The sequence below is a fragment of the Podarcis tiliguerta genome (assembly GCF_965153285.1).
Source record: "Podarcis tiliguerta genome assembly, chromosome: 17".
Lineage (NCBI taxonomy): Eukaryota > Metazoa > Chordata > Lepidosauria > Squamata > Lacertidae > Podarcis > Podarcis tiliguerta.
In genome coordinates, this window is record NC_139550.1 from 3,650,168 (window position 1) to 3,720,160 (window position 69,993).

General features: G+C 47.9%; 4 protein-coding genes across 11 annotated transcripts in view; 3 read left to right on the forward strand and 1 right to left on the reverse strand.

Annotated features, from left to right (window-relative positions):
* Nucleotides 1-2,174, forward strand: part of ING4 (inhibitor of growth family member 4) — an 11,327-nt gene extending 9,153 nt beyond the window's left edge. For all 5 annotated transcript variants that reach the window (XM_083420701.1, XM_083420702.1, XM_083420698.1 and 2 more), the window contains one exon: nt 1,447-2,174. In XM_083420701.1, the coding sequence (XP_083276827.1) occupies nt 1,447-1,486 (40 nt within the window). In that variant the 3' untranslated portion in view covers nt 1,487-2,174. The remainder of the gene's footprint in view (nt 1-1,446) is intronic.
* A 2,850-nt stretch (nt 2,175-5,024) lies between these two features.
* Nucleotides 5,025-24,941, forward strand: ACRBP (acrosin binding protein). Of its 2 annotated transcripts, XM_083420109.1 has the most exons (9): nt 5,025-5,122; nt 7,962-8,174; nt 10,454-10,548; nt 15,791-16,476; nt 19,801-19,933; nt 21,340-21,519; nt 21,623-21,787; nt 21,877-21,963; nt 24,439-24,941. In XM_083420109.1, exons 1-9 carry the CDS (start codon nt 5,083-5,085, stop codon nt 24,559-24,561), a joined length of 1,722 nt encoding a protein of 573 aa, XP_083276235.1. In that variant the 5' UTR covers nt 5,025-5,082; the 3' UTR covers nt 24,562-24,941. The 2 variants fall into 2 exon arrangements, with proteins under 2 accessions (XP_083276235.1, XP_083276236.1); XM_083420110.1 differs by lacking the exon at nt 7,962-8,174 and having other exon boundaries at nt 5,031-5,122.
* A 2,460-nt stretch (nt 24,942-27,401) lies between these two features.
* Nucleotides 27,402-35,944, reverse strand: LOC310667675 (protein Wnt-4-like). The gene is made up of 5 exons (XM_083420513.1): nt 35,545-35,944; nt 34,581-34,819; nt 30,753-30,884; nt 29,501-29,643; nt 27,402-28,117 (listed from the first exon to the last, which is right to left on the reverse strand). Exons 1-5 carry the CDS (start codon nt 35,607-35,609, stop codon nt 27,650-27,652), a joined length of 1,047 nt encoding a protein of 348 aa, XP_083276639.1. The 5' UTR covers nt 35,610-35,944; the 3' UTR covers nt 27,402-27,649.
* Nucleotides 35,945-39,228: 3,284 nt separating this feature from the next.
* On the forward strand, nt 39,229-55,785 carry LPAR5 (lysophosphatidic acid receptor 5). Of its 3 annotated transcripts, none has more exons than XM_083420456.1 (2): nt 39,229-39,390; nt 53,264-55,785. In XM_083420456.1, exon 2 carries the CDS (start codon nt 53,509-53,511, stop codon nt 54,619-54,621), a length of 1,113 nt encoding a protein of 370 aa, XP_083276582.1. In that variant the 5' UTR covers nt 39,229-39,390; nt 53,264-53,508; the 3' UTR covers nt 54,622-55,785. The 3 variants fall into 3 exon arrangements, with proteins under 3 accessions (XP_083276582.1, XP_083276583.1, XP_083276584.1); XM_083420457.1 differs by lacking the exon at nt 39,229-39,390 and adding an exon at nt 45,632-46,101; XM_083420458.1 differs by lacking the exon at nt 39,229-39,390 and adding an exon at nt 45,716-46,015.
* Nucleotides 55,786-69,993: the final 14,208 nt, after the last annotated feature.

Genomic DNA, 69,993 nt, shown 5'->3' on the forward strand with positions numbered 1-69,993 from the left:
TTTTATTTAAAATGCATCTCTGGGTCATTCGTGGGGCATAGGAATTTGTTCCACCCCCCCCCAAAAAAAATAATAATAGACCTGCCCCCACAAGGTCTGAGGGACAGTAGACCAACCGACGTGGGGGGAAATGTATATTGGACTTTTCTGGCAACACAAATGATTTAAAAGGTTAGATGCAGTGACTTGCAAAAGCTCAGAACCAGAGAGATGGTTGTTTTTGTTGAAAAGAGGCACCATCTCCAACCTTTAGTTGTATTTCTCTTTTGTGGAAAACCCATTTTCTTCCAAATGCTCCATGCAGTCCTGGCAGACTGTTGAAATCCAAATTCTTAAAAAACAAACAAAAAAAGCTTTACATATTTTTGAAACCTAGGCACAGCATTGAAGGAAATGTATGAATAGGACCATCCTATGACAAGATGAAAAATCTGAAATGAAAAATCCAGATGACGTCACCAATTAACATAAATTATGCTCTACTGGAAAGTTTTCTTTCACTGGTTTTCCTTAAAACAATGTCCCCCCCCCCCAACTTACTACAATTCCCATCATCCCTTACCACTGGTACTGCTAGCTGGGGATGATGGGAATTGTAGTCCAAAAACAGTTGGAGACCCAAGTTTGGGAAGCACTGCCTTAAAGGAACAGGAGCATCTGAATAAATGCATGGTGGATTGTACCCTCTAGGTCAGACCAGACTGTCTCCTACTTTAAGTGACACACAGAATCCAAATTGTTTGCCTACCCTGCCTCCAGGTAATGCAATTTTTGTATACAAATTTACTCAGTTTGCATAGCACCTATTACCGTATTTTTTGCTCTATAGGACGCACTTTTTTCCCCCTCCAAAAATTAAGGGTAAATGTGTGTGCGTCCTATGGAACGAATGCAGGCTCCTTGGCTTCAGCGATAGCAACGCAAAGCCTCTGAAGTGCAAAGGGAGTACTCCCTCCGCGCTCCGGAGGTTTCGTGTTGCTTTCGCTGAAGCCTGGAGAGCGAGAGGGGTCAGTGCGCACCGACCCCTCTCACTCTCCAGGCTTCAGGGATAGCTGCCTGAAGCCTGCGGAGCGCAGCGCAAGTTCCCGCTGCGCTCCGCAGGCTTCGGGTTCCTTTTGCTGAAGCCAGGAGAGCAAAACTCTCCTGGCTTCAGCAGAGAGGGAGAGCTGCGCAGCGCCCCTTCAGCCAAGTGGGAGGAGAAATGGAAGGGGCTCCGTTTCTCCTGCCGCTTCGCTGAAGGGGCGCTGAGCAGAGAGGGGGAGCTTTTTTTCCCTTGTTCTCCCCCTCTAAAACAAGGTGTGTCCTACAGAGCGAAAAATACGGTATATTACTTTCTTTTCTGCTTGCAGAATTGGGAATTTCTTAATACGCAATTCTAGATGCCTTTTCATTCTCAGACACCATTTGTCTTGTGATTACTGCTTTTGCCTTGTGTCCCTGCTACAGGTTCTGCCCTCGCTGCTCCCAGGAGAGGAAGAAGAAATAAAACCTGCGTGTTCTGAGGTCCAGATGTGGTTACCAGAACACCCACCCCTACTCCTGGGCTTCAGCACCCTTCTCCCAGTTCTTGGGGTTTCATAGTTAGGGGGTGGGTCTCATCCTGGGTGAGCAGAGCTACCTGTGAATGGTTTGTATCCATATGATGGTTCCTGCGTGTACTGAAACACTCACGGCTTCCCAGTTCCTCTGTGGCGGCAACCCTTGGGGGGGAAGATGGAGTAAGCCTTCTTTGTTCTTACAACCTTTTGCCCTGAATAGGTTCCAAAGCTTGCATTAGCTCGGAGGAACCCAGACTTGTTGGTGGAAGAAGGAGTGACACCTGAATAACAGAAGAAATAAAACATTTCCTCCAAAAATTTCTCATTTGTGTCCCAGAAGAGGGGCAGCCAAGTCAACCCCCTTGTTCAGTAAGCTTGGGTAAGAAGATGGGCCTCTCATGCCTCTCCTTTCCCCCCCACGACATTCCATTTCTCAAAGGGAGCGGAACCATTTAGAGCCAACTGGAATGGGTCTCGTTTTCTTCGCGAGGAGGAGCGCCCCCTGCCTACTGAATGAAGTGTTTTGTGGATTTTTAAACGGAGGCCATCCAGAATTCACTCCTCTCTCGGTGGTGCTTGTATTGGGGGAAACCCCGTGTTGTAAAATATGGCATTAAATAAAGTCAATTCAACAAACTTTGTAGTGATTCTCGGTTGTGAGTCGAGGGGTGGGATTCACGGAGCTGATGGTGGTCAGCAGGCAAGTCATTGACGGGAGAAGAGGCATCTTCAGCACTTAAGAGCTCTGACTTGCCTGTCTTACCTGCAGTGGTGGTTTCTGATACTTGGTTTTCAATATCGCGATATATCACTGGCTAAACGTCGCGATATGCTGATGTCTGAAATAAGGGCGGAGCACGGTTGCTGCTGTTATTATTTTATTTGTACCTCACCCATCTTAGTTGGTCCAGCCACTCTGGGTGGCTTCCAGCAAATATAAAAGCATAGTAAAATATCAAAAATTAAAAACTTTCGTGTACAATTTCGCTGCCTTCTGATGTCTTCTAAAAGTTGCATTTTAACAATGCAAAAAGCTAATACTGTAATTAACGATGGGGAATTCAACTGGTTATAGCAACAGGAGACAGACTTCACAAAAGTGCTTTAAAAAACCTGGGTTTTTTATTTTTTTAAGTACAGTCATATCTCATGTTCCGTCTGCTTCATGTTACGTTCTTTCAGGTTATGTCCCGCGGCGACCTGGAAGTACCGGAAAGGGTTACTTCCGGGTTTCACCACTCGCGCATGTGCAGAAGCACAAAATGACGTCATGCGCAGAAGCGGCAAATCGCAGCCAGAGGTACCACTGTATTTGCTAGATACCTAAACGATAAAGTAGGCACCAGACAAGCATCCCAGAAGAGGGATTTTTACAATGGGGTGTTGCAGCCGAAAAAGTGCTTTTCGTGATTACAGTGGTATCTCGCAAGACGAATGCCTCACAAGACGAAAAACTTGCAAGGCGAAAGAGTTTTTTGTTTTTTGAGTTGCTTCGCAAGACGAATTTCCCTATGGGCTTGCTTCGCAAGACGAAAACGTCTTGCGCCTTTTTCTTAAAACCGTCAATGCATTCCTATGGGAAACCGTCAATGCATTTCCTATGGGAAACCGTGCTTCGCAAGACGAAAAATTCACAAGACGAAAAAACTCGCAGAACGAATTAATTTCGTCTTGCGAGGCACCACTGTATTAGGATGAGCCTAATGCCTAAGTCTGCAGTGGCTCCACCTGATTTTGGCCTTGACTGGCTCCACAATGCAGCCCCCAACAGGCTACCCCCCAAAGTCTGGATCTCCCAACCAATGTAGGGCCTTATAGGTTAACACTGACTTCGAATTGGCCTTTTCCTCCACTTCCTGTCCTGGCCGCCTTTCTACCATCTTGCTCTCTTAGTTCCTACTTGCCTTCTGGTTTCTACTTTCATTTATGTTGATGGTTCAGTTAACTCCCACAAATTTATGAAAGCCCATGTTCTGCTTCATGTTTTCTTTGGGGGGGATTTATTTATTGCCATTTTGTGTTTTCTGGCTATTCTACTTAACGCTGCCATAACCAAATAAAAGTCAGTTCAGGTTTACTGTGGTTGGGACAAAATGTTCTACAGAAGCAAATGGAGACAAGAATGAACACAGGCATATTACAATATACCGTATTTTTCCATCTATAAGATGCCCCCTATTTTGGGGGACTCAGATTTTAGAAAATGGGGCAAGATGCATCTGTGTATAAGATGCCCCCTATTTTTTGACATAATTTTTAGGGGGGGGACCTAGTCTTATGCACACAAAAATACGGTAACTGTCTCAATGAGTACCCAAAAAGCCAGAGATAGTGCTATTTGTATAGATAATTGTGCCCGTTTCACTACCATCTTTAAATTATCATTTTAATCTGGGCTCGTGCTGCTTCATTTTGGTACCCGCCTACTTATTTCCATTTTAAATGTATACATGGGCGTTGGCGCAGTGCGAGGCACCCGCGATCATTTTGCATGTCACCGTGAGAGAGCTATGTTCATGTTGAGCCCTAGTGGAGGAAAGAGCATGCCCTGCAAACAACTCAATGTGGGAAATTGTGGACGGTGCTATCTTGGAAACAAGAATCCTGCAGTGGTAAAACCTGTCCCTGCTCAACCACCCACACCGTCCCACGATGTCCTTTTTCTCCAACTTTCCCAGTTTCTCTTGTTGGCGACACAGAAATGTCGGTATCCGAGGAGAAAAATGCACAAGTGGCGCTACATCAAATTACTGTATTTTTTGCTCCATAAGACTCACTTTTTCCCTCCTAAAAAGTAAGGGGAAATGTGTGTGCAGTGGCGTAGCGTGGGGGTGCAGGGGGGGCTGGCCGCACCGGGCGCAACATCTGGGGATTAGGGTTAGGGGGCGCAAATCCACGGGTTAGGGGGCGCAAATTACTTGCCTTGCCCCGGGTGCTGACAACCCATGCTACGCCACTGTGTGTGTACGTCTTATGGAGCGAATGCAGGCTGTGAAGCTATCCCAGAAGCCAGAACAGCAAGAGGGATTGCTGCTTTCACTGTGCAGTGATCCCTCTTGCTGTTCTGGCTTCTGAGATTCCGATTTTTTGTTTTGTTTTTGTTTTCCTCCTCCAAAAACTAGGTGCGTCTTGTGGTCTGGTGCGTCTTATAGAGTGAAAAATACGGTAATTAACGTCCACAAGCATCTCCTGTGTAAACCCCACTTGAATGAACCAGACTTGAATAACATGTCTATGTTCCTCATCTGCTCCCATTCATTTTTCTATCAAATTGTGGCCCATTATTCAGAAGTTTGCTTCCCACTCGACTGCTTTCAATTACAGATGGAACCTGGTGTGTTATCTTGCCTCATATTCGGGCTGCCACATGTAAAATCACTTTCCTGTTCTCCCCATCCCCTGCCCAACCCTCCTTAGTCCACCTAGATTCTTTCTCTTGTTGCTCTCCTGCAATGGCTTCAACTGTGAGGTCATTGTGTTCTCATTCCAACAGCTTCTGGTCTTGTTGGCCTTTGAAATGGGGTGAGCCTGATGCAGAACGGCGATGTTGAGGCTCAAGTTGCTACGATGGGCCTGTCTGGTGGGTGAGTGACCGACCTCTCTGTTTATCCAAGAAGAAGCCTGCCTGGATTTCTGGTTTGAGATCATCTTTGGCTCCATATGGCCTATAACTGCCATTGCTCTTGACTGGCTTGGTTGTATATTCTGGCTGGTGCTCTTTTCTGACAGCTCCTTTTAACGTGGAAGTCAGACATAAAAGTCAACATGGGCCTTAGTCCATCGATCTGATCCCACTGTGATTTTAACTTATTCTGCCTGGTCTGGATTTGAAGAAAACTGGACATTTGGGGTGGGTGGGTGAGTTAAGAAGTCTCTTATGAACTATTCCTTCACAATGAATTGTGAAATGGATGTTGCTGTCATCGTTTCTTAAGAGGTAAAAGTAAAGGGTCCCCTGGCCATTGGGTCCAGTCATGACCGACTCTGGGGTTGTGGCGCTCATCTCGCTTTATTGGCCGAGGGAGCCGGCGTACAGCTTCTGGGTCATGTGGCCAGCAGGACTAAGCCGCTTCTGGCGAACCAGAGCAGCGTACGGAAACGCCATTTACCTTCCCGCCGGAACGCTACCTATTTATCTACTTGCACTTGATGTGCTTTCGAACTGCTAGGTTGGCAGGAGCAGGGACCGAGCAACGGGAGCTCACCCCGTCGTGGGGATTCGAACCACTGACCTTCTGATCGGCAAGTCCTAGGCTCTGTGGTTTAACCCACAGTGCCACCCGCATCCCTCCATCTTAAGAGATATTCATTGGTAAATAAAAAGTTTAGGTTTGATAAGTCAGTCAGTAGAACCTCAGTTTTTGAGTGTCTCAGAAGCCAAACAATTCGGAATCTGAACACCGAAAACCCGGAAGTAATTGCTTCCATTTTCGAATGCGCCTCAGAAGTTGTACGGCTTCTGAAGCATGTTTTTCATTGTTTCCCATTAACTTTGCAGCCAGCCCATTGATCCTCGGTTTCCGAACATTTCGGAAGTCGAACAGTCTTCCGGAATGGATTATGTTCGAAAACCGAGGTTCCACTGTATTTAACAAGGTTTGGGTGCAGTCGTTCAGTAATATTCAGTAATTTTATTTACAAAAAATATTTATATGCAACTACATGTTTAAAAAACAGAAAAAAGCTTGCAACAACAGCATCTATAGGCAATAAAAGCAATGTAAAAAAAATTGGAGACCATCAACGATTACAGAAACACATTTTCTTTATTTGCCTGCACAAGCTTGGTGGCAGAGAAAAGTTCGGCAAATTTTGCATCTCTGTTTTGGACAATAGATGGCCCCCTTCTACTTTCTGGTGGCTCAGTAATGAACTACTGCGGCCTGTGCTATTGTGAGGGAATCTACGTAGAAGTGTCAGTATTCAATATTGGGTGAAGGAACACCATCTTTTATAACAAGGGCATGACAGTGTAATCTCATGTATTTTTACTCAGGTGTACGTTTCACTGTGTTCAACAGTGAAAATGTGCGTAAGATTTAGCCTGAAAGTTTTGGGTTTTGTTTTTATTGTGTGGAAGTATTTTAGAGACTGTTGTTTTTGCTGTGGTATTGGCAGTTAATGCTTTACAAAGGACCCATTGATCTGAGTGCAGTTGAGGGGGTCACAGAATAGACTGATCATGTGTTGCTTTTGTCTCCTTGTACTCCTTATCTTTTAAAAGGGACGCAGGTGGCGCTGTGGGTTAAACCACAGAGCCTAGAACTTGCCAATCAGAAGGTCGGCGGTTCGAATCCCCGCGACGGGGTGAGCTCCCGTTGCTCTGTCCCTGCTCCTGCCAACCTAGCAGTTCAAAAGCACGGCAAAGTGCGAGTAGATAAATAGGTACCGCTCCGGCGGGAAAGTCAACGTCATTTCCGTGTGCTGCTCTGGTTCGCCAGAAGCGGCTTAGTCCTGCTGGCCACATGACCCGGAAGCTGTCCCTTGGCCAATAAAGGGAGATGAGCGCCGCAACCCCAGAGTCATCCACGACTGGACCTAATGGTCAGGGGTCCCTTTACCTTTACCTTTACTCCTTATCTTTGTAGTAACTTAATTTCCTATTGGACTTTTTATAACATGCTGTTATAAGAAAAAACTTCTCCCTTTCCATTATGGGGTATTCCAGAGCCCGTAGAGAGTCCTTAAGTGGGTTCCCTATCAGTAGGAGAAAATAACAGAGGCCAACCAGAGAATATTGAGAAACAAAGCGGCTAGTAAGCCTGACCTTTATTAAAGGAACTGTTGCAACAGAGTCCCCACTCATCACACACAAGAGGGAGGAGAACCCTGAACAATGGTGCTCAAGCCCTTTTATAGACTTTTTAAATTGCCCACCCTATAGCTCAAGACGACCCCCCCAAAACATCATACATACATCACAGAAAGAGGTGGTCTACAGCAGAAATCCTGTCTTCCAGGATACCTGATAACAGTCACTGATTGCCTTACCTGGGCAGCCTGGCTATTCTTTTGTGGTGGTTAATACTTTAGTTCTTGAATCCAGGTCAAAGGCTCACCCTATTCATGCACAAATAAGCCCTTAAAGACAGGATTTGCAAGCAAAAAGACAATGGGAAGGATTTCCCCATTTGTCGCCCTTACTGCAGAGGAATATCTGAGGTCATTGGGAGAGTCAAAATGGCTCCAGTATTGCTCTCCCGTACTATTTCAGACACATGGTTTGTATATTTAGATATGTGTGCATTTATGAATATTTATTCTATATTTGAGACCTTAAAATTCTTATAACATCTCCTTGTACCTTGTAACTTAATTTCCTCTTGGACATTTTCTAACATGTGTTTTGTTTTGTAATATGTGGTGTAACAGCCACTGGCTATAAGCGATAAAAATCTGACAGACGGATAACTTCTCCTTCAGGTTTCCTAATCTTCCTGGCGCAGTTGATCCCGAGAACTTTGTCCTACCAACCAGGCAGCCCCCTCACGGCTGCTGAGTACCTGGACTTTTTTGCGTCCATGAGGCCCAAGTGGAAGGCAAGCGTGGTGTGTCAGATCCGACACAGAAAAGGTTGCCAGGATCCTAAAATCCTACAGCTGGATCAGTATGAGAACCATGGCGAGATCCCAGATGGTATGTGCAGATCACTGGTTCACGCTTCAGATTCCCACCAGAACCCTTTTGTGGTGAGAGACTCTGGTTGCACTTTCTTCAATATACGATTCCCGCCAACAACAGCCTTTTCTGCAGTCTGTAAATCTACAGATCTCTCTAAATATGGCCTGTAAATGTCTGTGCGGGTCCTATGGCAACCATCCTCAACTTTTTCAGACTTCAGGCCAACCTTTAAAACCAATTTTCAGCAGAGAACCAACTTTTGAATTGTTTTTTTTTAAACAAAACTTTATAATTTCTTCTTTCACAAGGCATATCTACACCGGCGAAATGCAGGGTTTTCAGTATTTCTTAACCCTGGGGAACCCTTGGAATTGTAGTTCTGTCAAGACGGGGCAGAGAGGTGGCTAATAAATACTTTTTAGTATCTGTAGCAAAAATACTTTTTAGTATCTGCAGATGTCAAGGAAATAAACAACTATCTGACTTTTAGAAGATATCTGAAGGCAGCCCTGTTTAGGGAAGTTTTTAGCGTTTGATGTTTTATTGTGTTTTTAATATTCCATTGGGAGCCACCCAGAGTGGCTCAGGAAACCCAACCTGATGGGCAAGGTATAAATAATAAAATTATTATTATTGTTATTATTATTATTATTACTACTACTATTATTATTACTACTATTATTATTACTACTATTATTATCTAGCAAACTACAATTCACAAAAGGAGCATAGCTATCGCAATCAGCAAATATAGAACAAGCAAAAGATATACCGTATTTTTCACTCTATAGGACGTACTTTTTCCCCTCCAAAAATTAAGGGGAAATGTGCGTGCGTCCTATGGAGCAAATGCAGGCGCCTTGGCTTCAGCGATAGCAACGGGGAGCCTCCGAAGCACAGAGGGAGCGCTCCCTCTGTGCACCGACCCCTCTCGCTCTCCAGGCTTCAGGGATAGCCACCTGAAGCCTCCGGAGCACAGCGGGAACTCACGCTGCGCTCCGAAGGCTTTGGGTTCCTTTTGCTGAAGCCGGGAGAGCAAGAGTCTGCTGGCTTCAGCAGAGAGGGAGAGCTGCGCAGCGCCCCTTCAGCGAAGCGGGAGGAGAAATGGAAGGGGCTCTGTTTCTCCTGCTGCTTCACTGAAGAGGCGCTGAGCAGAGAGGGGGAGATTTTTTCCCCCCTTGTTCTCCCCCCTCTAAAACAAGGTGCGTCCTATGGTCGGGTGCGTCCTATAGAGCAAAAAATACGGTATATTGCTAGACATGCCCCATCTCTCTTTCCTTCTCTCTCCATGCGCCTCTTATTTTTCTATTTCTCTTCAAAAATTAAAATACAATGGTGGCTTTGCCAGGGAAGCAAGCCTCCTTAGGTCGGGCCAAGACCCACTTGTGGATCCACACTCAGCCTACTAGATGAAGTCCTAAGAGAAGAAACAGAAGATGCTCTAGGCGTTTTCATCGGCTCACCTTTACTGCCATTCTGTTCAGGGAGGACACAATTCACCCGGAAACAGACCTGTGCAAGGCTTGCCCAGGAGTACCTTGGAGTGGATTGTGCCCTTTCCCTGCTTTGATTCCCCAAACCACAACTGTAACTATTAATCTGGATTTACATGGGAAGGGGAACGGGCTTTCATTAGTCTGCAACGATAAGGTAAAGGTAAAGGTACCCCTGCCCGTACGGGCCAGTCTTGACAGACTCTAGGGTTGTGCGCCCATCTCACTCAAGAGGCCAGGGGCCAGCGCTGTCCGGAGACACTTCCGGGTCACGTGGCCAGCGTGACAACGCTGCTCTGGCGAGCCAGAGCCGCACACGGAAACGCCGTTTACCTTCCCGCCAGTAAGCGGTCCCTATTTATCTACTTGCACCCGGGAGTGCTTTCGAACTGCTCGGTTGGCAGGCGCTGGGACTGAACAACGGGAGCGCACCCCGCCACGGGGATTCGAACCGCCGACCTTTCGATAGGCAAGCCCTAGGCGCTGAGGCTTTTACCCACAGCGCCACCCGCGTCCCAGTCTGCAACGATAATTCGATGCAGTTCTGAATGTCTTGTGCTTTGGAAGCAAAACAATGTAAAAATTCTCCTCCCGGCTTTAAGGGATTGGGGGAAAAGAAATTGGCCGAAGGTAGTTAGTTGTTTGGCAATATACTGCCACAGACCCCTCAATCATTAGAGAACATAAGTGTATAGCTCAGTTCAACAACTGGTGCGTTTGTTTACTTCTGAGCAATGCTGGAGGATATGGTACTTTTCGTTCTTCCTTCCCATGGTAAGACTTTTCGCCTTCTGCTTCCAGGTCCCATCTGCGCGGATCTTCCTCACGTTATACGTTTTGAGACTTTTTGTCTATTTGCACAGTTTCGGTGTTCAAACCGGAGATTCTACGTCAAGGTGAGGAGGAGAGAAGTATGTCTGCCCGCTTCAACAGAGCTCCTGTTTTTAGAAGAATATGAAATTCTGAGTGATTTGGCTAAAAAGCAGAAGGTTGAGGCATGTGGATATTGTTAAGGTCCCTTAATAGGTTACCCTTCACCTTCCCACATAACTGGAGGATTTCAGGAGGGTTAGTGCAGAGGCACAGATAGAGATACAGTGGTGCCTCGCAAGACGAAATTAATTCGTTCTGCGAGTTTTTTCGTCTTGTGAATTTTTCGTCTTGCGAAGCATGGTTTCCCATAGGAAATGCATTGACGGTTTCCCATAGGAATGCATTGACGGTTTTAAGAAAAAGGCGCAAGACGTTTTCGTCTTGCGAAGCAAGCCCATAGGGAAATTCGTCTTGCGAAGCAACTCAAAAAACAAAAAACTCTTTCGTCTTGTGAGGCATTCGTCTTGCGGGGCATTCGTCTTGCGAGGTACCACTGTACAGGACAAGGTCCTACATGAGAAGATGCCCAGAGCAGATCTGGAACAAAAATGCGGACTGAGAGTGGACGGGCAAGCCGAGATGGCTGGGGCGAGGCAGGGTGCCACACAAACCAGGCCACAGTCTTACTGATGCTTTCGCAAGGACCCAGCAGCTTGCCTTGAGAGGTGGAGTTACACTGAGACCTGATAGCACAATGCTATATAGTGGTACAGTGGTACCTCGGGTTACATACGCTTCAGGTCACAGACTCCACTAACCCAGAAATATTACCTCGGGTTAAGAACTTTGCTTCAGGATGAGAACAGAAATCGTGCTCCGGCAGCGCAGCGGCAGCAGGAGGCCCCATTAGCTAAAGTGGTGCTTCAGGTTAAGAACAGTTTCAGGTTAAGAACAGACCTCCACAACGAATTAAGTACTTAACCCGAGGTACCACTGTACTCGAAGCTACAAACATGAGTCTGACCAAACTGCGGGAGGCAGTGGAAGACAGGAGTGCCTGGCGTGCTCTGGTCCATGGGGTCACGAAGAGGCGGACACGACTAAACGACTAAACAACAACAACAACAACCACTGTACTTGGTACTCAAATGGCTTGGCTCCCGAACAAATCCGCTCCTGAACACCGCAAACCCGGAAGTGAGTGTTCTGGTTTGCAAACGTTTTTCAGAAGCCGAACACCCAATGCGGCTTCAGATTGAGTGCAGGAAGCTCCTGCAGCCAATCAGACGCTGCGCCTTGGCTTTTGAACCGTTTCGGGAGTCGAACGGATTCCTGGAACGGATTAAGTACAAGGACCGAGGTACCACTGTATCAGTCTTCCTCCATTTTGCAGCCTTGACAACAAGGGGCACCCAGTGCACAGGCCAAGAAACTTCTGCCTTAAATTGGCATACGCTATTCAGAAATCATGGCTGTCATGAGTTTGTTACATTATAGAAGGTGTGTTTTCTTACGAGTCCCTTGCCTTCGCTCAGATCTTAGGGCAAATGTTTGGATGGGCACACTTTTAATTTGTATACTGTACCACCTTTGGATATTACCATATCCAAGGCGGTTTACAACCTGAAGAAACAACAAAATAGACAGCAAAGATCGCACACCTATTAACAACCTGATCCAATACAAAAAAAGCCATAATAAAAACACAACTTTAAAATCAACAACTTATATCAAATACAGTCGTACCTTGGTTTTCAAACGCCTTGTGAGTCAAACATTTTGGCCTCCGAACATTGCAAACTCGGAAGTGGCTGTTCCGGTTTGCAAACTATTTTTGGAAGCCCAGTGTCCGATGGGGCTTCTGCAGCTTCTGATTGGCTGCAGGAGCTTCCTGCAGCCAATCAGAAGTCGTGCTTTGGTTTGCGAACGTTTTGGAAGCCAAACGGACTTCTGGAACGGATTCTGTTTGACTTCCAAGGTACGACTGTAAAGCAATATTCAATAATTCGCCAGAATGTAAGAGTAAACAGTAAAATGAAATATCAGCAAATAAAAATTACACTTAACAATTACAATAAAGAATCACTAAACTGCAATCGGTAAAGATAATGGCAAGTCACAATGCATAAAATACCACAAAACATACAAAACCATGTAGAAGGGTCAAACTGAGAAGCAAGGGCACACAACTTATAATTAAAAAAAAAAAAATCCCTGAACTACTCATGATTTTACCAGCTGCTGAAAGTTTAATTTATAGGGGGATTATGCAATTGCTACACTTTCCTGCCTTTTCTTTTTCCGGTCCTTTGTATCTGCTGCAGCAAGCAGGACTTTAATATTGCCTTGGCTCCGGGCTGGAAGGACTGAGGAACGAATGCAGAGAAGGGGTTGTGCTGTTAACACAACCAGGCATCCCTATTTCCACTGCCTGTGGTGGATAGGATCATTTCACCGTGGCCTCTTGGCCCAGCAGGTTTTGCAGTTTCTTTTGTGGTGCTTCCAAAACTTGCAAAACCTGCGTGCCCAGAGAAACAACGGTGAATGTAGCTTCCCAATGCTTTTTTATTCCTGGCCCTGCCTCATCTTCCTTAGGAGCGGTTGATCTGCTTTCAAGCAGGAGACGGGTGATACCTTTTTTTCAGATAATGTATTAAATTAGGGTTAGGAAACATTAGGAAGAACTTCCTGACAGTAAGAGCTGTTCGACAGTGGAATTTGCTGCCAAGGAGTGTGGTGGAGTCTCCTTCTTTGGAGGTCTTTAAGCAGAGGCTTGACAACCATATGTCAGGAGTGCTCTGATGGTGTTTCCTGCTTGGCAGGGGGTTGGACTCGATGGCCCTTGGGGTCTCTTCCAACTCTATGATTCTATGATTCTATGATTCTAGGGTTGTTTCAAGACAGAACATTGCTCTTTGTGTACATGTTCTCCCTTTCCTTTTGCCCCCGGTAATCGGGTTTTGAAGATTTAATATTATTTGGAAAACCTGCCTGAAATATACTCGGAGTCCAGAGTGGATTTCATGCTCTTTATTCAGCTCATAGTGGTGAGGAGGAATCAAAGTTCCCCCACAATATCTGCTTTATATACATTATTTACACAATGGGCTGCCCGTGATTGGCTAATTCCGGGCTTCTCCTGTAGGCCAATCGGGTTGTGGATTCACTTCCACCTGGAGCTGGATTGGGTGGCTCCTGTGGACCAGTCATACTGCTGCATTGTTCTAGGACCAATCAGACTGCTGCATTTTGGATCCTATTCAACTCAGTACATAACACTGCTGGAATTCTTTTAGAAGAGACGACAAAACAAATAGGTCTGCATGCCAGGGGAAGTGATGCTTCTTTCAAGCCTCTCTTTAAAATAATATGAGGAATTCCACATCATGCTAAATTGATGGTTCAGAGCATTCCAGCTTATCAGACGTGAAGCTCCCCCCACATCCCCTTGCACACTGTTTTGGGGCTCCTCCGGACAACCCTGTTAGCCAATTTCAGGGGGTGCCTGTGGAGAGGAAGAGGGGGTGAGACCCTATTGTGCAATCCAGTGTTGTATATGCACAAAGTACCAAATGTGTTGACAGTAATAATTATGCAACAAAACAACAAAGTGGCTTATAAGTATAAATCAAATTTGCTAGAATAATACAGTGGTACCTCGCAAGACGAATGCCTCGCAAGATGAAAAACTCGCAAGATGAAAGAGTTTTTTGTTTTTTGAGTTGCTTCGCAAGACAAATTTCCCTATGGGCTTGCTTCGCCAGATGAAAACGTCTTGCGCCTTTTTCTTAAAACCGTCAATGCATTTCCTATGGGAAACCGTGCTTCGCAAGATGAAAAATTCACAAGACGAAAAATTCACAAGACGAAAAAACTCGCAGGACGAATTAATTTCGTCTTGCGAGGCACCACTGTAGCTAGAATAGAGATAGACTTGTAACCATTCAAGAAGCAACAAACATACTAAGGAGCCATGTGCAAAACAAAGCCTGGAGATACTGTAAACATGGAGTGGATAAGTGAACAACTGCATCTTAACAAGTTACATGTGCAATAAACGTTATAAACCGTTTTGTATGACCGGCTTTTCAGACTGATGAAGCGTGCAGCGAAACCTGTAATATATCCGCAGAACAGATCTCCTTTTGCCCACTTGCGCTATTATTCTCACCAGGGTGGTGGCTTTGAATTGCCTTCCTGTGATTGATCCATGCATACGGCTTTGTGTTTCCAACTCAAGACCCATTGAAGAACATCTCATCCAGTTCAATCTTTGAAAAACAGCTTTGAAAAACTTTTTCATATTCTCCAGTGTGCTACCCTTGCCATTGTGGCGGCACGGGGTTGCCGTTCTGTGATTGGAGTTACGCTACTTGTTGAACGGTTCATTTATCCAGTCTGTATAACGTATACTGCACATGTAACTTGTTAAGATACAGTTGTACATTTATCCACTCCATGTTTACAGTATCTCCAGGCTTTGTTTTGCACATGGCGCCTTAGTATGTTTGAATGGTTACAAGTCTATCTCTATTCTAGCTATTATTCTAGTAAAATTGTTTTTATACTTATAAGCCAGTTTGTGGTGGTGGTGCTTTGTTGTAATCCAGTGATAGCCAAACTTGGCACTCAAGCTGTTTTGGGATTTCAGCTCCCATCATCCCTTGCTAACAGGACCTGTGGTCAGGGATGATGGGAATTGTAGTCCCAAAACAGCTGGAGGGCTAAGTTTGGCCATCAAAGGTGTAAGCAGTAGTCCTACCCTATATGTTTTTCCATCCCAGGTGAGGTGGAAAGATTCCATTTCCCCCTAAACCACAGACATCGTGCAGAAGACCTCTTATTTTGGCATAGAAGCGGCATATGAAATAAATAGAGCTGGACTTAACCGCACCAGGGAGCCAGGTCTGCTTGAAATAGCAGCAGAAAATAGGCCTTCACTGTGGTTATGGTCTTTCAAGAGGGGACATCAGGTCACAGACTCCACTAACCCAGAAATAGTACCTCGGGTTAAGAACTTTGCTTCAGGATGAGAACAGAAATCGCGCGGCGGTGGCAGTGTGGCAGCAGCAGGAGGCCCCATTAGCTAAAGTGGTCCCTCAGGTTAAGAACAGTTTCAGGTTAAGAATGGACTTCCAGAGTGCATCAAGTTCTTAACCTGAGGTACCACTGTACTAATACTAATACCAGGTAATGAACTAGGTCTGATGAGAAATGTAGACAGGACTCTTTTACATGGGGGCGTGGGAGAGAGGATTCTTCACCCAAGACAACTTGGTCACGTTTTCCCCAATTTTCTCCTTCCTCCACCCCCACCCTGGATAGCGGATACTGTGCCCAGAGTTTGAAGAGGATGAGGATGAACGCGAACACGAGGTTCACGAACATGAGGTTCACGAACATGAGGTTCACGAACATGAACATGAGCACGAACATGAGCACGAACATGTGCATGAACATGAGCACGAACATGAACACGTGCATGAGCATGAGCATGAACATGAGTACGAACACATGCACAGACATGAAGATGAGTACGAGGATCAAGACGAAGTCAATGCCGCTTCTCCATCCCCAAGCCAGTTGCGTAACATGGCGCCAATAGACCACAGTGCCACACCCTCCCGGGACGCCCGCCTCCGCTCCAACATCGACGCCATTTTGAAATATTCCTTTGCCGTCTCAGGCCAGGAGCCCGTGGCCAGGGAACGCTCCCTCTCAACTCCCTCCAGCACGCCGGACTACGTGAGTGCCGTGCTCGTCGCCGCCACTGCGGAAGCCGTGTCCACCACCGAAACGGCCGTCTCCGAAGCTGAAGAGCCGTCAGTCACCAAGGCGCTCTCAAACCAGCAGCTCCACAAGAGCATCCACCGCCTGATCGGCATGGCCTTCTCTCTGGAGCAGTCCCTGAATGCCGAGAACGCGCAGCCTTCCAAAGGATCAAAGGAAGGAGGCAGCGAAGGAGACCTGAATATGCTGACTAGCCAGGAAGAGTCCGGTTCCAAGGGGAGGTAAGGGCAGGTCTTGCTCCCAGGCCAAAAGTAGTAGCATTTGCTGAGGAAAACAGGCCCCCAAAGCACAGGCGACAGGGCCTACAGGAAGATGCCTAGCGATGGGACACCTTTGTTGTCAGCTCCCACTGGCTCCTCCCTTTCGTTTCCCCTCATGATATTGACTAAATATATATTTCTATATTTCCAAAATGCTTGTGTGGACTAAAGTTATAAGTAGAAAATAAAAAGCGCATTGAGGACAAATAATGTGGAAAGTCCTAAAGTTTATTTTCAAGACGTGCTTCTTCAACTCGGTCAACATAGTCACCCCAACAGACAATGTACAGGGTTTGGATATTCTGGCACACGGCAAAGCCATACAACTGAGTCACCCCCATCTTTCCTCTCCTCTCAGTTTACTCCGTGCTTTCTCCTTCCCAGATCTCCTACACCACCAATCCATGTTCCTCTTAATTGTTGATTGTAAGGTGCTTTCTGGTCAGGATTTGCATACGGGCTTTATTTTGTACAGGGCCTAGCACCCTATGAGTGCTAAATCAGTGTGTGGATGAGCGACAGCTGCATTGCTTTGTTTTATGAGGGAAATCGTTGGCTCTCCATATCCTTACTCCTTTAAAAACAACTTGCCCAAAGGTATACAAAATTATTGACATCGATGCAACGCTTCAGCTCCCAGTTTGGGCCAGTCTAGCAGTTCCTCAGTTATTTATCCATTGTGACGGCCATGTTACAAATAGCCACAAGCCCACACACTCTAAAACCAAGTAAAAAACACGGAAGACCAAATCCACTCACTTTTAAGAAGAGAGAAAGAGCAGCTACTTCAGGGAAGAGTGGATTCTAAGGGTGCGTAACTGAGCAAAGAATTAAACTTCGGTTGACGTTTTAGATGCAATGGAATGATTTTGCTGAGCAATTAATAGGTACAAATGGGTTCATTGTCATCCCATTTATACCCATTTGAGGGCTGGGACTTTATCTTTTCCTAAGAGTGGCAGCAGCTCCTTTTGGGGGACTTCCACTTCTTTTTCGTAGACTTCTTTGAACATCGTGTCATTTGGAGAGAAAGGGTTGGTGCTAATGGAACTTGCCTTTTCCACTACCCCCCCTCCAAAATGTCCCACAATGATGCGATTCTCAGAGCATTCTGGGAAATTCTAATGGCAGCTTCCCCAAATCAGCTCTGTTGCCGCCGACCCAGGAAGCAGCAGCAGCAGCAGCGACGACAAAAGGTTGAAACGCAGACAAGAAGCCATGAATGTGGAAAGAAATGTGGTTTGAATGAACGAATAACAGGTTGAGTGAAGTTTCAAATAAAGAAACCGGGGGGGGGGGAGCACATCCTCAGGTGATGTTGAGCACAGGAGCGATGGGGAGAAAGGAATCGGTACTTGTGTTGTCAGGCGCTAGTTGATGCTCACAGCCCTACAGGGGGCAAACATCCTGTTCATTATTGTCACCTGTTCAGCTACCTTCTCAAAAAATGCAAGCAATGAGAAGAGCAAAGTGAAGAGCAGTAGTCTCCACTTCCCTCCTGCCTTCCTCCTACCCTGGGAGTTGTAGGCAGTGGCGTAGCATGGGTTGTCAGTACCCGGGGCAAGGCAAGTAATTTGCGCCCCCTAACCCGTGGATTTTAGCACTCGAGTCTCGAGCGCCCCCTCCCCCCAGATGCTGTGCCTGGTGTGGCTGGGCCCCCCTGCACCCCCCACGCTATGCCACTGGTTGTAGGGATTGGGCCCAGGACAACAAGGCAAAGGAGTAGGTTGTGGTGCCTTGGTGAGGAGAAGGGAGACCCACAAAGATGGGTGACATATTACCCAAGGGTCCTCTAAACCCTGGATCTGGAACTAAGACAGGGGACTAATGTTCTCCTCACCTGCCTCGTCTTTACTCCAGAACCCCTCCTCCTCCTTTCCCCTAGTCATACATTTCTCCTTAAAAAACAAAACAAAAAAAGACGTTTGTCAGGGTTTCATATCTGCACATTTGTTGGGACCCAAGAGTTTGCTGGTGTATCCTGCTAGAGTGTTAACGTACCCCAAGCCTTTGGCAGTTCCACACTTTCAGATAATGCACTGCCAAACCATAGAGCACAATTAGATTTTCTGGCAGCTGTAGGCAGAGCTTAAAGGAGCATGTTGCGAATTTTTCAAAAGCAACGTCTGTGGTTGGCATTCAGCATTGCACTAAGACGATCGTTCCATCAGGGCAAAGGTTTCTGCTTGCCAAATGGAATGTTCTCCCGTCTCCACATCCCGCACACTGTTCTGCAGCATTCTCCAGAGAGATTTCAGAGTGGATTTCAGAGGGGGGGAAGGGAGGAAATCCCCATTGTGCCAGTAGGAACCCAGCCCTATATGTTAGCATCAGTTATTTAGTAACCTAAACAACTGCATATTCAATCATATGTAAGATCTATTTTAAAATTGTCAACTTCTTTTGCTAATTTTCCAATTGCATGGGCATGTCTCTCTTTTTGCCAGTCACCATCCACGATGGCCCATTCACTCAAACGAGGCGTCACTTGATTACTTGAAAAAAACATGCACATATTCTGACAGCCCATCAATGTAGCAAATTGGTAATAGGACTCTCTGTAGATTACCATTTATGGGTTCCTCCAAAGCATACATTTCCTCCTTTATGGGACCCAGGGAAAACTATTTTGTGAGGCTCTGCATTACGCCATAGGGGCACTTGTCCTGTGGATTTACCGTATTTTTTGCTCTATAAGACTCACTTTTCCCCTCCTAAAAAGTAAGGGGAAATGTGTGTGCGTCTTATGGAGCGAATGCAGGCTGCGCAGCTATCCCAGAAGCCAGAACAGCAAGAGGGATTGCTGCTTTCACTGCAACGATCCTTCTTGCTGTTCTGACTTCTAAGATTCAGAATATTTTTTTTTCTTGTTTTCCTCCTCCAAAAACTAGGTGCGTCTTGTGGTCTGGTGCGTCTTATAGAGCGAAAAATATGGTCAATAAGGACCACTTCTGAGGCTCAAACAAGGCATGAGACTAGATACGGGTTTGCCACTGAAAATGGCAGTTGGATATCAACTTCCCCTTCCTCTATCTACTCAGATAGCGCAGCATGCATTTCCCCACACATGAGTCATCTTAGTCCCATGTTTCCTTAATTAGTTACAGTGAGAAGGGGGCGGGGATTGACATAGAAGGCTGCCATTTTCAGCGGTTTCTTCTTGGGCTGATGAGCACCCAGGTATCGGAGCTGCCTCTAAGAGATATTGTGAGGGGGTTGGGAGATCAAAATGGCCGCCCTCCTTCTCACAATTTCCTTCTCTCCGTTTCTCCTTTGTTGCCTTAGCCTCTTAGCTCTTGACAAGGAAGAAGCTCTGGTGATTCTCTGCTATGCAGTGCTGCAAGACATTTGCATATCCTCACCTGTTAGCAAGGCCTGGAAACAAATGGAGTCAAAAACCTTTGGCTTTGGGGATTTGGTAAGCTCCGTGCTGGAGGCCAGTTTCATACCTTCTCACAGCAGAGCCCAGCAGTTGATAAACGGGGAGATCTCCAAGCCCACCTTAAATTTCGGTGCCACCTTCTGAGCTAGTAAGAGGTCCTGATAGGAGGAGGAGAGGAGGCAGTTTGGTTGAACAGAACTTTATCTGTGAATTTATAATCCTCACTTTCATTTTAAAAAGAATGCAGCAAGGCGGAATGCAACATATAAAAATAAAATAAAGAAAGGGACCGTCCATACAAAACATAACAACAACAACAACAACAACAACAACAACAACAACAAGAACATTCATGTGTTAAATTCCTGTCTATACAAAGGTTTCAAAAAACTTCTGAAGGAAGAATAAACAGTTCCACAGGGCAGGGCTCAGCACACTAAAGGATCAGTCTCTAGTGATGGTCAACCAGGCCTCAGGGGCGTATGGCACCACCAGGAGTGTCCCATCAGAAGGTCTCAGTGACTGAAGTGGAACACAGGAATCAGACAACTGGCGCCCAAGTTATTTAGGCCTTTGAGAATTCACACAAGTACCTGGACTAGCAGCAAATCAGTTTTTGGATCCAGTTAAACCACAGAGCCTAGGACTTGCCGATCAGAAGGTCGGCAGTTTGAATCCCCGCGACGGGGTGAGCTCCCGTTGCTCGGTCCCAGCTCCTGCCAACCTAGCAGTTCAAAAGCATGTCAAAGCGCAAGTAGATAAATAGGTACCACCCCGGCGGGAAGGTAAATGGCATTTCCGTGTGCTGCTCTGGTTCACCAGAAGCGGCTTAGTCATGCTGGCCACATGACCCGGAAGCTATACGCCGGCTGCCTCGGCCAGTAAAGCGAGATGAGCGCCGCAACCCCAGAGTCGGCCACGACTGGACCTAATGGTCAGGGTTCCCTTTACCTTTACCTCAGTTAGAAGGGCATACCCTCCAAGCACCCCTTTTTTCCAGGGACAGTCCTGGAATTACGAAAGCCATCCTGGCTTTTGACTTGATCCTGAAATGTCCCTGTTTCCCCAGCCCATGGTGCTGCCACTGAGCTCAGAGAGAGGGATGAGCCAGCGCTTGTCCCAAGCAACAGCAGTGGCAGCTGTGAAGGAGAATCCCATGGGCTCTCTATGGCTGCCACTGCCGGCCTCCTCTCTTGGGCAGCTCCTAGTGGGTGCTGGAGAGTGGGGGAGGAGGAGGAGAAGCCGCCAGACATTTGTCCCTATTTCCATCTGAGGAATGTTGCAGGGTAGGCAAGGGGCAGCACTCTGAACAGAAGAACCAACATGATGGGAAGGACTGCACCCGCAACAGTGGTTTGCCACATGCTTCAAGACAGAGAGGTAGATTGTTCCAGCAGGCGCGGCTATGTTTTGGTCCTTCTCATTGCTCCGTCACTCCCTAGGTGTGTGATAGCCTTGGCCGACGCCATGCCGACATCTGCTCTGAGTGTGCTTTCTGCTCCCTGAAGACAGAGCAGTGCCAAGGGGCCTCCAATCTGAAGCGTACCCACTGTGTTGGTGGCATATTCACATCCTACATCAACCCGGGGATTTTGGCTCAACACCAGGCTATGCATTCCAGGGTAAGCCAAACGTTTAGGTTGCCCAGATATTAGAGAAAGCTTCGCTTGCGGACAAGTTCCATTGATTCCACCCCTTTCCCTCCTCCTCATTTTTTACCACCAGGTCCCCACAGGGGTAGAAGAGTATTTTGGGGTTGAGACATATGCTGGCTTGAAAGCAGACTATTGGTGCGGTCGCTTGGCTGCTCGTGGCTGTGATGATTATCGGGTGTCTCTGTGGTTGAAGACAGAGTATTTCTCCTTCCAAAAAGGAGATTTCCCAAAAGAAGTGAGTGTTAATGGAATGTCTGTCCCTTGCCCCCATCATGTTGGTTTGTTCCTGTCACCCCCGCCACCTTGTCATTTCCTTCTTCCCAGATCTGCGACTCGACAGGAGTTCAACACCCCACCTACTGCGCTTTCAAGAGCAAGCAGTGTCTGAAAGACAGCCATGCTGGAGAGAAGGTGGGGATGACACCTTAAAGGTCCCTTCTTGAAGCTTAAGTATAAGAAATCAGTTGTTTGTTGAGTGCTCCCACATTACGGAAAGGCAAAGCTTATCCCCGTCCCGTTCCTTTCAACTAAAAAGAAAAGGGGCAGAAAGCAACAAGGCTGTCTTTGTTTAGTTGGATCAAGCATTGAGGGCTCATCCAGACTTCCTTTTGTGCCATGTTTCTGGGCACAGGTCTGCATTTTCAAGCACCGTGCTTGTTTTCAAGCATTTGCTTGTTTTTGTCATGGCGATTTCCCCGGGAACACCTGTGTTTTACTGAGAAGAAAAGATGCAGTGATAGGGGCAGGTGGGGCCATCAGCCTGGGAAGGTAGCCCATCTGGGAGAAGGAAAACTCTGGTCCTAAACCTTGCAGCATATCTTTGGGAGAAGAAAAAACTCAGGAGTAAAAAGCAGAGACATCACCTTGCCAACAAAGGTCTGTATAGCAAAAGCTCTGGTTTTCCCAGTAGTGATGTATGGAAGTGAGAGCTGGACCATAAAGAAGGCTGATTGCTGAAGAATGGATGCTTTCGAATTCTGGTGCTGGAGGAGACTCTTGAGAGTCCCATGGACTGCAAGAAGATCAAACCTCTCCATTCTGAAGGAAATCAGCCCTGAGTGCTCACTGGAAGGACAGATCCTGAAGGTGAGGCTCCAATACTTTGGCCACCTCATGAGAAGAGAAGACTCCCTGGAAAAGACCCTGATGTTGGGAAAGATGGAGGGCACAAGGAGAAGGGGACAGAGGACAAGATGGTTGGACAGTGTTCTTGAAGCATGAGTTTGACCAAACTGCGGGTGGCAGTGGAAGACAGGAGGGCCTGGCGTTCTCTGGTCCGTGGGGTCATGAAGAGTCGGACACGACTAAACAACTAAACAACAACAACAAACCCTACACAAATCCGGTGTGGTGTCCCTAAGTCCTATAGCCAAGCTGGTGCCAAATGTATTGCTCTGCTTTCCTCTGGAGCACACCAGAGAGACCGAGAATGGCGTCTTGTCATCCAGACAGCCCAGGATTTCCATGCACACTGCTCAGGCTTGCACCCTGGGGGAAGTCTTTTTTTGCTGCTGAATCAATGTGATTTCCCATGGATTGCTGCTTCCTCCAATTCAGTGGTAAAATCCCTCCAATTCAGTGGTAAAATGCAGGTTTTCCCTGGGAAAACAAAAACCACTTGGACATGGAGCTTTAAAGCTCAGACCTGTGCCTGGAAAGGGTGGCGCAACAAGAAATCTGGAGGAGCCCTTAGCTGCTCTTTTGCAAGTCATTTCCAACGAGTCAGCAGCTCTGTTCCCCATCTTGGTTCAGTCTTTGCAGAGTACAGTGGTACCTCTGGTTGCGAACGGGATCTGTTCCGGAGTCCCGTTTGCAACCTGAAAAGAACACACCCCGCACCTGTGCATGCGCTGGTCGCAATTCGCTGCTTCTGTGCATGCGCATGACATCATTTTGCATGTCTGTGCATGCGCAAGCGGCGAAACCCGGAAGTAACCCTTTCCGGTACTTCCGGGTCGCCGCGGGACACAACCTGAAAACATGCAGGGCAACTTTAGCCCTCCAGGTGTTGATGAACTACAATTGCCATTGCAATTGAGGGGAGTTGTAGTCCAGCAACATCTGGGGGACAATAGAATCATAGAATCATAGAATCATCGAGTTGGAAGAGACCACAAGGGCCATCGAGTCCAACCCCCTGCCAAGCAGGAAACACCATCAGAGCACTCCTGACATATGGTTGTCAAGCCTCTGCTTAAAGACCTCCAGAGAAGGAGACTCCACCACACTCCTTGGCAGCAAATTCCACTGTTGAACAGCTCTTACTGTCGGGAAGTTCTTCCTAATGTTTAGGTGGAATCTTCTTTCTTGTAGTTTGGATCCATTGCTCCGTGTCCGCTTCTCTGGAGCAGCAGAAAACAACCTTTCTCCCTCCTCCATGTGACATCCTTTTATATATTTGAACATGGCTATCATATCACCCCTTAACCTCCTCTTCTCCAGGCTAAACATGCCCAGCTCCCTTAGCCGTTCCTCATAAGGCATCGTTTCCAGGCCTTTGACCATTTTGGTTGCCCTCCTCTGGACACATTCCAGTTTGTCAGGGCTCCCCACACCAATTCTAAGGGCTCCCCACACCAATTCTACCAAGGGCTCCCCACACCAATTCTAAAGGATGCCAAGTTCCACTTGGCTAGTGGTGGCAAACTTTGGTCTCTCAAATTTCAGCGGCACCCTGTGTGATGCTAAAACCTGGTGCCCTCCCCTGCCTCTTGCGCTCTGTTCTACAGCACTGTTATGGTGCCCCCTGCAGCGCAGCACCCAGTGCAAACCAAACTGGTGGCTTTACCCTAACCCTGTGGTTAGTTTGGGGCAAGGTGATTTGATCCTTCGTCAGAAGTGGAGAAGACAGCTCTAACGTTCTGTTCTTCTTCTTTCACCCCTCAGGTGATGCGGAAGCCTTGCCAAAAAAACCAGACTTACCGAGTGCTAAGTAGGGAGGAAGGGGAAGAGGAAGTGGTGCTTTGGAGCAAGAAATTCTTTCTCAGTAATGGAGAGGGGAGAGAGTGAAAGCAGTGGCTCCAATGGCGAGGCGGTGAGGCAGAGAAGATGCAGCACATAGAGACGAACGCATGGACAGTGTGTGACGCTCATCTGATACAAGGCATTCTGCAGGGCACAGTCTCTGCTGGTCTCTTCTGTCCTTTGCTTGGTATTAGGAGTGATGTCACTGTGCATACTCTCGCTGTACAGCTAAAATGTGTCTCTATAGCACCAACCATCTTCACCCAAATCCTTCAGGCTCATCCGGGACTCTGCAACCTAGAGCAGAATCCGCAAGAAGGCAGATCCTTACCCATATCTCCATCAGTAAATTCAAATCTCAACACCATTGCTAGGCCATATACTTTGTATTCTAATACATAAAGGACCATCTCTTCAGCTCTGTAGGGCTGCTCGGTGTGGTGTCTTCATTTCTGGTGAACATTTCGGTGACTTTGTTTTATCAGATCACAGCCTGCGTGTGAGTCCAGATGTTTCCCCTTAACAAGCCTTAGTCTCATGACCAGAAAGTAAATTCTATGTTCAGAATCTAGCATTAGACAGGCTTGAAATGTGTTACCCAATCTGTCACTTCGCTTCCTTTGTCCAGAATTTGATTTCTTTCTAGTTTCAGACCAGATTTGGGCAACCCTACTCAAATCGCTTTTAGTTTTGCAAAAGTTTGGCAAAACCTGCCTTCACTTCCTTAAGTTTTTAAGCAAAATAGTCTCTTTTTCCATGGACACTCCCAGGGTCTGAATCAAGTTCTTTCATTTAAGCAGAATTCTAAACAATGAAGTATTGTTCCTTTTTTCACAATGACTAGTTCTGGGATGTAGGCAGTGGCGTAGCGTGGGGGGTGCAGGGGGGGCCGGCCGCACCGGGCGCAACATCGGGGGGGGGGCGCTCGCACTCGCAGCTCTCTGCCCCTACCTGGCTCACTCACTCTCTCTCACTGCAGTGCTGGCTGTGCGAATCCGATCCAAGCCGCCGGGTCCCCGCCCACTGTGGAGTGGAGGGTGCCAGGCGTGTGGTGTGGAGAGAGAGCGGGGGACTATCTGGGGGAGGGACAGTGCAGCGGGGGGCGCAAATTACTTACCTTGCCCCGGGTGCTGACAACCCACGCAACGCCACTGGACCTTAGACTCCACACAACATTATTTGACAGCGATGCTGTACACAGCATTCCGTTTCACCCTCGCCTGTGTGAATTAATGGTATGGCTCCTGTTAGTATGCGTATGAATTAATACAGACATATGGTAGTTTAGCAATCAAGCTGCTGTGGCAATACGCTCACAATGTTGTATACAAACATACAATTCCCTCTCCAGGATTAATCTCAGAGAGAAAAAACCACTTTCAGCAATTTGCAGAAGAAGCCAGCTGGTGCTTGCAACATCAAAAAAAAAAAAAAGGTTCTTTTGAAATTGATTTCCCTTTTAAAGTATTTTTAAAGGGGGAAATCAGTTTCAAAAGAACTTTTGACTTAAAAAGACGCTGAAAGAGATCATTCATGAAGATCAAGCGGGCTTTCTCCTGGTAAGGAAGATGCAAAATAATATTGGAAATGTGATTGATATTTTGGAATATTTAGAAAGCAGGAATGATAAACCAGCAGCACTAATGCTAGTAGATGCAGAAAAAGCCTTTGACAACATATCCTGGCACTTTATGAAAAGATTAATGTATAGAATGGGTTGTGGAGAGACCTTTTGTAAAGGAATTGAGGCAATATATTCAGATCAGCAAGCTAAACTAATCATAAATGGAAATGTCAAAGACAGCTGTAATATAGGAAAAGGGACAAGGCAAGAGTGTCCATTATCTCCATTGTTATTTATACTAGTATTGGAACTGCTAAATAAGAGAATATGGATGGACAGTCCTTCTGAAGACTGGGAGAAGGAGAAAGGCGTACAACGGCGATTTGTGTTCAAATCCCTAAGGAACACATCTGTTTAATGTGTCCCACGCATGGAGGAAACCAGGGATTATTATTTTCAGCTGGAGCTCACCGGAACTCAGTTCTGGCACCTCTTAGGTGGGTGACATTGCCATTATAAGAGAGCAACAGAGACGTTCATGGTGAATTCTGCCAACTCTTTTTCCAGAAAAATAGCACTGGAGGAAACCACTATAAATGGGAAGGGGAAGCCTATTTTAAAAGTAAAGCTGTACCCACCCCTACCATACAACATCAGGGTTAGGCAACCTAAGGCCCAGGTGCCGGATGTGGCCCAATCCCCTTCTCAATCCAGCCCGCGAATGGTCCAGGAATCAGCGTGTTTTTACATGACTGGAATGTGTCCTTTTATTTAAAATAAATCTCTGGGTTATTTGTGGGGCAGAGGTAAAGGTAAAGGTAAAGGGACCCTTGACCGTTAGGTCCAGTCGTGGCCAAATCTGGGGTTGCGGCGCTCATCTCGCTTTATTGGCCGAGGGAGCCAACATACAGCTTCCAGGTCATGTGGCCAACATGACTAAGCCGCTTCTGGTGAACCAGAGCAGCGCACGGAAACACCGTTTACCTTCCCGCTGGAGTGGTACCTATTTATCTACTTGCACTTTGACGTGCTTTCGAACTGCTAGGTGGGCAGGAGCAGGGACCGAGCAAAGGGAGCTCACCCCGTCACACACAGGAATTCATTTATTATTATTTTTCAAAATATAGCCCGGCCCACCACATGGTCTGAGGGATGGAGGACCGGCTTGCGGCTGAAAAAGGTTGCTGACCCCTGGTTCAGATCTTCCACACTGGAGCTTCTATTCACACACCCACAAAAGCACACAGACTTCTTTAGTAAAGTCATTTTATTTCTACTCTGCAAGGAAATTAGCTGGCTGCATGCCCTGTGTCCAAAAAAACAGAGTGTCCCAAGAAAAGCGGAACAAAGCGAACCATTTTGATTGCTGCAGCCTCTGCCAGAAAGACGTCGTCATGGCGGGTACGCTCCTGAAACGTGTCCCTCCCAACCGCTCACACCCAGCTCTTGGCAACGGAGCCGGTCGCCCTGTGACTCACTTGGCTTCTGCCCCTTTGATGGACGAAAGAGTCCCTAGCCAGAGTTTCTGTTTCCTTGGCAAGCAGCCCCTTCCTCTTCCCACCTGCCCTCCTAGCGGCAGCGGTGCAATTCCACCAGATGCCGGCACTGCCTGCACTTCACTGAGCAGCACCAGCGGAACTTGCAGCTGCATCTTTCCACCACCTCGGCCTGAGCCGTGCGAAAGCCGCGGCCGCAGCACAGCAGCTCGCAGCCGTCCAAAGCGGGGGAAGTCCTGTTGCACTGACGTCCTGTGGTGCCAAAGATCCCTCCTCGGGGGTCCCAGTTACAGAAATCTGGGCTGGCCACCAAGTAGACCAAGTCGTGAGTAGCGTAGGGCTTAAAGCGGGAGCTCTTGGGTACCAGCAGCTTTCGGGACCCCACGCGCTTCAGGTGCACTTCCGTGGCGCTTTCGAATTTCTCCTTCAGGAGGTTACCCACTTGGTGAAACGGGGGCATGACCTTCCAGCACGTGCGGATCTCACAGGACCCCGACACCCCGTGGCACTTGCATTCCACCTTCATGTGGGACAGGATGGCCTAGAAAACAGAAGCAAAGATTCCAAGGGCACCTTCAAGTTTTGTGTATGTACTGAGTTGAATAGGATCCAAAATGCAGCAGTCTGATTGGTCCTAAAACAATCGGATCCAAAATGCAGCAGTCTGATTGGTCCTAGAACAATCGGATCCAAAATGCAGCAGTCTGATTGGTCCTAGAACAATCGGATCCAAAATGCAGCAGTATGATTGGTCCGCAGGAGCCACCCAATCCAGCTCCAGGTGGAAGTGAATCCGCAACCTGATTGGCCTACAGGAGAATCCTGGAATTAGCCAATCACGTGCAGCCCATTGTGTAAATAATGTATATAAAGCAGATACTTTGGGGGAACTTCCATTCCTCCTCACCACTATGAGCTGAATAAAGAGCATGAAATCCACTCTCCACTCTGAGCATATTTCAGTGTAGCAGAAGCGTCAGGAGCTAAAGCCGTCTGTCATCTGCATGAAGCGAACCTGCATGTGCTGGAAATTTTGTCTGTGGTTTGTTTTTTCAAATGCTCACCATCAGCATGGAAAGAAACTGCATTTGAAAATTATCAAAAGAGAAGGCAAACTTTGGTGACATTTTCCTGGATAAGGAGGGAGGTTATTGCTGCATTTACTTAACTTTTGATGTGGCCAAAGGGTTTTGCAAGTGCTCTGTCTTTTTATAAAGAGTTTCTCTGGTGGCGTGCATTCTGCAGCCTTCCTAGGTGCCTGCACTTCCTTGAAACCTCTTGATGTACTCAGCTGCACTTTCCTTTAAGTGCAGGAAGTCAGAAAGGCTGTCTGCTATGTGCCTGCAGCTGTCTGATATTGTTGGTTTTTTTTAAGTGAAGTCAGTTTACTTTTAAAGTACAGTCATACCTCAGAAGCCGAATGGAATCCATTCCGGAAGTCCGTTCAACTTCCAAAACGTTTGGAAACCAAAGAACGGCTTCTGATTGGCTGCAGGAAGCTCTTATTGCCTGCAGGGTGGATTCCAGACTTTCCAAGAGTCCCTATTTTCCAGGGACAGTCTCAGGTTTACAGAAGCTGCTCTGGTTTCTGATTTGATCCCAGAATGTCCCGCTTTTCCTTAGGACATCTCTGTTTTCATGTTGGAGGGTATGGAGTTATGCAACCCCCAAGCCAAGGAGATAAGATACAACCTTTAGAAGACATCTGAAGGTAGCCCTGTATGGGGAAGGTTTTTTTAAAAAATGTTTAATGTTTTATTGTGTTTTTATATATGTTGGAAGCCGCCCAGAGTGGCTGAGGCAACACAGTCAGATGGGCTGGGTAGAAATATTATTAATATTGATAAGGACGTCACTAATTCATCGGGGAAATGTTGGAAAGTGTGTGACAGGCAGCATGGATGAGCCCCATCATGAGACTTACCTTTCTGCCTGCTTCATTGTTGTGCAAGTTCATTAGTACTCTGCTGGAGGAAGCGCCACGGTTCCGCTCCGTGGTGTCCACGAAGGCCTGGGAGAAGGCAATGCCATAGGACAAGTTGTCAGAGCAGCCTGACCACTGGAACCCTGTTGGGTTGGGGAAGAAGAGGGAACAGAGTTCTGTACAGTCAGTACGAAAATGCAGGTTCAACATTCCGCAACCAGAGTACCTGAATTCTGCAACATGCACAAGTCAGACAAATTTGCAAGGGCTTTTAAATTTTATTTTCCAAAATGTATTTGTTCCATTTTTTTCCCTAGTACAGTTGTTCCTTGGTTTTTGAACAGCTTACTTCTCAAACGTTTTGGCTCCTGAACGCCGCAAACCCGGAAGTGAGTGTTCCGGTTTGCAAACTATTTTTGGAAGGCAGACATCTGATGGGGCTTCCTGCAGCCAATCAGAAGCCGTGCTTTGGTTTTTGAACGTTTTGGAAGTCGAACGGACTTCCGGAACAGATTCCGTTCGGCTTCCAAGGTATGACTGTAGAGGAGAATGGAAATAAGCTGCTTAGGATGCCAAAGTCTTAGCCTCTAACCACTAAAAGTGTTGTCCGACAACCCCATGGCCTTCTGAGGTCCAATCTAGGAGGCCTTATACACACACACAGTCCCAGTCCTAGAAGCATAGCTGTCAACTTACAGATTTGAAAATAAGGGACCAGCAGCCTCGAAAATAAGGGATTAGCAGCCAAAATAAGGGATTTTCCGGGCACAGGTATGTTCAACTTCTGAGCCTCTCTGAGCCAAAGGCAGAAAGCCCAGCCAGCAGCCAAATGAAGCCTCATCAATAAGGGACAGCAGCGGGGCATGGCGCTGGGATAAGGGACTGTCCCGCCAAATAAGGGACACTTGACAGCTATGCCTAGAAGTCCAAGCAACTTCCTTAAAACCAAATAAAAAGCAGATTCTTATGAGGCATGTAATGTGGTTTTTTCCTGTGCTTCTGCAGAAATGAATCACAATAGCTCCTCCTCCGAAGGACAAGAACAAAATCAGGGTGCCTATGGTGAGATAGGAGCCTCTCCCTTTATTCTTCCAGTCAAAGCTAATTGCTCTTCCCTTACTCTTCCACATAGCTAGGAACACCGGAGTGATTCCATTCTGAAACTGACATTTCTCCTTGCTCATATTACTCACTCTCTCCTCCTTAGACCGGGGCATGATTACTAGGTCATGCCAGCTATATTTCTCCTTACCTTCAGGGCTGACTCCTCTGACCTTGCGATCACACCCACACTTTTCCAGTTCGCCGCGGCTACAGGCTCGGGTCACAGCAAATGCGATCCCGGCTGAAGAGACAGCGTGAACAAAGGCCGATTCCCGAGTGCCTGCAGAAAAGAATGTATTAGCAGAAGGGCTGATGAGAGGTGGCTTAGAGGGCTCAAGCCCCAGGCCCTATCCCTTTCTTAAAGCATTTTTTGAGTGCTGACTTTGCAAATGGGAAGAGGGCACTGCAAAGCAGAGGGCTGGTGATACCCCACCCACCCACCCCCTTAATTTCCAAGAGGCATCTCTACAAATAAATCAGCCTATACAAATGTGTATTGTGGGGCTTCTACCCCGAGTCTTTGCAGTGCCTAGGAAGGCCTATGGATGTGTGAGAATGTGTGTGTGTGTCCATGTACCCCTTTGTATATAGAGTGAACCCTTTATTTTCTCCAGTCTAGGTGAATGGTTGCCATTTATTTGGGGGTGGGGAGCCAAACACTACACTTGGGAAGTAGAGGAAAGTGAGGGGCAGGTGGGGCTTGTCAACCTGGCAGTGGCGTAGCGTGGGTTGTCAGCACCCGGGGCAAGGCAAGTAATTTGCGCCCCCTAACCCGGGGCAAGGCAAGTAATTTGTGCCCCCCGCTGCACTGTCCCTCCCCCAGATAGTCCCTCGCTCTTTCTCCGCACCGCATGCCTGGCACCCCCCCCCTCCACAGTGGGCGGCGACCCGGCGGCTCGGATCGGAATTGCACAGCCAGCACTGCAGTGAGAGAGAGTGAGTGAGCCAGATAGGGGCAGAGAGCTGCGAGTGCGAGCATGCCCCCCCCCCAGATGTTGCGCCCGGTGCGGCCGGGCCCCCCTGCACCCCCTATGCTACGCCACTGCAACCTGGGAAACGGTAGCCCATCTAGGAGAAGGAAAATTCTAGTCCTAAACCTCCGCTGCCTTGTGGGATATCTTTGGGAGAAGAAAAGCCCATCAGTAAGCCCTACACAAATCCAGTGGCATCTCTAAGATGGTTGGATGGTGCCTTGTCCTGCAGCCAAGCTCTATGAAATATGCTCAGAGTTGAGTGTGAAATTCATGCTCTTAGAAACTTTCCCCAAAACGTCTAGCTATATATACATTATTTACACAATGGGCCCCGTGTGATTGGCTAATTCCAGGCTGCTCCTGTAGGCCAATCAGGTTGCTGATTCACTTCATCCAGCAGCCTGATTGGCTGCTCCTGCAGGCCAGTCATGTCACTGATTCACTCCCACCTGGAGCTTGATTGGGTGGCTCCTGTGTTTCTTATATACAATGTGCTTTTATATACATTGGAAGCTGCCCAGAGTGGTAAGCCCAGTAAGATGTGTGGGGTATAAACAGTAAAATTATCATTATGGAATGGGACGTCCCCTATTTTTCATCGGATAAATGTTTTCATCGGATAAATGTATAGATTTGTGTGTGCATGCAATGTTCATTCTTATAGAGATATACAGTGTACCCACACCCAGAAGGCCTTTGCAGTAGGAAACCTTATCTTAAACAGGTATTTCACAAGTATCTTTTGGGTGGAATCCTCTCCCCAGATTTCATCCATCCTTTCTTCACTGTCAAGACACAAGAGCATCACTGAGCCACTGAATAAAATGAAGCAGTCTAAATTCAGAGGTAGTTGAGGAATCCAAGCAGAAAGATGACATCCATGGCAGAAAGATTTTGCTAGTGTTTATTCCAAAACCTCTTACTTGCAAGATCTCCCTTCTCTGTGAGGCCTTTTTGGAGGAATGCTGAGGAAACATCTACACGAAGCTTTTCCCTCATCATTTCTCTTTGCTCCTGCTCTAGTTATATGCCTTTGTCTGGTTGCTGTAGAAAGCTGGGCAGGCACCATATGAACCAAGTTCCTTATATTAAGTACTGCATAACAGCATAGCAACCAAGTTCCCTTGCCAGAAATATGAAACTCTGTGGAGTCCTGCTGTGGTACCTCGGTATTCAAGCATCTCAGAAGCTAAACGTTTCAGCTTTCAAACACTGAAAACCCAGAAATCCGCTCCACTTCCCAGTGGGGAGGAGTTGCGGTGGACCGCATGGCCACCCACTCCCCACCAGGGGCTGGGGACTTCGTCCCCCGTTGCCTGGGGGATCCCGGACACATCAGAGCCCGGCCAGCTGATCCACTGGCCGTGGCCGTTTAAACGGAGGAGCGAGCCAGAGGACTTCCTCTTTGGCTCGCTTCCTCAGTCACCCGCCCTCCCTCCCTATTTTGCAGGTTAGGCAATGGCCTTGCTATGGACTTTGGTTGGTCGCCTTGGTTGTCCGAGGGGCCTGGTAGGAATAGGCAAATTGGCACTGGCCACTTGGTTTTTGCCCACCTCATAGCAATCATCACAACTTTGTTAGGGTTGCGGTTAGGCATTGTTTGACCTTGTGTGGGGGAGGGGAGGTGTGGCCATCCCCTGCCCCTCCAAGCTTAAGGGTATCCCGTTAAAGGAACCCGGGGGTGTTGTTCTAGTCTGAAGCCCGGCTGGGGGGCCAAGGCCTTGACACGACCCTGACGGGAACACCAGGGGGAGCTTGAGTTGGTTTGCATCGACAGGGCTCCCCCTACCGGTGGCTTACCCTTACTGGACTTCCTGCACAATGGGCAGGAGTCAGATACAGTCAGGTCCAATCAATGCCTAAGCCAGTACTGCTCACATTCTGTAATTTCAAGAAAGTTGTGGCCAAAATTTGCCCAATAACATAAACCTAATATCTGTGTCCTTGTGTGAGTTATTTCCAACAAGGGGGTGGCTGCGGGGTCTCGACACGCAAATAAATGCTCCCGTTTTCGAATGTGCCTTGGAAGTCAAACAGCTTCCGCTGCCCTTTTTTCAATTTTCTCCATTGACTTTGCTGACCGCCCTTTGTGCCTCAGTTGTCAAATGTTTCAGAAGTCGAACGGTCTTCTGGAACAGGTTAGGTTTGACAACCGAGGTACCACTGTATGCCAGTTTAGTTCAGATTCTATATTGGGTTAGGGTTCCATTTGCTGTTACTATAAAAACCCAAGCTAGTACTAAGAATATGTGGTTTAGATGGGAGTGGTGTAGTGGTTAGAGTGCTGGACTAGAACTAGATCAGAGTTCAAATCCCCATGCATTCATGAAGTGTGCCGTGTGACCTTGGGCCAGTGGAGCTGCTGACACACCATACATTTAAATCACATGGCATCCCTCAAAGAATCCTGGGCACTGTAGTTTAACCCCTCACAGGATCACAATTCTCAGCCTCCTTAACCAACCACAGTTCCCAGAATTCTTTGGGGGGAAGTCATGTGCTTTAACTCCTGCCAACCTAGCAGTTCGAAAGCACGTCAAAGTGCAAGTAGATAAATAGGTACCACTCCGGCGAGAAGGTAAATGGTGTTTCTGTGTGCTGCTCTTGTTCTCCAGAAGCGGCTTAGTCATGCTGGCCACATGACCCAGAAGCTGTATGCTGGCTCCCTCGGCCAGTAAAGCGAGATGAGCGCCACAAGCCCAGAGTCGGTCACGACTGGACCGAATGGTCAGAGGTCCCTTTACCTTTACCTACATGTGCTTTAAATGTATGGTGCTTGCAAAGCCGTAGTCTCTCAACCTAACCTGATTCATGGGGTTGCTGTGAGGAAAAAATAGAGGGGTAGGGAGAACAATGTGCCCCATCTTGAGCTCCATGGAGGAAAGAAGGAATACAAGTGCATTGATTGATTGATTGATTGATTGATTGATTGATTGATTGCCTGACTGACTGACTGACTGACTGACTGGTATGCCCTAGTCATGTTATTAATGAAGTCTGACCTTGCAGAATAACCTTCCCGAAAACCTGCAGGCCCTGCAGGGTGGAACAGTTCCAGGGGCGGTTGCGAAACTGGTGCTGGCACTCTTTGAGGGCCACCTCAGCGCCATGCTTTACCGAGTCCATGGCTTCTGCTTGGCGATGGCATATCCTCACTTGCTCCTGTGACAAACCCTTCAAGCTTTCGCAGGCGCTGGGGTCCCTCACAAGCCCTCGGAGGGATGGCTGTTTGGCCAGGTATCTATGCAAAATGGAGGGTGGGGAAGGGGAAGCATTTGAGACAAGGTTGTTAAACACTTTTGGGAAAGGGGAATCAACCCCTTCGCCCATGTCATTATGACCCAGCTGCAGGTGGCAGCATTTCTGCATTCTTGAGCGATTCCCCCCATAGTCAGAAGTAGCTACTATTCAACAGAATACAGTGGTATCTCGGGCTACAAACACATTGGGTTACAAAGACTTTGGGTTACAGACTCCGCTAACCGGAACGTAGTACCTCGGGTTGAGAACTTTACCTCAGGATGAGAACAGAAATCGTGAAGCAGCAGCGGGAGGCCCCATTAGCTAAAGTGGTACCTCAGGTTAAGAACGGTTTCAGGTTAAGAGCGGACCTCCGGAACGAATTAAGTTTGTAACCAGAGGTACCACTGTAGTTGAAGCAAAGTGAAGTCATCCTCCTCAAGCCCTCTGGCTGCAGTTCTCCTTGGAGCGTGTCCCTCTCACTTTCCTGTGAAGTCATCCCACAGGAAGTATCGTCCACCAACCCACCCCTTCCTCTAAAATCCCTTTGCGAAGTTTTGGCAAGTGGTAAGCGGAGTAGCTCAGTCGGTAAGAGCACAAGGCTCTTAATCTCAGGACTGAGTCCACATTGAGCAAAAGACTCCTCCTGCATCACAGGGGGTTGGTCTAGATGACCCCCGGGGTCCCTTCCTACTCTTCCATTCTGTGATTCTAGGGTTTACTTACAGCCAAGTCACAGCGAGGGCGTGGTGCACCAAAGCCAGCACTGAGCACAGGTAGACACCTTCCATCTTGCTACTTTGCCAGATAATTAACTCTCCCTCTTCTTTGCCTTCCTTCCCCAATTCTGCTGAAGGCTTATTCCAAAAGCAGTCTGGCAGCTGGGCAGAAAGCAGATACTCCGGCCCGTTTGGAAACCATGTTAGCTGCTCCTGTTCATCCACGCTGACATCTCACTTACTGAGAGGCATTCATTGCAGGGTTCTCAGCCAGCGGCTCTGATCGGTTCACCCACTGATTCCCATATCTGGACCGCAACGCCATGAATTTTTTAAGTGGGTTCTCTTAAGCCCACTCTGAGGATGGATGTTTTATATGTTCTCGCAAACTCTTCCTTCTTCAACCCCAGAGCCAGTTTGGTGTAGTGGTTAAGAGCGGTAGTCTCGTAATCTGGAGAACCGGGTTCGCGTCTCCGCTCCTCCACATGCAGCTGCTGGGTGACCTTGGGCCAGTCACACTTCTCTGAAGTCTCTCAGCCCCACTCACCTCACAGAGTGTTTGTTGTCGGGGAGGAAGGGAAAGGAGAATGTGAGCCGCTTTGAGACTCCTTAAAGGGAGTGAAAGGTGGGATATCAAATCCAAATTCTTCTTCTTCTTCTTCAGAGGTTCACGCCACAAACCATGCAAGATCATTACAAGGCAGAGTTCCCAACTCAACTGAACTCCTCGGCACTTCAAAATCCTGCTGGCATTAGATGCTTGTCGCTCAGTGACCTGGCTAGGGGATCACAATCCTTCTCTCCGCTTGGCTCAGCTGCCCAGCTCTTCTCCTTCAACCCAGCAGTCCGATTAAGCACTCAGGCAAGACCCCAGTGCTGGTTCTCAGGAAGGGAGAGCAGAGGGGAGCCTGGGCTGGCGAGAGACTTGGCTGTCCGGCTTGGCTCCCTTGCAGATGTGGAGATGCCTCCGTTCTATCCTACGGCCCTCATGGTGACAGCAAACACAGACAGCTCTGCCTGCTGCTCGCCAGGCCCTTTCGCTCTTTCCCTGCTGGCGATTTTGCAGCCCCTCCTAAAACTTTGGACACAGAGGCAGCTGTGTGGGAGACAAACGGTGACACTTCAACCAAGCCGACCCTAGTTTATGGGAAGAGCTTATTTCACACTGGGTCAATTTGCTTTCCTCCTAGTCAAAGACTGGGATGTCTATGGAAACTGGGCAGAATTTAAACTCTTTAAGTTGGGTAGGGAGAATCTTGACGGAAATCAATTCCCTTCAGAAATCGCTGCTGTGCTTCTGAGGAATCCGAGGGAAGCTGAACCCTTGTATTGTCAGTTGCAAGAAGACACTTGCAAGAGACAAGGCAGATATTATCTGCCTTTTAAAGATAGTGCATGCTCCCTTTTCCCTCACCCACCACACGCCACCCTAGCACATGATACGGGTGACAAAACTTCTTGTTTTCTTCTTGTGGATTTGACTGGTTGTGCCTTCACAACGGCATCGCTAAATGTGTGAGAGGCAAGAGAGCCTCCTCATCCCCGATACAACAGTTGAGAGCGAGGCTCATTTTACTTTGGCCCCCATCTGCACTATACGTTTAAAGCAGTGTGATGCCACTTTAAACTGTCATGGCTCCTCCCAAAGAATCCTGGGAAATGTGGTTTGTGAAAGGTGCTGAGAGTTGTCAGGAGGCCCCTGTTCCCTTAAGAGCTACAATTCTCAGAGTGGTTTAAGTGTTAATCCATCTTCTCATGGGGCTCTGAGAACTGTACCCCTGTGAGGGGAATAGTGGTCTGGGTGGCGCTGTGGGTTAAACCACAGAACCTAGGACTTGCCGATCAGAAGGTCGGCAGTTCGAATCCCCCCAACGGAGTGAGCTCCCGTTGCTCGGTCCCTGCTCCTGCCAACCAGCAGTTCGAAAGCACATCAAAGTGCAAGTAGATAAATAGGTACCGCTCTGGCGGGAAGGTAAACGGCATTTCCGTGCACTGCTCTGGTTCTCCAGAAGCGGCTTAGTCATGCTGGCCACATGACCCGGAAGCTGTCTGTGGACAAACGCCGGCTCCCTTGGCCTATAGAGCGAGATGAGCACCGCAACCCCAGAGTCGTCCACGAGTGGACCTAATGGTCAGGGGTACCTTTACCTTTAACCACACTCCTAGCAGACTTAAAAAACTACAGTTCCCAGAATTCTTTGGGGGAAGCCATGAGTGTTTAAAGAGGTGTGATACTGCTTTAGATGTATAGTGCAGCTGAGGCCCGTGTCAAGGCAAGCTATCTTACTTCTAGCAACTACAAGAAGTTACAAGAACAATGTAAGAAAGGGGAAAGCGAAATAAAACCATATTCCAGTCACCCGTCTCTCCTAACTTCCCAGAGGTACCTATACATATGAATCTGCACATGCAAATCGGCATCATGGGCCTATGCCATGAGTCCTTTAAGTATTTAGCAGCGCGCACATACTATTACATATCCCTCAACTGTCCTGCTTTCAACGGGACATCCTGGAATTATATAAGCTAGGGACGTCCAACTCCCAAGAGACTGCGATCTACTCCCAGAATAAAAAGCTGGCAGTGATCTACCCATTTTTTTGGGGGGGGGAGGGAGGAACCAAGCTTGTTGACCTTTTTTTAGGGGGGCAGGTAAAATTGTTGAACTTTTTTGGGGGAGCCAAGTCAAATTGGCTGACCTCTTTTTAGGGGAGAAAGTCACTCACCAGAAGATCACAGTGATAACTCCGTCTCCCACTTTTGCGATCGTGCGTGAGTGAAGGACGGGGGAGGAGGCGGGGCCAGATGTTCTCTCCCCCGCCAACCTGTAGAGGAAAAAGAGACCATGATTGACCGCTAGCTGTCGACCAGTCAATCACTGTCAACCGGTTGAACATCCCTGATATAAGCCATTGGATCCCGGAACATCCGATTTTTCAGTCCAGCACTCTGGCGCGAGTCAACTGGCTCCCGCAAGAGCTCTGGACCAAAAAACGAGTGTCAGCGGGATGTTGGAGGGTATGCTATTACAGGCAGCCTGTTTCAGAATGCTCTCCCCGTGGAGGCCCGCTTGGTGCCTTCATTATACATCTTTAAGCGCCTGGCGAAAACATTCCTCTTCAACCAAGCCTTTGGCTAATGTCCTTTTAAATGCATTTGTGGGAAGGAGGGTTATGGGTTTGGTTTGTTCTTGTTTTTATAGTGTATTTTTATCTTGTGCTTTTATGCTGTGTACCACCCTGAGATCTTCAGTTCAAGGGCGGTATACAAATTTAATAAATAATAATAAAGAAATACCAGTGTACACCGTCGGACGAGAGGCTTCCTTTCAGCAACGCGTAGTTGGCCTGTGTGTAGGGAAAAGGAAAGATCTGTGTTCATAAGGGAATGACACCTGTTCCAAGGCGGTGGGCTGTTGTAGTCTATGTTTTGTCAGACTCCAGTTCCCATTCCCTCTGACCATTGACCATGCTGGCCCGGGGCTGATGGGGGCCCAACAAGATCTGGGAAGGGCCACAAGGTTAGCTGGCTCTACTGCTATTCTCACCAGCGAAACGTTGGGAGGCTATATCTCCCTACCGTTTTTGTAGCAGGTGGTGTTCTTATTATTTCCAGATATCATAAACGCCTAGTCCCAGGAACATGTTTGGATCTGTAGCTCCCGACACACCCCGAAACACGCCCCAGGAGTCTGGTTTTACCTGCTGCCAGCTCACGCAAGGAGATGAAGTAATTTGGGCACTCCTGCTGTTTTCCCTAAGGAGTTTAGACCAGAAAATGCAGCTCTCCAACACAACATGGGACTCCGCTGGTCAGCGACTGGACTGGCTCAGGGGCTGAGAGAACGTAGGAGGTAGGTAGGTCTGAATTTTGACTTCACAGGGAAGGAGGCAGAAGTATTCAGAGGGCCCCTAGCTAATATCGCAGCCTTAGCAGAGCTCCCAGACTTTGTCTGGTTCTCGGTTTTGCAGGACTCTGAGGAAGCCTCCCTTGTTGCGAAGGGGAGGGGTGTCGCTCCCGCTAATTATGGAGCATCACAAATTAACCGGCAGCCATGTTTTCATCCCCCAAAGCCAGGTCTTCACTTCTGGCTGACATGATTGTGAGTGTGTGTGTGTGTTTAGAAATATTTTGTTCTAGAAGACTTGTGGTGGGAGTTCTGCCGCTGTGGCTTCTCTGCAAGTGCTGCAATGAAGCGGCTGCATAAGTAGGTCACATCCACACGGTACATTAAAAGCTTTAAGAGGCACGGCATTCTCCCAAAGAATCCTGGGAGATGTAGTTTGTTAAGGGCGCCCTCAAAAACTCTCAGCACCCTTAGCAAACTACAGCTCCCAGAAATCTCCGAGGGAAGCCATGGCTCTTAAAGAGGTATAACGGGACACCAGAAGTACAAAACTTGCCTCAGCAACGAATCCACAAAGTGGCCTAAGGGAACCCACTGTTCTCTAGCATCCCTTCTCCGATAAATCTTAGCCAACCTTTCAGGGAAGTTGTAAAGGAGCCAGTAAGAGTTTTTTAAATCATGAGGGATGTGGAGATATTTTCCCCCCTTTGTAATACTAGAATGGTGTGAAATGTGTTGGCAGTAGCCTCAGCCCAGGCCAGAGAAAAAAGAAAGAATTTCTTCACACTGTTCACAGTTCTGTTATTAGCTTATTGAATTCACTGCCACAAGATGTGATACTGGCTGCTAGCAGACTTCCACTTGCAACGCCGCTTCCCACCCAGGGAAACCCGATCTTTAGTGCTCAATTGGAGCAAATGTCCCTCAGGTTTCCTCTGAGTTGATGTTTGGCCCTATTTAAAGCTAAGGAGTGGTTTTCCCTAGGAGAGGAGTGAAGAAAAGCGCTCAGACCCATTATTTCTAGGCACAGGACACAAGGAAGTGGGGTGAGCCCTTAGTTGCTGCTTTCTTCCAGTGTTTTCAAACCTGGGACTCCAGATAATGTCGGACTACATCCCTAGCTAGCAGGACCACTGGTCAGGGATGGTGGCAGTCATAGTCCAACCACGTGTGGGGACCCAAGTTTGAGAAACATGGCTTGAGAAATTGTGCCACATATTAATGCTGCGCAGGGCTGACAAGGACCAGTAGAAATGATAACTAAATGGAAATGCTGGGATCAGAAGTAAAAGTAAAGGTAAGGGGACCCCTGACCATTAGGTCCAGTCGTGACCGACTCTGGGGTTTCAGCGCTCATCTCACCCAGCTCCTGGTGTTTGGAGGTACACTACACGGGTGGTGCTGTGGGTTAAACCACTGAGCCTAGGACTTGCCGATCAGAAGGTCAGTGGTTCGAATCTCCGCGACGGGGTGAGCTCCCGTTGCTCGGTCCCTGCTCCTGCCAACCTAGCAGTTTGAATGGGGACACCATGAAATAAACTTAACTAAGAGATTCAAACGAATCTGCAAATTAGCTTCCAGCTATATTGAGGGGAATCGGCTCTGCTACATCACTTCACTAGTGTGAGTGAAGGAAGGATAATACTTATTCAATATATGCTTTGCTACTATCCTAAACAGGGGACGTGGGTGGCGTCTAAACCACAGAGCCTAGGGCTTGCTGATCAGAAGGTCAGCAGTTCGAATCCCCGTGATGGGGTAAGCTCCCGTTGCTCGGTCCCTGCTCCTGCCAACCTAGCAGTTCGAAAGCATGTCAAAGTGCAAGTAGATAAATAGGTACCGCTCTGGCGGGAAGGCAAACGCCGTTTCCGTGTGCTGCTCTGGTTCGCCAGGGGTCCCCTTTACCATTACCTTATAGGACACCTTGGTCTGATTCAACAGGGACATTCCTAAGGGTTCAGAACACTTGAAATGTGGAATTATTATTACTGTTCCTACTACTACTATTGCTACACCTTCCTTATATTGCCTGTGCCGCCAACACCCCTGTGTCTGACTGTTCCTGCTTCCTTGTGAGTGTCCATGGCAGTTTTTCTGGCTGTTTTTAGCCATGCACCTGCCAGCTTCTCCCCTTCCACGCTTCTTGAAAAGGGCCTGAAATTCGGAAGAACAAAGATCCCAGCAACGAGGGATCGAGAGAAAAGGGGCACAGCTCCGAAAGCAAAGGCACTAAAACGAAATTGGATGAGATCACTGGCTGGGAGGCCTTTGTTATCCCCTCTGGATTTATGGGTGGCAGGGACACATATATATTCCCTGGGGTGTCACCCTCTGAATGAGGAGTCAGTGTCAGCAGAAAAAGAAACATACGGAGACTGAGAAAGACAAACAAGGGCAGAGAAGGAAGGTCCTACAGGCCGAGGCTGAAGAGAGGAAGACAAAAGGGAACGAGTTGCTCCCAGCCTATGCCCGATAAATCTCGGTTATGGGAAGTCCTAACTGTGACCCCCCTTCAGGGTAGCTTTCCCTGCTGTGAAGACTCTGAGCAACGGTTCTATTAAGCAGTTGTAGACCCTGGATGTACACATGTCCTTATGGAGAGCTCCTCTTTAAACAGCCATTATGTGTTGTTCATAATAATAATAATAATAATATTTATACCCCGCCCATCTGGCTGGGTTTCCCCAGCCACTCTGGGCAGCTCCCAACAGAATATTAAAAACATGATAAAATATCAAACATTAAAAACTTCCCTAAACAGGGCTGCCTTCAGGTGTCTTCTAAAAGTCAGGTAGTTGTTTATTTCCTTGACATCTGAAGGGAGGGCGTTCCACAGGGCGGGTGCCACTACTGAGAAGGCCCTCTGCCTGGTTCCCTGCAGCCTCACTTCTTGCAGTGAGGGAATCGCCAGAAGGCCCTTGGAGCTGGACTTCAACGAACATTTCTCTTCTCCCTCACCACCACCCCATGTTAGAAGCACAAAGGCACAGGTTGCCAACCCTGATTTTTAAAATAGTAATAACGGATTGCTTATACTCATAGCTGTCAACTGTCCCTTATTTGGCGGGAAACTCCCTTATCCCAGCGCCGTGTCCCGCTTGATGTCCCTTAAATTTCCCGGGTTTCAAAGGAAGCAGCTCCTCTCCCTCCCTCCCTGCCGGCCAGGGAGGAGGGAGGCTCCAACTGTGTTGCTTGGCTGCGTTGCTCACCCAATAAGGAGTCTAAGAATGACTGGGGGGTGGAGCTTGCATGCCTTGTGCCAATCAAATCAGCCACGTTGCCTGGGGACTCGCCTTTGCTCAGCGCTTCCCAGCAGAGAGGTGACGGTGGTTTTCCTTGCTGCATCCCCTTTGCCGGGTTGCTGCGCTGTGGGAACCACCGCTTGAGGCTTCGTTTGGCTGCTGGCTGACTAAAATCCCTTATTTTGACTGCTGATCCCTTATTTTCGAGGCTGCTGGCCCCTTATTTTCAAATCTGTAAGTTGACAGCTATGCTTATACTACACCAGAACAATAAGGTGCAAGAAGAAATCATAGGATCATAGAGTCAGAAGGAAACCTGAGGGTCACCAATCCATTGCAATGCAGGAATCCTGCACACAGCCAACCCTGGCTGGACTCGAACCACCAACCTTCTGGTTGTAATAAAGTAATAAAGTAAGTATCTGTCATCATAGACAAGCCCAGACGGCAACCCTGTGATGATAAAAATCATTTTAAAAACGAGAAGGAAGGAAGGATGTTGTGGTCGTCAGCACCAGTATTTTGTTCCATTCTAATCTGATGCAATTATATAACTTCAAATCTGCACGGCTACTTTGGTTTGGGTACGGACTGTTCCTCATTAATTCTGCCCCCTCTCCAGTGCACTGCCTCCCTGTAAAATGTCTGCCCACGGGGCAGCGTGAAAAGCATCTCTCCATGTGTCCTTGCTGTTTGAACTTGGTGCATGGATTGTATGGCCAATAAGGCAATCTTGGCAAGGCCAGACCATCAGGGAGAGTTTATTTATAATATCCCCTCTTCCAAACAGTGGAAGGCAGCGTACGTGCTCACATACACACTGTTTTATCCTCACAGCAGCCCCAGGGAGGTTAGCCTCAGAGACGGTAGCCAGCCCAAGGTCACCCAGTAATCTGGGGTGGGGAACCAGAAGCCTCATCAGCCCTGGTCATTTGCCATGCTGGCTGCAGAGTCCAACAGAATCCGAAGGGCCACAAGTTCCCCACCCCTGCAGTTAGTTTTCTTGGTGGTTGTGAAGTTTATAGAGGTATTTTCACAGGATCATAGAACTGGAAGGGACCACAAGGGTCATCTAGTCCAACCCCCTGCAATGCAAGGATCTTTCTGCCCAACGTGGGTCTCGAACCCACAACCCTGAGATTAAGTGTCTTGTGCTCTATTAATAATAATAATAATTTATCATTTGTACCCCGCCCATCTGGCTGGGTTTCCCCAGCCACTCTGGGCAGCCTCCAAAAAAGATTAAAAATACATTAAAATGTCACACATTAAAAACTTCCCTAAACAGGGCTACCTTCAGATGTCTTCTAAATGTCAGGTAGTTGTTTATCGCTTTGGCATCTGATGGGAGGGCGTTCCACAGGGCGGGCGCCACCACAGAGAAGGCCCTCTGCCTGGTTCCCTGTAGCTTTGCTTCTTGCAGTGAGGGAACTGCCAAAAGGCCCTTGGTGCTGGACCTCAGTGTCTGGACTGAACGATGGGGGTGGAGACGCTCCTTCAGATATACTGGGCTCAGGCCATTTAGGACTTTAAAGGTCAGCACCAACACTTTGAATTGTGCTCAGAAACATACTGGGAGCCAATGTAGGTCTTTCAAGACCGGTGTTATGTGGTCTCGGCGGCTGCCCCCAGTCACTAGGCTAGCTGCCGCATTCTGGATTAGTTGTAGTTTCCAGGTCACTTTTAAAGGTAGCCCCATGTAGAGCACATTGCAGTAGTCCAAGCGGGAGATAACCAGAGCATGCACCACTCTGGCGAGACAGTCCGCGGGCAGGTAGGGTCTCAGCCTGCGTGCCAGATGGAGCTGGTAGACAGCTGCCCTGGATACAGAATTGACCTGCACCTCCATGGACAGCTGTGAGTCCAAAAAGACTCCCAGGCTGCGCACCTGGTCCTTCAGGGGCAGTTACCCCATTCAGGACCAGGGAGTCCTCCACACCAGCCCTCCCCCTATGGAATACTCAAAGCCTAACCACTCAGTGGCGTAGCGTGGGGGGTGCAGGGGGGGCCGGCCGCACCGGGCGCAACATCTGGGGGGGGCGCACTCGCACTCACAGCTCTCTGCCCCTACCTCGCTCACTCACTCTCTCTCACTGCATTGCTGGCTGTGCGAATCCGATCCGAGCCGCCGGGTCGCCACCCACTGTGGAGGGGAGGGTGCCAGGCGTGCGGTGCAGAGAGAGAGCGAGGGACTATCTGGGGGAGGGACAGTGCAGCGGGGGGGGGGGGGCAAATTACTTGCCTTGCCCCGGGTTAGGGGAAGCAAATTACTTGCCTTGCCCCAGGTGCTGACAACCCACGCTACGCCACTGTAACCACTGCACCATTTTGGGCCTCTAGCATTCTCTAGAGACAATGGAAAGCGCCTTTGGGGTCAAAGTCAAACAGCTGTGTTGGCAGCACCAAAGTGACCTCCCCGGCGCGCAAACCTGGACAGTGTGCATGGATGTCCTGGGCTGCCCAGACGTCAAGACCCCCCTCTCAGGCTTGCTGATGGGGTCCAAAGGAAAGCAGAGAAATGTATTTGACACCAGTTTGGCCACAGGAGTTGCTGGAAGGAGGCATAGAAGGCGCCATCCAACCACCTGAGAAGCTCCACTCTGGATTTCTTCTCCCAAAACTTTCCACAAGTTTTAGGATCAGAGTTTTCCTTCTTCTAGATGGGCTCCCTTCCCAGGTTGACGACACATCTGCCCCTATCACTCTACCACACCTTTTCTGCCTCAGGGATCAAAATGTCTTGGGATTCTCTGGCTTTCACTACAAAGGAGAGACGGCAATCTCTGGGTGTTTTAGACCCAGGACAACCGTGGTTTTAACACAAAAATCAGCACCTTTTCTAGCCGGAAAAGGCAACGCAAATGCTGGAGGATTGGTGTGATGTGCTCTGCATGACACACCCATCCGACAAACGCACAACTTCCTTTCAGCCCTGCAAACTCCAATGTGATAGCTACTGGCTAATGATTAATTTCCTTGCCTTGCTCTGCACTTTCTGCACAGGGTAGGGTAGACGTCTGAGGAAGTGCAAGAGAAGAAAAGTAAAAAGCTAGCAAAAGCACCACTAGCCCACTTCCTTATTTGTCGCGTTCTTCTCACCACAAAATTACTGCGGCGGGCAGAGGATGATACATTTTCTTCTTGCTTGTCTGAGGAGCCTGTCATGGCTTATCAGCTGTTGGAACCAAAGTTCATATGTTGTTATCAATGGCAAGTTGTGTCACAGACACATGATGGCCGGGAAATGGGATTGAAGCAAGAACAAGAGCAATTTCCATAAAAGAAGGAATGAAAGTGAGAGAACGTCCGGACGGTGAAGTCCACGAAGCTAGATAACCCACCTAACCTGAGGTCCTCGCTCGCTTCTGATCTCCCTTTGACTTCCGCTGGTGAGGTAAAATTCCTTCAGTTGCTGTGGACATTCAGCCGAGGATGTCAGAAACCTCAAGCCTGTAATTCCTCCAGATAACGAGAGGTAAAAGACACTGGGAGAGTGGAGTAGGGAGATGAGGTTAAATGCTGGTGATTGTGGTGGTAGCCATAAAAGTGTTTTGTTATCTGTCGGTTAGCCGGCTGACTGAAAAACCTCCTCAGTCTGGCCCGCTTTTTTCCCCCAAAAGAAAAACTGCTCAGAAAAAATACAGGGTGGCTCTTAGGAATAGGCTGTGGCAAAGTTCAATGCCACGATCTGAAAATCTCCCCCTGTTAATTTCTGCACATCAAGCATTTTTTGAAGGCCACGTTTGGGGCATGAGCTATGCTTACTCAGTGGTGGGGAAAGCATGCTCTGAACATAACTTAGAAGCATTGAAAAGAGATTAATCTGAGATATGGTTATGACGACCTGAAATGGTGTCCTCAGACAGTGTTCCTACATTTACTTTTGGCAGGTCTTCTGTGCTTCTAAAAGAAGAGTGATAAGTAGAAAGCTACAGCTTCTTCATCAGTGCATTTCCATTCTAGGAAAGTCGCATCTGATGAGTTTCTGCCTGTCATGCAGCTATTGAAGGCACAAGAAATCAGACAGAACAAAATATAGCAATGCTTTCCTATTCCTTCCTTGGCAATTTAGACAGTCAGTTTTTTTTCCCCTTTTATTATTTGCTGAGTTATTTTTATTCTGCTTTTAAAAGCATACCCCTTGCAAGACAGCTACAATATAAGAGTTAGGATTAAGAACATCACAACAAAATAAATACAATTAAGAATCCACAAAACAGCATCATGTTAAAGCAGAGAGAACCAGCCCCAGCATTTTTTAAATGGCAGAATAAAAGGTTTTAGACTTTGTATTTATTTATTAAGACTACTTTATTAGAGAAAGAACTTTTGCAGAATGGGACTTAGTTGTGGGTAAGCATTGCTGAAGGATCTTGGCCATGTGAATAATAATGCTATAATAATTTATAATACTATATCAAATTCCACTTGTATATAAATGAGCTGGGTGGTTTTTAGTATGAAGAAAAACTTGCTAAGGAGAGGTGTGTTGCTATGATGCCTTTGAAAAGCCATTGGAAGCTGTGGTATGTGTAACTTTAATTTCTTGATCTAAATGGAATTTTACCAATTTCCTCAAAAACTGGAAATGAAAGTGGCCAGGTTGTTTTTGGCTTCAGTCCAGTGCCCTATCTTGCAAAGTCTCTGGGCACCTTCCATAGAAACACAAGGTCAAACTGAAAAGGGTCCCTTCGGAATTTGCTGTGACACTTTGGGCAGATCTATCTACAGGACAATCTCAAAATGCTTTCAAAGCCCATGTTCCTCCCCTGAAATTGGCTGCCTCCTGTAGCTGCTTTTCATTTTTGAAAAAAATGTTGGGAGACTGTTCACATGTCCCAAATATAGCACCAGATTTTGCCCTAAGAAAAAGGCTAAGAACAGGGATGGGATCTCCAGATTGCGATGGACTCCAGTTCTCATCCAGTCTGGTAATTGGTCAGATAGCATGGGAGTCGTAGACCAATGACACCTTGCGACACTATCCTAACCACTGTCATAGGAAACTGCCTTATACTGACGTTTGGTCCATCTATCTCAGTATTGTTGATATGGACATGCAATGGTTCTTCAGGGTCAGGCAAGGCTCCTACCTTGAGATTCCAGGGATTAAAGGACCTTCTGTATGCAGAAGAGATGCTCTTCCACTGAGCCCTTCCTGTAAAGGTGCAAGTCCTAGCTGCCTGGCCATTGGCACTTTGACTGACAGCCTAATTTAATTTCAAACTGGATGTATCCACCAGGACTACCGTGGGTCTGGAACCCTAAGCACCCCTAATTCCAGCTCCCAGCATTCCCTTGTAAGAGGGGGATAGTTATTATAATTAGGGTTGAGGCTATGCTTACTGGAAAACAAAAGCAACATAACCAGGCTGATTTGGGGGTATTCTCTCTCGCCTCCCCTAAGAGCTCGTCCACATTTACCTTTTGCCTTCTGCTTTCTACTTACAGGTCCTCCCTTTTCCAAGCATATTATTATTATAATTATCATCATCATCATTATTTTGTGTCGCTACTTTCCCCAGGAAAACCTGCTCTTTAATGCTGAATGGCAATTTGTGTTTTCTGTGGGTTGCCAAGAGCTTTAAAGAGTGGGTTTTTGTGGGGAGAGTGGCAGCGCAAAAAAAAAAAAAAAATTAATTTAATTTTTAAAAAAGCAAATCCCTAAACTACACACACACACACACACACACACACACACTTGGACACAGACCAGAAAAACATGGATCTGTGCCTAGAAATTGCAGCGGAAAATTGGTGTGGATGAGCCCTAAGATCTACTGCTTCTTCTGTTATGCTTTGAAAGATTCTCTCTGTTTTCCCACACATAAATTAATGTCTGAAGTGTGTCGGTGGGCAGAAAACAACAGAAACTACTTTCCTAACTGGATAGGGGAGTAGTGGTTTTTCTAGTCACAGAAGTAGCCGCTGCCATTTTTGATGTGCCCCCATTACAGTTCTGAGCAATTAATTACAGGAATTTACTTGTAGAGTTTAAGAAAGACGTCAGCTAATTTTATTTGGGGACCAAAGGGTAAAAGCATAAGTAGAACAGGAAGAGTGACAAGCACTTAGAGCAGGCCAGCTGCTCTCTGCTACCTTCCTATGTTGCTGACATCCGTCTGTCTCAGGAGACAATTGAGGAGTGCACCTTTGGGGGGTGAAGTCAAACCTTTGGAGAGTTACAGCGCCTGCTGTGGCTGTAGAGACCGATACAGGAGAGACATGTTTTGTTGCAACTGGGGCAGAGGAAGGTGTCCAATTGTGCTGTTGCAGATGTACCATGGCATTTCTTCTCTCTGCGCTCCTCCCAGCCGTCATTCCTCCTCTGGTCCCTGCTGTGGATACACAGTCTGACTGTCTGTCTCCAGACTTTGCGGTCATCTGCAAGGGATTCCTACTGGGTGGGGTTGATGTTGCCCGTCTTCATGCCACATTTGCAGACATTTTTATAATACAGAGTTGGTCCGCCAACAGCCCTGGTGCCTGAAACCAGCTCTCTGTAGAGAAGGGCCTCTGTAGAAGGCCCTAGAGGAGGAAGGGGGCTGGGCTTTGTTGGTGCCAGCAGCAACAGCAGCGCTTGAACGGCTGCCATTTTAAGCAGCCTCTCTCCAGATCATATTCTCTAGGAAGGCCCAAAAGACAGGAAGTTTATAGAGCCGTTCCACACTCCACAGTAGTCAGTTAACATTTGCACAGAATCTTTCATGCAGCACAGTCCTATACATATCTACTCAGAGAAATTGGTTTCACTGAGTTCAATGCGGCATGCTCCTAGGTAGATGGGCATAGGATTGCAATCTGCCCTCTCTACCACCTGTGCATTTTCTCAGATAATCCGAAAGGGCTCTCCACTCTTCCACAAACATTTAGTCTTTTTGGTCTCCTATTTTAAAACTATTGGACTATATGGAGGTGGTGAAATTGACGGCAAAAATAGTAACTTTAAGCATATTGGATTACCTCCATTTAGGTTCTGGATGTTCTTTATTGCTTCATCCTCTGCCACCCTGCGCAGAGACACGCCTAGAATGCAGTTCCTTGCAGTGACAAGCAGTGGAGAAAATGAGGCGAATCCTGTTCCATTAATAGTTAAGAGGGGATTCCTCCAGCTGCAGTTTGTCAGGGCAGACAAACTGAGAAAAACCTGTGCCTTCCCAAATTCTGTGCTACGAATAAAAGTACAGTAGCCCTGGCCTCTCTTCCACCTGACCACCCTAGAACAGGGGCATGAAAATGTGCAAACAGAGCTGTGAGATCACACGGAGGCTTCATTTCCCCACGACCATCAGCAAAAATAAAGGATGCAGAGGCATTGGCTGACAAAAGTTGGCTCAGAAGTTCAGCCCTGTAGAGGCTTGCTGGGACACTGAACCTCTTCAGGAGTCGGGGTACCAATTAAAATAGGCCGTCCCAGGAAGCTAAAGGATCCAGATGGTTTCTGGATGCCTCCTGGGAATTTTCGTCTCACCTGGGATACTGTCAAAGCCATGGTGGACCTCTGGAATGGGGAAATGACTCAGGCTCACCGAATGGGTGTGCTTGTTTCATCAGTTTCATCAGTAGCCAGGAGCCCTTTTGCATCAGCTGCATTCCTTTCTGAAAGTGACGCATGGTTTAGTTACATCTTATTTGTAATATGGAGAAAGTCCCTGGGAGTTAAACCCTGAGGAAATATCAGTACATGCTGCCTTGCAGGACATCTTCTGGACAAGAAAAGGCTAAGACGTAATTGCTTTCTTTTCCTTTGGACCCCATCAGCTGAGAAGAGGGTCCTGTTGTCTGGGCAGCCCAGGACTTCAAGACACACTGCCCAGGCTTGCCCCCGGGGAGGTCACTAAGTGGTTTAGCTTCACCCCTGGAGGTGCACTCCATTTACTCTTGAGATAGATGGATGTCAAGTCCGGGGCCAGATTTAGGTTTGATGAGGCCTTAAGCTACTGAAGGTAATGGGGCCCCTTATATGTCCAGCTGCCCTTTGTCAACAACAAATTGTCACTGGTTTTTGTGTGTGTTGAATATATGCTATATGGTAATTTATGGACCTAATAGGTCCATACACAACACAACACAAAATTCTGTTGCTGTATGTAGTCTTTATTTTATTTGTTTTTTATCTTATATTTTGGAAATGTACATCCAGTTGTTTTTTCCTTTAAATTTTTTTGGGGCCCCCAAGAGAGTAGGGCCCTAAGCTATAGCTTGCTTAGCTTATACGTAAATCTACTGCAATGCGCTCTGACTACTGCAATGTGCTCTATGTGGGGCTACCTTTGAAGGTGACCCGGAAACTACAACTAATCCAGAATGCAGCAGCTGGATTGGTGCCTGGGAGTGGCTGCCGAGACCATATAACACCGGTCTTGAAAGACCAACACTGGCTCCCAGTACGTTTCCGAGCATAATTCAAAGTGTTGGTGCTGACCTTTAAAGCCCTAAATGGCCTCGGTCCAGTAGACCTGAAGGAGCGTCTCCACCTCCATCGTTCTGCCTGGACACTGAGGTCCAGCACCGAGGGCCTTTTGCCTTCTGAGGTCCAGCTCCGAGGGCCTTCTGGCGGTTCCCTCGCTGCGAGAAGCCAAGTTACAGGGAACCAGGCAGAGGGCCTTCTCGGTAGTGGAACCCGCCCTGTGGAACACCCTCCCACCAGATGTCAAAGAGAAAAATAACTACCAAACTTTTAGAAGACATCTAAAGGCAGCCCTGTTTAGGGAAGCTTTTAATGCTTAATATTTTTGTTGGAAGCCGTCCAGAGTGACTGGGGATACCCAGCCAGGCGGGGTATAAATAATAAACTATATTATTATTATTATTATTATTATTATTATTATTATTATTAATCCAGCACTGGTGCCAACAACAATAGCAACAACAGCTCCGCAGGCCTAGCTTTGAATAGTGTTTGGAAACTTCAGCTAGCAGCCAAACTATTGACCAGGGCTGATTATAAAGGGGATGTGACTCCCTTGTTACCTCTTTGTTACCACAGCTTCACTGGCTACCAGTCTGTTACTGGACACAATTCCGAGTCCTGGTTCTGACCCGCAAAGCCTTACACAACTTGGGAGCAAGTGATAAGACGGACCGCATTCTCCCATACGAGCCTACTTAGGGTTGTTGTTTTTTAAAATGTTTTATTGATTTCTGTACATTACAGAACAAAACAAATACAAGAAAGAAATCATAGCCCCCAACCCCAGCCAAGGCAAAGTCCATCTTTCAATCGCCCATGTTTTCCATATCCGTTCTGGAAAATATCTGGTATCTCAAGGTGTCTCTCCATTGGCATTCATGTGTGGAGGGTGGTTGTGTTCTTTTGTGGTTGCATATGTCATAAAACTGTACAAAACCACATCTGAGTGGGCAGTCTAAGTGTTTATATGTGCAGTCAATTGTTCCATGCATGCTAAAAGCTAAAGCTGTTGGTACTGCATCTGGTTTCTAATTTACTGGAGGCAGGGGCTTTCCAGAACTTTGCAGCTGTCAATCCTGCAGCACTAACTATGAATAAGAGCAATTTCCTATGAAGTAATCCAAGTTCTTCTCTACTATATAGGGAAAGAAGAGCCATTTGAGGTTTCTTAGTAATTTGTTGGGCTGTCATCATGCTAGCTCTTCAACGACTTCCTTCTAGGGCAGCTTCCCCAAGCTTGGATTTCCACAATGAAATGTGCCATTTCTTTCTATTTTTAAAAGTCTAGTATTTTAATTGTTATGTATTCAGTGGTTTGTGTTTGCCTGAGCTTGAGTCCGGACTAAGGATTCTGAGCTCCTGTGTTCTGATTCGATACATGATGTCCAACCACAGAACATTTCAGGATTTGGGCCTCTGCCATTGGCCCTTGAACTCTGAGTCGTGATTCGCAGCTTGAGAGTTTAGACAGCCAATCACATTAGGAGTGGGAGTGGCCCAGGCTTTCAGGAATGTATATAAGCAGTTGCTTTGCCTGTTTCCCAGTTATGTAGTTCAGTCAAGGTTCTTGTTGGTATCGCTGTGTCTTGCCTCGTAGGAACTCACCTACACTTCATTAATGGTTTACTTGCTATTTTCTCCCACTTCAACAAAAGCTTAATTCAGACACCCAGACACAGCCAATGAATCTTACCTCTTTCTGTCAAGAGAGAGCAGAATCGGAAGTCATAGTCTGAAGTGAAACTGCAGGCTGTGGTTTGTGCATGCAGTGTTGCCATGCTCTCTGAATTGAGCCAAGATTTATGAAAAAAAGTCAAAGGAATTCATTATCTGATAGTTCAACCCCACCCAAAGGCTCTTGAGGATGTTATGTGGTATTCTCAGTGATGGCAACACCCTATTATCAGAACCTGGAGAAGCAAAAAGAGGACCCACCCCTGCCATGAGTTTTTCCTGATGGGTAAAGAGAGGTAGGGACAGGGTTAAGTTCCCCCTCCTCTGTGTAGTTAGCTATTAAATTAGCTGATAAATAGCAGAGAGGAAAATCTGGAGAAGCCTTGTGCACATTCTGAATATTTTCATAACAACATGCTGTATCTATCTACCTGTTGCCTTTTCCTTTCTCCTTATGTGCGTTTCTCTCCCCACCCCTGTGACTAAATTCCTCACTTTTCTTGATGTGAGTATGCTACAGTTCAAAACTATATTTTTCGTTCTCTTCCAGACTCATCATTCTGTACAATCATGAATGGAGCCGACCTTCCCGTCTCTGACAGTTCTTGGGACCTGGAGGCTTAAGTAGGAATGCTGGGAAGAGAACCATCTAGCAGCGGCACCTGCTAGAAATGAAATAAAGAAATGATCACCAACTTGAGAATTGCACACCCTTTCTGGTGCCCTTTCCTTTGAAGGAGATTGTCTCCAAGCACCCCAAACGGCAGAACTGAGGCCCTCAGATGCTTCACAGGCATGTCATCGGCCAATGTCACCCCGATCGTACTTTGCAAGGACCACAGTGCCAACCACCGGCTGCACCTGATTGGCTACAGCCTGATCTTCACCGCAGGTTTGCTGCTCAATGTGGCCGCTATCTGGATCTTCTTGAACTACCTGAAACTCAAGTCGGTGGTGAGCATCTACATGCTTAACTTGGCCGCGAGCGACCTCCTGTTCACCATTTCTTTACCCTTCCGTATTTACTATTATTCCATGGAGCAGTGGCCCTTTAAAGAATTCCTCTGCCAGGTCTCGGGCTCTGTCTTCCAAATCAACATGTACGGTAGTTGCCTCTTCCTGATGTGCATCAACTTGGACCGCTATGTGGCAATTGTCCACCCCCTTCGCTGGCGCCACCTCCGGCGCCCCAGACTGGCTCGGATTGTCTGTCTTGTGGTCTGGGTGCTTATCCTGGTAGGCTCTATTCCTGTGGCTTATGTCCACAAATCTACTTCCTGTGTCAAAGACAGGACGACCATCACTCTTTGCTTTGAGAACTTCAGTGAGGGCCTGTGGCAGAAAGAGCTCCTCCCCTTGATCATTCTTGCGGAGATCCTTGGCTTTCTTCTGCCCCTGACCTCTGTTTGCTACTGCTCGGTCCGAATTTTCCAGAAACTGTGCCAGGCTGGTGGGATGCAGAGCCTGCGCCAACGGAAGACGCTTCGCATGCTAGTGGTCAACCTGGTCATCTTCATTATCTGCTTTGTGCCCTACAATGTCGTTCTGGCAGCGTATGGGCTGATAAAAGCCCAGCTGATCAAGACCGACGTGCAAATGAAGGATTCGGTACGGCAGGCCCTGGTCATCACGGTGATATTGGCCAGTATGAACTGCACTCTGGACCCCCTGATCTATTACTTCAACACAGAGGGCTTTCGAAACACTTTAAATAAACTGAGGAAGGCGCAAGCTTGGGACTCTGAAATGGGAACACTTCAGAATCGGGTAACGGAAAGTAAGTCCTACCAGGCAACAAGTGCCAAGCGAGGATTCCCGGTCCAAACCTTACTCCTCCCCTACGAGGGCTTGCCATTTGTTCCCCCTAAGATATTTTTGAACAGCCCCATTGAGGATTCGGAAATATAAGCACAGGGGGAGTGGGCTCCTCCGACTGGTGATTACTGCAAGAAGTGCTTCCTAGGAATTTCTGAATGATAAACAGAGGGGCAGGGGATGCGATGAAACAAAACTATAAAGGGGGAAAGCCTCTTAGAACATGGATGTTTAGAGACAGTTTCAGACCTGTAGGGAGTATGTTTACATGACCATGGTAATCTGTTTCTACACCCTAGGCATTGTCTTCTTCTTTAGCGATCACTCGTAGCTGAGTAAGATTGTCTTCCATAAACATGGTTTTAACCGTGGGTCCGTAACTGACTGGGGAGGCCAATTCTGGATCCATATGTCCTTCCACAGTGGGGACATAGGTTTCCGGGCAGGAGTTTATCATTGTGCCTTCCTCTTAGCATATTTCTCCCTTTCATCCTGAGTTCGAGCATCTTCAAAGCCCATGACACCTTTGGTAAAGACTGTTCTCCAACTGGAATGCTCACAGGCCAGTGTTTCCCAGTTGTTGGTGTTTATACGACATTTTTTAGATTTGCCTTGAGACAGTCTTTAAACCTCTTTTGTTGACCACCAGCATTACGCTTTCCATTTTTACGTTCGGAATAGAGTAGTTGCTTTGAAAGACGATCATCAGGCATCCGCACAACATGACCAGTCCAAAGAAGTTGATGTTGAAGAATCTTTGCTTCAACACGGTGATCCTTGCTTCTTCCAGTACACTGGCATTAGTTCGCTTGTCTTCCCAAGTGATGTGTAAAAATTTTCAGAGACACTGTTGCTGGAATATTTTGAGGAGTTGGAGATGGCATTTATAAGTGTTCCCCAAGCATACCATAAGGTTGGTAGTACAATAGCTTTGTAAACAAGCATTTTGGTTTCCCTGCGAATGTCCCAGTCCTCAAACACTCTGCACTTCAGTTGGGAGAAAGCTGCACTCGCAGAGCTCAGGCGATGCTGGCCTAGGCATTGTACATCATGTACAACCCAAGAAACAGGCCCTGTGGTGAACTAAGGCTGTAAACACACAGCAACTTAAAGTGGATTGGATGCATCTCACATGTAACTTGTGTTGTTCTCACCCACATGGCATCCCACACTATCCCCCATTCTCACTTGGATTTTCCCAATCCATAATGCCGTAAGGAAATAAAATCGCATGTTACACAGCTGCCAACTACTGAAGCGCATTGTGTGGATGGCGTTTCATTTCGTTTTTACTTGTGTGGTGTGATATGTGCATATATTTGCAATGCAGGCTTCTGGCGATGGTGGCAGTGGTGACTGTGATGGTACTTTTATTGCACCCATTGTACATGATGAGCAAAAAGGAAAGGGGAAAAGCACAGGTCCCAGCTTTGAGGATTTTACAAGCCAAATTTCAGCAGTTGCAGCGACAACAAACAGGAAAGCCTGTGTCACAAGGGATCGATGTGATTAAAAGCATTTGTGATTCCTTTGGCTTAATTTTAATTGAAGGATAAATTCTAAGGGCTTAAGCCAGACTCCATGGGGAAAGGGGGGGTTGAAGTGGGGCTTGATGGGAGACTAAAGGTGCTCTCGGACAGAGTTTAGTATTCCAAGCAGGTCATTCGGGTTTTGCAAATGGATTGTAACCAGCAGGTTCCCCACCACCAATGTATTGGTGAAAAGGGTTGATGTAGAAGAAATGGAGCAGAGGAGCACGGAGACTGGCATTTTGAAACCACTGCCATCCTATAGACACTACATTTGGTGCACCAATCACACAACGAAGTGCAGGATACATACGCATCTTGGATAACATTGTGTGAACATGGATTAAAAACTCAGGACTTGAAATGCATTGAATGCACGTTCGGTATTTACTGAGCATTCATCCATTCATCTGTTTGCAGGGACAACCTTCTCGTAGAATATTGAAGAGTTGGACGGGGCCACAAGGGTCATCTAGTCCAACCTGCTGCAATGCAGGAATCCTTTGCCCAACACGGGGCTCAAACTCAAGACCCGGAGGTTAAGCGTCTCATGCTGTACCCTCTGAGCTATTCCACGTCCTTCCCATGTATCAAGCAAGCATTATCCCACATTTCCCGGTGCATTTTCCTATCACTTTTCCTATTGAAAAAATTCATTGGCAGGCAGAGAAGAGGAGTGTTACGCAAGAGCTCCAAATCAACTTAAATTGCACAACCTGAATTTGCTGGTATGTGAATGAATCCCATCTGAAAACATGAAATATACTTGGAGTCGAGAGTGGATTTCATGCTCTTTATTCAGCTCATAGCGGTGAGGAGGAGTGAAAGTCCCCTCAAAGTATCTGCTTTATATACATTATTTACACAATGGGCTGCACGTGATTGGCTAATTCCGGAATTCTCCTGTAGGCCAATCAGGTTGTGGATTTACTTCCACCTGGAGCTCCTGCGGACCAATCATACTGCTCCTGCGGACCAATCATACTGCTGCATTGTTCTAGGACCAATCAGACTGCTGCATTCTGAATCCTATTATTCTAGGACCAATCAGACTGCTGCGTTTTGGATCCTGTTCAACTCAGTACATAACAAAACACAAGGTAGAAGTTCATGTTCTTCATTCCAGTTTGCAATCCTCCAGTTGATTTGTGATAAAATGAACAATGACGTAGCCACCAACAGACTACTGTGTCTGGTCCCAAGGAATTGTCTACTAAGGAAACATTGCTAGTTGCGATTTTTGGAGAGGGGAGCAGGGAGCTCCCCAGTCCATTTCCCTCACAAAGATGGCTTTGCTTTCCCCCTGCTTCTGCAACCATCACCTGCCCCTTACCAACCAATCCCAGACTGTACCGAAGGCAGCAGAAGGGTCAAAGTAGATGAGGGCCAAATAGAAGCCCATGGAAGAGTCCAGTAGTTTCCAGAGGGCAGTTTCAGTTGACTACAGGGAATAATGGCAATTTGGAGAAGATCAAAAGCAGAGTTGGAAGAGATATAGCAGGAAAAAGCTGTACCCTCCAGGAGGTTACAGGGGAAGGGTGTAACCAGTGGTGTAGCGTGGGTTGTCAGCGCCCGGGGCAAGGCAAGTAATTTGCACCCCCTAACCCGTGGATTTGCGCCCCCTAACCCTAACCCCCAGATGTTGTGCCTGGTGCGGCCGGCCCCCCCTGCACCCCCCCCACTACGCCACTGGGTGTAACCAAAGGGGAAGGCTATAGGAATGCCTGCTTGTGCAACTGTCTTGCAAAGTTGGCCAGTTGCAGTTCAAATTATCCATTAGTGCTGCCACCACCCTACCCTCTTAGTACCTACACTCAGAAAGACAAAAGACAAGAGTTGAGTGATGTGAGCTAGAAGTTGGAGGCAAAAGCGGCAGGTCGGAGAGGCAGAGAGAGAAAGCCGGGCCTAATTTCTGCTGGAATCCAAGGCAGTGGCTATGGGAGAAACAAGATTTTTTGAGGTCTGAATGCTGTGAGTCCCTCCATCACAGGCTCAGCGCTGTGGGTTAAACCACAGAGCCTAGGGCTTGCCGATCACAAGGTTGGCGGTTCGAATCCCCGCGATGGGGTGAGCTCCCGTTGCTTGGTCCCTGCTCCTGCCAACCTAGCAGTTTGAAAGCAAGTTAAAGTGCAAGTAGATAAATAGGTACCGCTCCGGCGGGAAGGTAAACAACATTTCCATGCGCTGCTCTGGTTCACCAGAAGCGGCTTAGTCATGCTGGCCACATGATCCGGAAGCTGTATGCCAGCTACCTCAGCCAATAAAGCGAGATGAGCGCTGCAACCCCAGAGTCATCCGCGACTGGACCTTATGGTCAGAGGTCCCTTTACCTTTAAGCTATATATCCTAAAGACACCACATTCTCCCATGTGCCTCATTTCGAAAAGGAAACACAAACTCCATGTAAGTGCCTGGAACCCCTCGAACTTTGTGTCACTGGGAGATTGGGGTGGCATGCAACAATTCAACAAGCAAAAGTTGTGAGTTAAGAGGGGGGAAATGTGGTAATTTGATTTCTACCTTTCTGTTCAGTTATTCCAGGAACTAAATAGGTTATTTTATATAAAAAGACAGTATTAAACTGAACTGTGGCTAGGATTTTACTTGTAATAAAATGAATGCATCATTAAACGTTGCCAATAATAACAATAACAATTTATTATTTATATGCCGCCCATCTGACTGGGTTACGCCAACCACTCTGGGTGGCTTCAAATAACACATCAGTTGTTCCACTGCCATTGATAGATGTTCAATAATACAAAGGCAAAAGGGGTAGGAGGAACTCAGGCCCAATAAAATCTGCATGTTTACATTTTCACAGCACCCTGTTAATCCGTGAGCTGAAATTGTCTTAGGATCCTCCTCCTATTTCCACTACAAAACCAAATTCCCTCATAAATTCACCATTGTTCCTGCAAAGAATATCACTGGGTCTCTAGTCCAGCTAAAGTAGTAGTCTTGGCCTGTTCCTCTGCTGCCACCTGGTGTCTTCGATATCTGCTGAAAATAGCAATGTTGACAGCTCAGTTACTCTAAAAATAGGGAGGTTCATCTCCATTTCTCTCTGTTATTGCCCATATAGCTCTATAAAAGTGTTGGTTTTTTAGTATGCTTTTTTAAAAAAATGCCACCACTCTATTTTTGCCATGGTTTACTTTTGTCCTTTTGACCTGTTATTGAGGAACAGCGGCAAAATGAAGGAGAGTTTGCCAACACAGAAAATGTGACTAGTCTAGATGAGCTGCCTCAAGCAAGTTTCAGAAAGTGTCCTCATTTTCTTGCCTTCCATGTTTGAAAGCCATCAACCAAATGTCAAGGAGACAGGTGCCACTTTCTCTTTTTGACTTCAGGAATGAAAATATCTAAGGGCAACGGGATGCAGGTATGTGGGTAAGAGAACATCACGTCTTTTATACCTCCAGTTTCCTTGCGAGAAGGGAGTCGTGGAGACTTGTGGCGCCATTTTCAATAAACTGATTATTTGCAAGTGTAGCCTGAGCAAGCATGCACATCCTCTCTTCCACAATCAGGATTCACCCCAGTGGCGTAGCGTGGGGGGTGCAGGGGGGGCCGGCCCCACCGGGCGCAACATCTGGGGGGCGCGCGCTCGCACTCACAGCTCTCTGCCCCTACCTGGTTCACTCACTCTCTCTCACTGCAGTGCTGGCTGTGCGAATCCAATCCGAGCCGCCGGGTCGCCGCCCACTGTGGAGGGGAGGGTGCCAGGCGTGCGGTGCGGTGCGGAGAGAGAGAGAGGGACTATCTGGGGGAGGGACAGTGCAGCGGGGGGGGGGGGGCGCAAATTACTTGCCTTGCCCCGGGTTAGGGGGCGCAAATTATTTGTCTTGCCCCGGGTGCTGACAACCCACGCTACGCCACTGATTGACCCCCAAGAAATAACGTCACTCCAGCACCCCAATAACTCAGCAAGCTATTTCCCACACTCCCACACTTGCATGGTGAGTTCCCACCCCACCCCAGTGGGGAAAAAGCACACATGACACAATTATTTAAGGTTAATGGGCTAAATAAGGCCACAACTTTATTGGTTACAGGTGATGAACGGTATTGGCTTAGGCATTGGTCCTAACCGACTATCTGGCTTCAGCCGTCCACTTGAAGTCCGGGAAGCGTTAACCACCAGTAGGGGGAGTTCTGCTGATGCACATCAACTAGGAACTCCCCCGGGGGTCACCGCTAGGGGGAGTGCCTTATGCCATCACCTCCATAGGCTTCGGACAGGGCCTCGCCCCCCGGAATCCTTTATCAGACTACCCTTCAATATGTGGGGCAGGTGATGGCGCTTCCTCCCCTCTTCCATCTACATAACAATACCAATACCAATGCCTAACTGCCAATACCAAGAAAGTTGTGACGATTTGCTACGAGGTAGGCGAAAAACCAAGTGGTGAGTGGTGAGGATGATGGAAACTAATTCTGGTTGTTGGAGTAGCCTTCAAAGTACCTCACTCAGGACTCTGTTGCCCACCATCAAGTGCCAGGCTAAGGGAGACATAGTGGCGCTGCGGGTTAAACCACAGAGCCTAGGACTTGCTGATCAGAAGGTCGGCAGTTCAAATCCCCGTGACGGGGTGAGCTCTCGTTGCTCAGTCCTAGCTCCTGCCAACCTAGCAGTTCAAAAGCACATCAAAGTGCAAGTAGATAAATAGGTACCGCTCTGGCGGGAAGGTAAACAGCATTTCCATGGGCTACTCTGGTTCGCCAGAAGTGACCCGGAAGCTGTACGCCGGCTCCCTCGGCCAATAAAGTGAGATGAGTGCCGCAACCCCAGAGTCGGCCACGACTGGACCTAATGGTCAGGGGTCCCTTTACCCTTTACCTTTACCTATTCTCTGATTGGCCTCTGTTATTTTCTCCTACCAATAGGGAACCAACGTAAGGACTCTATACAGGCTCTTGGATACCCCATAAGGGATATGGGATACCCCATAAAAACCTGAGGGGCTGTTGTTTTCCCATTCACCGACCCAGCAGCGTTCAGCAGCAGTAACCCTCAACACAGAGGGACTGTCACCAGGGGAAACCAGGCTCACTGACTTCAGGGACAACCCAGGGAGGAGCCAAGACATGACAGAAGTCCCTTTCTCTGCAGCAGTGACCAAGCTGTCTCCCACTGGAGTATCTCCTTCTGCCTCCCATTGCTAAAATGTTGTTGTTGTTTAGTCGTTTAGTCGTGCCCTACTCTTTGTGACCCCCTGGACCAGAGCACGCCAGGCACTCCTGTCTTCCACTGCCTCCCGCCGTTTGGTCAAACTCATGCTGGTAGCTTCGAGAACACTGTCCAACCATCTCGTCCTCTGGCGTCCCCTTCTCCTTGTGCCCTCCATCTTTCCCAACATCAGGGTCTTTTCCAGGGAGTCTTCTCTTCTCATGAGGTGGCCAAAGTATTGGAGCCTCAGCTTCAGGATCTGTCCTTCCAGTGAGCACTCAGGGCTGATTTCCTTCAGAATGGAGAGGTTTGATCTTCTTGCAGCCCATGGGACTCTCAAGAGTCTCCTCCAGCACCAGAATTCAAAAGCATCAATTCTTCGGCGATCCGCCTTCTTTATGGTCCAGCTTTCACTTCTCACTTCCGTACATCACTAATTGCTAAAATAGCCCTCCCTAATTCCCTTCATCTCCATGCCAAGGGTGAACTTTGGCAATGTTCAGTAACGTGGCATCCTGAGCACGGCCAACATTTGGCGCTCCCAAGTGGGCCAACTCAATTATGGATCTCCTCAATTTTGAGCCCTGGGCAGGGGAACTGCCCACAGTGCCTTAAATCTGTCGCAACTCCTTGCTCCCTCTCAAAACAACTCTCTGCTACTTACAGTGAATGGCCTCAAGCAGCAGGCAACACTATATGGACCCAGCAAGATTGGTAAAGAACAAGCGTTTTATAGGCGTTGTATATGCGATATAAAACTGTGACACCAGATGGCGCTGTGGAACCCCATCTTTCTCTACTGGATTTCCCTGCATGAGTTTACAGCACGTTTTACTGAATCTCTTCTTTGACGTGTGTTTATCCAGCCTCTATCTATCCCAATGACGGCAAAAGCCACCAATATTGACTTTTCCGCCTGAAAGAATTCACAGGAAGCTGGTGCCCTTACAAGAACAGCCAGAGTAACTGTACTTTGTTAAGCGTGCAGGATGTTGTTTGGGGACCCCAGTCCCCCCCCCCCCCGAGTTCCAGTTCCCAGAATAGGGCAGTGAGGTGAATAGAGGTCGCCTACCAACTCAGACGCGGGTGGCGCTGTGGGTAAAACCACAGCGCCTAGGACTTGCCGATTGCATGGTCGGCGGTTCAAATCCCCGCGGCGGGGTGCGCTCCCGTCGTTCAGTCCCAGCGCCTGCCAACCTAGCAGTTCGAAAGCACCTCCGGGTGCAAGTAGATAAATAGGGACCGCTTACCAGTGGGAAGGTAAACGGCGTTCCGTGTGCTGCGCTGGCTCGCCAGATGCAGCTTGTCACGCTGGCCACGTGACCCAGAAGTGTCTGCAGACAGCGCTGGCTCCCGGCCTATAGAGTGAGATGAGCGCACAACCCTAGAGTCTGGCAAGACTGGCCCGTACGGGCAGGGGTACCTTTACCTTTTACCAACTCAGAGGAAGGGACACGGGTGGCGCTATGGGTTAAACCACAGAGCCTAGGGCTTGCCGATCAGAAGGTCGGCAGTTCGAATCCCTGCAACGGGGTGAGCTCCCGTTGCTCGGTCCCTGCCCCTGCCAACCTAGCAGTTTGAAAGCACATCAAAGTGCAAGTAGATAAATAGGTACCGCTCCGGCGGGAAGGTAAACGGTGTTTCCGTGAGCTGCTCTGGTTCGCCGGAAGCAGCTTAGTCATGCTGGCCACATGTCCTGGAAGTTGTATGCTGGGTCCCTCGGCCAGTAAAACGAGATGAGCGCCGCAACCCCAGAGTCGGCCACGACTGGACCTTTACCTTTCCTTTACCTTTTTACCAACTCAGAACTCTTAACAAACTACAGCTCCCGTGATTTCGGGAAGGCATGACTGTTTAAAGTACAGTGGTACCTCGGGTTAAGAACTTAATTCATTCTGGAGGTCCGTTCTTAACCTGAAACTGTTCTTAACCTGAGGTACCACTTTAGTTAATGGGGCCTCCCGCTGCTGCCGCACTGCCGCGCCGCAATTTCTGTTCTCACCCTGAAGCAAAGTTCTTAACCTGAGGTACTATTTCTGGGTTAGCGGAGTCTGTAACCTGAAGCGTCTGTAACTTGAGGTACCACTGTAGTTCAAGAGTGCTTTAAATAATGGGTCAGCAAACTAAGGTCTGCGGGCCGGTTCAGGCCCAATTGCCCTCTGGATCCGGCCCACGGACGGTCCTGGAATTGCCGCTTGGCTCAGCATGATTGTTCGGGCTGCACCTTTTTTTGCAATTTTTTCGGGCACCATTCGCCCCCTCCCCCTTACACACACCATGGCGGTGCCTCCTCCCTCCTCCTGGCTTCTCCCCGCCCTGCGAAGGAAGCGAGCTGGGCTTTGATTGGTGCCAGCTAATCCAAAGCCTCGCCGCCCAGGCTGAGGCGCGGCCCAGACTCGCCACCCACCCACCGGCCTCTCCGTCCGTGGCCACGCTGTGGGCATCATGGCAGGCACGTCGCAGGCCTTCGGCTGGAGCCTGGCACGCCTGCTGGCCCCACGCCTGGTGCCCGGGAAAGCTGGCCCGGAAAGGAGAGGTGTTGCAGAGCAGGCAGAGTGGCAGAGGAGGTCGGAAAGCATGGGGAATGGAGGGGCTGGGGGAGAGAGAGGGAGAGGAAAAAGCCACCCTCCGCCACGTGCATGTGTGTGCACAGTCCGGCCCGCCACAAGGAATGAGGGGCAGTGAACCGGCCCCCTCCTCAAAAAGTTTGCTAACCCCTGCTTTTAATGAATACAGTGGTACCTCAGGTTAGAGACACTTCAGGTTACATACGCTTCAGGTTAGAGACTCTGATAACCCAGAAATAGTACCTCGGGTTAAGAACTTTGCTTCAGGATGAGGACAGAAATTGTGCTCTGGCGACGCGGCGGCAGCAGGAGGCCCCATTAGCTAAAGTGGTCTTCAGGTTAAGAACAGTTTCAGGTTAAGAATGGACCCCCGGAACGAATTAAGTTCTTAACCCAAGGTACCACTGTAGTGCGGGACGCGGGTGGCGCTGTGGGTTAAACCACAGAGCCTAGGACTTGCCGATCAGAAGGTTGGCAGTTCAAATCCCCGTGACGGGGTGAGCTCCCGTTGCTCGGTCCCTGCTCCTGCCCACCTAGCAGTTCGAAAGCACATCAAAGCGCAAGTAGATAAATAGGTACTGCTCCAGCGGGAAGGAAAATGGCGTTTCCATACACTGCTCTGGTTCGCCAGAAGCGGCTTAGTCATGCTGGCCACATGACCTGGAAGCTGTACGCCGGCTCCCTCGGCCAATAAAGCGAGATGAGCGCCGCAACCCCAGAGTCGGCCATGACTGGACCTAATGGTCAGGGGTCCCTTTTACCACTGTAATGCAGATGGGGCCCCAGGCAAGCCTCTGTCAAAGAGTCTTAAGGGCCACTAGCCCTTCAATTTTTGCCCTTCCTTTCCTGCCAAAGTCTCTGGAAATGAAGGTGGTTTTTGCAAGTTCCAGGACTTGGAGTGGCCAGCAGAGGGAACGTGCTCTCCATCACTCGCCCTCTTCAGTTTCATCGCTGTACAAGGTAGCTCCTTGCGCAGCGCATTATACAACCCTCGGCTATGAAGACTTGAAGGACGGCTGCAAAGTCTGAAATAATGATGGTCTGCAGCACCAGGAAAAGAGGAGCAAGGAGACTCCAATCTGCATAAATGTGACTGTGGTGCCTCATGATGCAAGGATACAAATCTAGAAACGAAAGCTATGATGCAGAATCAGATCATAATTGGAAAACGGGAAAGGGCTGACCATTGAACTTTGAGAAACTGTGTAGAAAAGGCTCGAGGTGACTCCTTCTCCGACACTTTTGTTAATCTCTGATAGCCCCTCACTGAAAGTGGCCAAGACATCAGGCCTCCATCTTTGTTTTCATCGTTTTGAGGGGTTTGTTTCCTTACCAGTCTTGACTGTATATGCCTCTGCTACGGATGTGTAGCGAGCTGCCTGGCTCTTTCTATTGCTGCATCTTTTAAGGGATGGATCTTTGCTTTTGTGGGAAAACAAAATATTTGACAGGAAAGGAAAAGGGGGGGGGGGACAAATGCTGTTTCTTTCCACAGTAGGGAAGACTGTGGCCTGTGTGCCAGTGCGATGCAGACTGATGGGCAACTGCTGGCTGTTCTTTTGTTTTTTAACCAGAATTGAACTGGGCAAGCCTTCAAGTGCAGCATTATTTCAAATAAAGGGCTGTCCTTCCAACAGGGGATTGTCCTCTGTAAAGAAGGACACATGCCCACCCTTTTCTGGAATTGCACACACGTACAAAAAGGCAAAGTGAGATCAAAATTTGAGCTTCTTCCTCAATGTTTACACTCTGATGTCCATTAAAAAAAACCTAAAACTGGGACTCAGTCTCTGGATCAGATAAGGGATGGATGGGGTTTAAATATTGCAGACCAGAGGGCTATTTTATTTATTATACTATTATATTAAGTTGTTAAAAGGGGGAAAGAGATGAATGTTATAAACTGCAAAGGGTCCAGGCTGGTTTTCATGTTCCCTGGAAGCAGAGAGCGCACAGGCCCAGCCACAGGAAATCTCTACAACCGAGCTGGCTTAGCCGGCTGGGGTTTGGCCCACGGGGTCAGGCCTCTGGCACTATTATGGGATGGCGAGGCTTTATGCGACGGGGTAGGCGGGGGGTGGGGTGGGAGGAAGCCAAGGAAATATTATGGGCTGGAACGGCAGCAAGGGCTTATGTGACCAGCGATGGTGCGGCGGTGCAGGATCTGTGAGGGTGGGGTGGGGGTGTTGTTGAGGAGGCGAAAGGATGGGTGGTGGAGAGAGAGAGAGAGAGAGAGCGCTGTGGGATGTGTGGCGACTGCTGCTGCAGCTGGCGAGAGTATTATGGGATGGTGCCCCACGAGAGGCCAGGACTATTATGGGATGGGAGAGGATGGCAAGGCGAGTGGAGGGGGGGTGGGGTGCTGCAAATCTGAGAGTGTGCTCAGGGGGGGGGAGTATTATGGGATGCCTCGGCATTTCAGCCAGCCAGCCCGCACACCACACACGTGACTGGGGTGGGTGGGTGGTGGGGAGAACATTATGGGATGCGGGCCGGCCTCTCTCTCTCAGTTACTACGGGGTGTTGTGGACAAGAGGGAGGAGAGCGGGTTATTATGGGATGTCAGCGCAGACGGTGTGTCTGGCTGGGTCTGTTGGCACTGTGTCCAAGTGGCTGCCCTGCCTTCTTCCTCTCTCTCTCTCTCTCTCTTTCTTTCTCTCTAATATGCTCCCCTTTTCCTTCCTCTCCTCCTTTTTTTGCCACCACCAGCCCAGCCTCCCCCCCCCCCCCGCTCTGTAATCTCCTCTGTTTCAACTGTCAGAACCTGTAAAGCAGGCATGCTATTATGGGATGGCTACTCCGTAGGTGGGGGTGGGGATGGTTGCTAGGGAATGTCTCCTGTCGGAGATATTATGGGATGTGACCAGTTTTGCAGGGTGGGGCTGCCCAGGAGGTTTATTCAGGGGCCTTCACAGCCGTGTGAAGAAAGAAGGCAGATTGCATGGAAACCCTGCGAATTAAAGATATATGTGCACACACACACATATATCTATCTATCACACAGAGTCAGGGGACAGGCGGCAAGAGGTGCTGGCAATGCCACCCGTTCCCCCCCCCCCGCCCTGCTCTCAGCTTTATGTACAAAAGAAACAAATAAGCATGGGGGGGGGGGACTTCTTGCAATTAGAGGCACTTATTTAAAGGCACGGGAACAGGGTTGTTAAATTATTGAATTATTCCTTCCCACAGTTCAGAATCGTGCCATTTCCAGTGTGGTTTGGTGGTTATGGCGTCAAGGGACTGGGGAGCGCCAGGCCCCAATCCTCCACACACACAGTGGCGTAGCGTGGGTTGTCAGCACCCGGGGCAAGGCAAGTAATTTGCGCCCCCTGACCCGTGGATTTGCGCCCCCTAACCCCCAGATGTTGCGCCCGGTGCGGCCGGCCTCCCCTGCACCCCCCACGCTACGCCACTGCCCACACAGCCATGAAGGTCACAGGATGACCTTGGGCCACCAACTTTTCCCTCATATTCTCTCTCTGCTTTATCTGCCTCATGGGATTGTTGTGATGATAAAAGGGTTGTGGGGAGAAGGGACGGCCATATATGCTGCCTTGGGGGGAGAGGCGAAAGTGAGCTGTAGAAATAAGCAAGACCCAGTTGAAAAATGTCTGTACACGGAGCAGGTTTCAGACTTCTTTGGCTTTTGTCAGAAATGTTCAGGGATAAAAAAATAATAATGAAAACTTTTTGAAATGGTTAGCCAGTTCCGGTGCTTCAGTGAAGGTTGAGGCAAGGTCATGTTCAGGAGGACGGTTCCAGAAAACCACATCCGGACTCCACAGCAGAGTTCAGAAATGCCTACGTTCAAGTCAGAATGAATTTGGATTTGCCAAAAAATTTATCCCCACTTCCTGACTAACGCTTTCAAGCAAAACATACTCATCTGGGGCTTTTCCATACACACACACACAAATGCAATTTATACTTAGCAAGTATTGAGGTGCTCTCAGTCCCCGCCTCTCCCCCTGCCCCCCATTTCATCACCACTTTTAATTCTCAAATACTGGGGCTGGGTAGATCTAGCATGCAACAGATAGAGCAGAAGAGAGTTTTACCCAGGGGGTATTATTATTATTATTATTATTTTCCTTCCCACCCCCTGGGTAAACAGTAGACGATGTGCTCCAAGACCAGAAAAGAAACCGAAAACTACAGAGAGGGGAGAGTTAACATAACAGAGAAGACTCATCATTAATATTTTCCAGTATTAATAGGAAGGAAAACAATTGTGTAGAATTCCCCTCCCTCCCATATTGAAAGGAACACATTGATCGCAGCTAATGAAGTCCTGTCCAATAGGTTCTTGTGACAAAGGGGAAACAAGAATATTGAGAGGTCCCTTCAAGGGGTTCAGCTTCTTAAGGCAGACTGGACATTCGGAGAGAGCAGACCTTTTAAGGCTCAAACCAGTCAGGAAATGAACAGAGACCAGACCAGGATATATGAAAGCAAAGTGGCTATAAGCCTGATCTTTATTAACTGTTGCAACCGGGTGCTCACTGCCACACGCAGGAGGCAGGAGGGACCCCGGACAAAGGTGTGCAAGCCCTTATATAGACCTTTGAACTGCCCACCCTGGAGCCCAAGACCACCCCTCCATACATCATACATACATCACGGAAGCGGTGTAGCCCAAGGCCACCCCCCAATACATCATACGTACATCAGAGAAGGGACGGACTACAACAGAAATCTGAGTGCATTGTTTTTCTCCTGTCTGCCAGGTCACCTGATTGGATTACCTGGGCACCCTGGCCACTCTTGTTATGATAACTACTCAATTCCTGAATCCAGGTCACAGGCTCACCCTATTCATATCTTAACTGTGCCCTTGAGACAGGATTTGTGAGCAAAGAAACAATGGGGAGGATCCCCATTTCCTTCGAACTTGCAGAGAAATATTTGAGGTCAATTTGGAAGAGACAATCTCCTCCCAAGATGGCGACTTTGGCTTTCGCCTTGGCCAGAGTTGGGCTGCGGAAGGGGCCGTTGCTGGGAGGATGGCGGCAGCGACTCTTGGCGGCAGCTCATACGAGGCAAGCTTCAGCAGAAGCCAGCTCTGCAGAACAGAAATATCCAGGGATTGTTGAATCTACTAATGAATATAGGTTTGTGGAGAGACTTATACCTCCCTCCCGAGTACCAGTACCCCTGAAACATGACAGTTATCCCACCCCTTCTGGATGGAGCCCACCTCAAGACCCCCCTCTGACCTTCCTTATTTTGTAAGGAGGTTGCGAATGTACAATATCCCATTTTACACAGATACTACCTTCAGAGGGTACAGGAAGATGACGGTCATCAGAAAGATTAAAGGCAATATTTGGGCCCTTGAAAATGAAGTGAAGGAACTCATCACACAGCTGTCTGGGCGGACAGCAGTCACCCAAGTGAACGAAGTTGCCTGCATAGAATCATAGAATCGTAGAGTTGGAAGAGACCACAAGGGCCATCGAGTCCAACCCCCTGCCAAGCAGGAAACACCATCAGAGCACTCCTGACATATGGTTGTCAAGATTCGTTTCAAGGGATTTTTTGGGCAGGAATTTAAAAAGTGGCTGTTGGACAAAGGCTTTTAAATAAATGAGAGATATACTCACTAAAAATAATAATGGAAGAGACAAATGGTTTCAGGACTTTTTCTGTGAGGTTTCAGACATGTGGTTTATACATTTATGTATGTGCTTGCTTGGTACATTTATGAACATTTACTTTATATATATAAGACCTTAAAATTCTTATAATATAGGCTATATTATAGAATTGTAGATTGGGGAGGGACCCTGAGAGTCATCTAGTCCAACCCTCTGCAATGCTGCAATCCTGCTCACAGCTGTCCCTGGGTAGCCTCAAACCACTGACCTTCTGGTTAACAGCCAGATGCACTGACTGGTTGTGCCACTGGGGACATAGACACATTAATGGTTTGAAACAGCAGCAAGGTCAGAATTTCCCCCTGCTGCGTTCCCAGTTGCTTTCTTACATTCCTGTACGCCCCAGAGAAAGGAAGATCATGTCTTCACCCAAGGCGCGTTATCCGATTTGTTTCCCTGCTCTGGACTCCCATTCATTGAAGCTGTCATCTGTACATGCTCAACCTCTGTCTCCAAAGAATACACCTCAGCTTAACCACAGATTCTGTTTTCTAATTGGGGGGGGGGGAAGCTGGCGTAAGGGAAAGTGCATCCAACGG

Bases quoted from the DNA above. Each gene is read 5' to 3' on its own strand.
- ACRBP (XM_083420109.1), top strand. From the start codon at position 5,083: ATGTTGAGGCTCAAGTTGCTACGATGGGCCTGTCTGGTGG. The intron at 16,477-19,800 runs GTAAGGGCAGGT...TTGTTGCCTTAG, and splicing joins GAGTCCGGTTCCAAGGGGAG to CCTCTTAGCTCTTGACAAGG. The intron at 21,788-21,876 runs GTGAGTGTTAAT...CCTTCTTCCCAG, and splicing joins AAGGAGATTTCCCAAAAGAA to ATCTGCGACTCGACAGGAGT.
- LOC310667675 (XM_083420513.1), bottom strand. From the start codon at position 35,609: ATGGAAGGTGTCTACCTGTGCTCAGTGCTGGCTTTGGTGCACCACGCC. The intron at 34,820-35,544 runs GTAAGTAAACCC...CATTTTGCATAG, and splicing joins GCCCTCGCTGTGACTTGGCT to ATACCTGGCCAAACAGCCAT. The intron at 29,644-30,752 runs GTAAGGAGAAAT...CCAACCCAACAG, and splicing joins CAGAGGAGTCAGCCCTGAAG to GGTTCCAGTGGTCAGGCTGC.
- LPAR5 (XM_083420456.1), top strand. From the start codon at position 53,509: ATGTCATCGGCCAATGTCACCCCGATCGTACTTTGCAAGGACCACAGT.